We start from the raw sequence: 72,089 nt of genomic DNA, 5'->3' as shown, positions 1-72,089 counted from the left end.
ATATTTCATCAACACCAAACTGAAGCTAATCTATTTTAACCCATTCTGAACGGGCACCCATTTTGGTGTTGGCATCATGTTATGCTTTAGCTATTGAAAAATAGCAGATCTACAAGCTCATATCGCGCCACCGAGTGGCGCGATACGAGCTTGTAGGTCTGCTATTTTTGAAAAATCGAAGACACTTTTAGAATCTGATCTCAGGTCAGAATGGGTTAATAATGAAACTGTCAGGATGTAATAGACATTTTTAGAATCTGATCTCAGGTCAGAATGGGCTAAACCCCCTTATTTTGGTTTGGTTTCCTCCTCCAGGGCTTGTTGGAGTCCTGTGAGGGAGACTCTCTGGCCAGTGACACCAACATCCGTATGATCACTCTGTATGACAACGAAGAGGTGAGATGTGCTTACGGTACTTAGTTGTTCTGGTGACGCTGTCCAAGGCGGGGTTTTCTCGGTTGAAAATCTAACCTGCATCCTTTTAGGATGCCCTTACATTATTCATCCATGGATTTGGATATGTGTCTAATCTCAGAGATCCTTTTGCAGCTAATTCCATGCCTGAGGTGCAGGAAAAGACAGTTTTCCCATATCTGTCATTAACCGGCCTGTGACATCAGTTATCTAAGTCGCCTACATGACATATCTATGATATTCGACTCCTAATTTGGGCAAAGTTTCAGCCTGATCAGTTGTTTGCATGACAATGGATAAAGTAAAAAAGTACATTTTCATAATCTTCAAGCTAAATCTTGTGACGTGTTCTGCGACAACGCTCCACACGCCCTTCTTGCTCACCAACTATGGAATGCAATTCGAATTGCAGACTCACTCCCAATCTTCCACCATAGTATGAAAACTAACCTCTAGAGACTCCATATTAGCCCGTAGCACTTGCCCTAGCCTCGACGACTATAATACGTCATTTAGCATGTTATGTAGACATTCTATAGTGTTTATAGTTTCAATGTACAGATATTCTACTGTTATATTACAGTAGAATATCTGTTGGATTATAGGTTCTTAGTTTACTTATGGTCCTAGATGACTATTTCTATGTATTTGATGTATTACCTACCTTGTGGTGTTCTTGCTTATTGTAAATCGCTCTGGATTAAGCGTCTGCTAAATGCCTAAATTGTAATAACTGTAAATTGTAACTAAGTCATCTAAGACACCAGTCGCCTATGACATATTTGACTCCTAATTTGGGCAAGGTTTCGGCAAGATCAAGTGTTTGCATGACAATGTATGAAGTCATACAATGTCATAATGGTGTGACGTGCTTCTGACCAGGTGGGTTCAGAGAGCGCCCAGGGGGCTCAGTCCAACCTGACCGAGCTCATTCTGAGCCGTCTGGCCTCCAGCGCCGACAATCTGACGGCCTTCCAGCAGGCGGCGCCAAAGTCCTTCATGATCAGCGCCGACATGGCCCATGCCCTTCACCCCAACTACCCGTCAGTACAGTGTACTCTGTCCACTACTACAATACATTATCAATGTACTATCAGTACAGTGTACTCTGTCCACTACTACAATACATTATCAATGTACTATCAGTACAGTGTACTCTGTCCACTACTACAATACATTATCAATGTACTATCAGTACAGTGTACTCTGTCCACTACTACAATACATTATTAATGTACTATCAGTACAGTGTACTCTGTCCACTACTACAATACATTATCAATGTACTATCAGTACAGTGTACTCTGTCCACTACTACAATACATTATCAATGTACTATCAGTACAGTGTACTCTGTCCACTACTACGATACATTATCAATGTACTATCAGTACAGTGTACTCTGTCCACTACTACAATACATTATCAATGTACTATCAGTACAGTGTACTCTGTCCACTACTACAATACATTATCAATGTACTATCAATCAGTACAGTGTACTCTGTCCACTACTACGATACATTATCAATGTACTATCAGTACAGTGTACTCTGTCCACTATTGCAATACATTATCAATGTAATACACATCAGTACAGTGTACTCTGTCCACTACTACAATACATTATCAATGTACTACACATCAGTACAGTGTACTCTGTCCACTACTACAATACATTATCAATGTACTACACATCAGTACAGTGTACTCTGTCCACTACTACAATACATTATCAATGTAATAATACACATCAGTACAGTGTACTCTGTCCACTACTACAATACATTATCGATGTACTATCATACCATACCATACCATCTTTATTTCTATAGCACATTTAAATAACAAGTTGTACCAAAGTGCTTTACAATAAAATAATAAAATCACAACTTCATTTAAAAACAAACAACATACAGTACACAGTGTCACTTTCAACATCAAAAAGCTCATACTATGCTAGGAAAAGCGGGGGCCTGTCTTATGTGCAGAGGCAGCTCATTCCAGAGCTTGGGAGCTGCGACTGCAAAAGCCCGGTTCCCTCTAAGCTTCAGCCTTGATTTAGGCACCACCAGGAGAAGCTGGTCAGAGGACCTGAGGGTCCTTGTGGGAACATACGGTTTGAGTAGTTCAGAGAGATAAATGGGTGCCAAACCATTTAAACATTTAAAAACAAAAAGCAAAACTTTGAAATCAATCCTGTATCGCACAGGAAGCCATTGGAGGGAGGCTAGTACAGGACTAATATGGTCACGCTTACGTGTACCTGTAAGCAACCGTGCGGCGGCATTCAGTACAGTGTACTCTATCCACTATTACGATACATTATCAATGTACTACACATCAATACATTGTACTCTGTCCACTATTACAGTACATTAGGGATGTGCTCTGTCTGTCCACTACTTCAATACATTTATACTATAGTTCTATATACTCAGTATTTCTTTATTTTTTAAATGTTTTAGGGAGGATTTATTTGGGTGAAATAGAGGGTATGCGCATGCATACAGTGAGTGGCAAATCGAGTGGCAAAGTGAGTGAGTGTAACTTTGTTTAACGGCGTTGACTTTTCTGCTTGGATGTATGGGCTGTCAAGGCCAGATAGTCGTTTTTGGCTACTCCGTTGGCGCTCCCGCACATCTTTTGGGTATGATAATGAAGCCACGCGCGTACCCTCTATTGTTCTGGGGGTTTAATTTTTTCATCGACCATCCTATAGGTAAAATGATTAGAAGTCAGTACAGTACAGTACCTACTCCAGTACTGGAATGTAAAATGCTGCTTTGATGATTTTCCACAAACTATTTCTTCCACAGAGAGAAACATGATGATAATCACAGACCAGCCTTTCACATGGTAATACCCTCTTTAACCTCACACAAACGCCCATGCATACATATGTATGCAACCTTGTATGTCCAGGACTGTTACTTTTCTGGGAAGGGAACTGTTGTCCCACCAGTGTTGTCATTTTGTCACAAGCTCTGGTTAAGCCTGTTTGTCGGTTGGCTTCCCTATTTTGGGCTTGTTGTCATAGGCAGAAATGATCAAAAACGTTTTAAAGTAACAGATTTACAACCTTAAAGTATACATTTTACTTGTGGCACCCTGTGGAATTATTGTATAGTGTAAGTGTATAATGATTCTAATAAAAAAGAAAAAATATATATATGGACACATACAGTATATCACATAACATGGTTTCTGCCCAACAGTGACGATATGCAGTTTGTATAGGATTTATCGTGAATCGGTTCACTTGAATCGTGATGCAAACAGCAGAGGGCGCGTAAAAAAAAGAAGAAAATACATGATTTTATTTAGAGAAATAATAATTAATAATCTGGATAATAATTGTAATAAATTGTGAAGTATCGTGTATCGTGTGAAGAGCCTATAACCCTCAACTAATTTAATAACTAAACCTGATAAAAGTACAGTAGGTACATCTCCATTTTCTGGATTGGATTTTGTGTTTTGTACTGCACGTTTTCTATGGAAGTGTCTGGAATAAAGTTTATTATTATTATTAACACGTGTACATTTTGTAATTGGTGTCAGGGTCCAGTGATCAAGTTCAATAGCAATCAGCGCTACGCTACCACAGCTGTCACCGCCTCTATCGTCAGAGAGATCGCTGGACGCATTAACGTACCTCTCCAGGTAAGTGTGTGTGTGTGTGCGTGTGTGTGTGTGTGTGTGTGTGTGTGCGCCTGGAAATTACACACACACACACTAATTGGTTGATCTGAGTATGTTTCGTTGTATGTGTCATTTCAGTGAGTTGTGTTGTCGGGACTCTGTAGTGGGCAGCTATTAAAGCAAAATTTAGCTCGGCTTTATACAGTAAAAAGTAAAATGGCAACTAATGTGTCCATGTCCAATCCAAAAAAAACAACCGGCTACCGGGTTGACCAAAGGGCTTTACAGAAAATGTCTAAGAGACACACATACATAAATCAGAGGTAAAAAAGCGATTTAAAAAAAACAAAAGCACAAATAAACGTAAAATATGGACTCGGCAATACAAATAAAACTCGTAAAATCTCACTGTGTGTGTGTGTGTGTGTGTGTCTGTGTGTCTGTGTGTCTGTGTGTCTGTGTCTGTGTGTCTACATTTGTATTAATATACTTGTGAGGATATCAATATTGTAGGACAGTGATGTCTAATCCCAACCAGATTTTTTTCTAAAACAACCATTTGGAAAATGGTCCTCACAAATGCCTATTTCTCAAATTCTACTATACTTGTGGGCCCTCGCAAGTACACACACACACACACACACACACACAAAACATCAATATTGCATTGTGTTTGCTCAACGCCTCCCTGTCTCTCATGCGTGTGAGTCACCGGTTAGCGAGCAGACATCTCCTTGGCAACATAGAAAATGAAATAGGCGTTATCACGACAAAACAAACGAGGATCAGACAGGGACGGCGACAGAATGCAGAGGAAAGGGGACAATAATACCAGTTCATGCATACATTATCCTTTTCCCATTTCTGCAGACAAAAGCTCCCTGAATCACCTCTGACATTAGATAAAAGAATGGCACGTGTGTTGACGACGCAAGCTCCCATTTAAACTCTGCGGCCTCCGGCACCGTTGAGGTCAATTAACGTCAACCCGCAGCACCAGAACAGCGTTTAGAATTAATCCTAGCATGTGACTAATGGTCTGTGATGTTAATTTACAACCTCGAGTAAATCCACATAAGAAGGTGCTACTTAACGTGCCTTGAGCACTGCATGCTCAGAGAATACATGAATACATTCACAAATGTTACCTAATTGGATACTACTGCATAGTATATAGTACTGCACTATGCTGTAGGTATACTAGGACACGGAACAAAAGACTGATTTGCTTTCCTAACCGAATAAAAGCACGCCGTCGGCCGTGAGCAACACAAATCACGTGTGGCCATGTCAAGACTTGGATGCAAATACAAGTAGAGTTTTCTGGCCTTGCAGCGTCTCTGCTTATGAAGTCCTCTAGCAGAGATGAGAAGAACGCATCTAAATCATTCGAATCGTTTGCGTTTCAGCCATTTGTTCGGTTCGGCATGCATGGCTCTTTCCCCAGATTTGAACAATGAAAATAACGGATCTACAAGCTCACAATTTTTGTGTTGCATCACTATGATTCGTGAGCTTGTAAATCTGCTTCAGTATGTGACGGGCACGCAAGGCGCAACAAAGTATAAATCAGGCTTTTACCGTCTCTGGTGCTCTTGTGCATTTTGAAACGTAAGAGCAGACTTACAATTTAGGTTGCTCTTAATCCAGAGCGATTTACAGTAAGTAAGAACAACACAAGGCACCAAATGCATAGAACTAAACCAAGAATCTGTCCTCAGTCTAACGGTAGAATATCCGTAGATCCCATACATTGAAACTATAAACACCATTATGATGACAGGACAATAATGACCTCTTCATAACATTGCTGTCTAAATCCATCCATCCATCGAAATGACATATTTTAGCCTTTGCATATACGCCTGCAAGGTCGTCGAGGCTAGGGCAAGTGCAAGCCTTGACTCGACTTCTCTCTCTCTCTCTCTCTCTCTCTGTCCTGTCCAGGATGTGATGGTGCGTAACGACAGCCCGTGCGGGACCACCATCGGCCCCATCCTGGCCGCCCGCCTGGGCATCCCCGTGATGGACATCGGGGCCCCCCAGCTCTCCATGCACTCCATCAGGGAGATGTGCTGCACCTCCGGGGTGGCGCAGAGCACACTGCTCTTCAAGGTACTCTTGATTTTGACAGCGAATTTTGATTTAGTTTTAGTTATTTTAGTCTTTTGAATAAAACATTTTTTTTTTTTTTTTTTTTTTACATAATTTAGTCATCTGAAATGTTTTACCTTGTCTAGTTTTAATCGACTAAATCTACAGTTGATTTAGTCGACCAAAATGTATTTTAGTGGGCCTTTATAGCTACGTAATGGCTGATTTTAGACTGGGTTTCATGCTGGAAATGGCCAATGTACAATCTACTGGATCTCTTCTCCACCAGTCTCCTACCTAGCATTTTTGGCTAATAGTTTTCATTTGTTGACAAAATTGTCAATATATTTAGTCTTGGTTTTAGTCGTCATAGCTTAGTTTTTATTACATTTTTATTTCGTTTTCATCATTGAAAAAAGGTAGTCGACAAAAACAATCCACATCAAAGTCCTGAGTGTTAACTGAAAATGGACCCGTGTGGGAAAACACTCGGTATTTGATTGTGTTTAATGAACCAAACACTAGCGCTCCCTTTCTCTCTCTCTAGACCAGTCCATTTCTCGTGTTGTGTTAAAGCTGCAATCCGGAACCTATTTTTTCTGTTAATTCGGGTGTGTCAGGCATAATCCGGACATCGCTGCCACAAACGGCCTCAAACTTGGCGTGCGTGTCACCGTGTCCCATGCAGTGTATGTGCAGTGCCAAATGTGGTCGGAGCAGCGGTTTCCGAGAAGCGAAAAAACCCACAAATGCATCTGTCTGTCCCTGTAAGGACACACCGATTTGTGTGTTTGGGGGACGGTAGACATCGTCTTCCCTAAGTGGCAGTGTGTACAATAGGACTCCATTCGTGTATTTACGTCATCAACATAGCATCAGCCGTTTCTGACGACATCAGACATCCTTGTATCTCCATATTTAGTCGATCATTCCAGAATGTATGTGTGTACTGTATGTGCATGGCAGGGCTTCTCTTGATGCAAGTCCAGGGGTGTATCAAGTCCAGGCGTGCCTCAGAATACTTTGATGTTTATCGATGTCACTTGCACTTTACTTGGTGCGTTCTTTTTCAGTCTACACACTACAGTCTCTTCACCAAATCTAGCAGATCTACATGCTCAATAGGGGTGCTGGGGTTTAACCCATCTTGACCTGAGATCAGATTCTAAAAATGTCTTCTACATCCTGACAGTTTTTCAAAAATAGCAGACCTACAAGCTCGTGGCGCGCTATGAGCTTGTAGATCTGCTATTTTTCGATAGCTAAAGCATAACGTAATGCTAACACCAAAAGGGGTTCCCGCCCAGAATGCGTTAAGTGGTTAAATGCCAAATATAACAATTATTTTCCATCTGCCCTAATGGAAACTACTATTCTCTAAGGTTGTCCTCGTGACATACTGTATCTTTGGGGAAAATAAGGTGCTATAAAGTAACAATGTAATTCAGGGGTACCGTGGATGTAAAAAAAGAAAAACCTATTTACAGGGGTGACCTATGAGGCAAAAATGTTTGAGAACCACTGGGCTACTCTTCCATTGAGACATTTAACCCATTCTGACCTGAGATCAGATTCATACGAAGGTTTCCACTGGACACACACTGGTCTGATGAACCCATTCTGACCTGAGATCAGATTCTAAAAATGTCAGTCGTTCTTCGATTTTTCAAAAAATAGCAGACCTACAAGCTCGTATCGCGCCACTCGGTGGCGCGATATGAGCTTGTAGATCTGCTATTTTTCAATAGCTGAAGCATAACATGATGCCGACACCAAAATGGGTGCCCGGTCACAATGGGTTAAACACCATTGTCAGGTAGAACACAGCACACATACAGGTGGACATTTAGTACTGCCTGGAGCTCATAAGATCAATGTCTCCACAGAGATTGTGTCTCTCAAGAGCGGTAGCAAATGTATACAATGTATAAGAACCTTTTGAAAATAGCAGACCAAAATGTGTGAGCTTGTAGATCGGCAATTTTCAAATCGGCGAAATGTATACAGTATATGGCTGAAGTGGTACGTTTTGTAATAATCCAAATCTGCAAAGTAACTAGTAACTCAAGTTTTCAAACAATTGCAATTGGAGTAAAAGTACAATATTTGCCTCCTGGGATGTAGTGGAGTAGAAGTGAAAGTTTTGGAAATTGTAAATATTCCATGAAAGTAAAAAATACCCCAATTTCCATTTTGCTTACAGTACAGGAGTACATTAGTTACTTTACACCACTGGCTTTGCACACAAGATGGCTTTATCAGGGTGAGAAATAAATCATCAACAAAATGTCCTGTATGTGTTTTCTTCGCCAGGGATTCTTTGAGTTGTACCCTACAGTGAGAAACCTGGTGACCGTGGATTAGAGAAGCGTGGATGCATCATCTAGTCAGCGATGACCTCGGCAAAGGAACAAAACGGTCCACTTTGAGTCGTCAGAATGTTCTGGCAGACGGGCATAGTGAATAAACAGAATATCCCGTTTCCAATTTAATCGCTGCAACAACAAATGTGTCCTTGAGCGAGATGCTCTTATAATAATAATATCTCAAATTTATACAGCGCTTTTCTGAGTCCCCAAAGACGCGTTACATGGAAACTTATATTAAAAACAACTTTATTGGGGTGGAAAAACACTTAAAGGAGAATTCCATGCTAGAAGGCTTTCTTACCTTTCTTTGCAGTTGTTACGTCCCCACCAAAGAGGTCCAGGTGTTATTTTGTGCAAAAGCTCCTTATTGGCTATTTCCCCTACCATAAGCCCTAAATGAATGGCATTGAATTGAATGGGGGCTATGGGGTGTTGTGCTAATTTGCTTATTTCCATCTAAATAAGTAGTAAAGTGTGCCGCTTGGGATATTATTTACATTATGAAGAGAGGATATATACAAAAAAATATAAATTTTGAGCGATGGAAATAAGCGAATTAGCACAACACCCCATAGCCCCATTCAATTCAATGCAATTAATTTAGGACTTATGGTAGGGGAAATAGCCAATAAGGAGCTTTTGCACAAAAAAAACACCTGGACCTCTTTGGTGGGGACGTAACAACTACAAATAAAGGTAAGAAAGCCTTTTAGTATGGAATTCTCCTTTAAGACTACGGAATAAAATCAATAAAAACAGTGGTTGGAGAAAGCAATATTGAAGAGGTGGGTTTGGAGGGCGGTTTCGAAGATTTGGAGAGTGGGGGCATCTCTGAGAGATTTGGCAAGTGCATTACACGGTGTTGCTTAATGCCTTACTTGCTTTTCATTGCAAATCCCGATGATTTATACTTTGCTGCTGTGACGGAGTATAACTAAAGCAGTAGTCACTACGGCATTTGTGTGGCACTGCAGCAGTGCAGCCAGTCATTTGGCAACATTTCGGCATTTTTAGTCTGAAGCTTGCCGGTCCAATATCGGATGATGTCACCAAAAAGGTTATTAAAGATGTTAACGAAAAGTTTAAACTGTTGTCCTGACTCATACAGTGTGTGCTGAAAATGTTGCATTATTTTTTTATTCAGACAGTGCAGGCATGCTTTGTCTCCCTTGCTGTATCCAACTTACTTTATATACCTCCTTTACACCATACAAACGAATGAACATCACAAACACTCCTTTATACTTTAATATAAAATATATAAAAATATACAATGTTGTTGATGTCGAATTGATTGATTGAATACTTTTTTAGACAGAAATGCAGAACAACAGAGTACAGTCAACACAAAAAAGGTCCTTGCGGTCTTTAAGTTTTCTGACTATCTTCAGATGTGTGATGGAGTATACATTAAGCTTCAAGCCGACCCGGTTGTGTGATGGAGTATACATTAAGCTTTAAGCCGGTCCACGTGACAACGTTTTTGGACTCAACTCAATTGTTTATCAAAAAAAATCGTTAAAAAAAAATCTGTTTAATTAAAAGCCACTGTGTCGAGCTGTTTTGTCATTTTATTTGCCCCGGTGGTGCAGGAGTTTGGCACGCATGCACAATATATCAATTTACACTACTCGATTCACCTGATGACACAAGATGGACGTTGGAATGCTTGCTTGCCAATTGTTGGAATGGCTTTTTGGCAGATTGCGATGACACTTTGAGATACGTCTAGCTGCCACATAAGTGCCACATCATGGCCGACCGACACGGTGACTGCAGTGAGGCAATCGGATATGAGATGGCTGCAACCTTAACTACAGCTTTTCCTCTGCCAGTTGCATGCAACTGGCAGACTATCTCTTCCTCTAGCCCTGTCTTTATCTATCGTATCTCTCTCTGTATCCCTCTCTCCCCCTCCTCCACGCCACCGCCCCTTATGCACAGTGGTGGAGTAACTATTTACTTAAGTACAATTTTGAGGTATTTCTACTTTAGTATTTCAAATTTCCAATGGTTTTACTTATACTCCTCTACATCTCAGAGGCAAATAGTGTGCTTTTGCTCCACTACATTAATTTGAAATAATAATAATATAATTTGATCTAGATCTGCTCTTCAAAAGATTTTTTTTTTAACTTTAAATGGGACATTCTGCATGAGTGTTTCCCGATACTGTATCGGTATCGGACCACTGCCCGATATGCCCTTATTTGGTCATATCGGGTCATCTGTATGTATCGGCAAATATTCCACTCTAACCACCGATCCGACACGGGTAAGGGGTTGACACGGCAGGTAAATAAAATGTTGGCATGTGGAGTTTGCTTTTTAGTTGCCCAAACTGCAAGTGTACGTTTGAGTGAGGAGTCTGCTATAAACACAACACGATATATATATATATATATATATATATATATATATATATATATATATATATATATATATATAGCTAGATAGCTTTTGTCGCAAGTTCTGCACGGTTCCTAACGTGTGAAGAATGCAGCGCAGCTGAGCGCCGTGAGCGGTCAAAGATTAGCATAGCATGTGTCAAGTTAGACGAATGTCGACCCTTGACTCCGGCCGGTGGACTTCAAAATACGAATTTTATTTCTTTATAAATATTATTCTCTGGTATCGGTTTCGGCTAATACAGAAATAGTTGTATCTGCAGGGATCGGGGACGAAAAAACTTAAAAAAGTGTAGGCCTATCGGGACATCCCTAATGACTTGAGTAAGTACATTGTTGTACTTTTACTCAAGTACATTTAGAATTCTGGACTTTTACTATCCTTTAACAGTATGTCTATATTGCACTATTGATACTTTTACTCGAGTAAAAAATGTGAGTACTCTCTCGCTCTCTCCGCCTATCCCTCTCCTCTCTCTCTATGTCTCTCTACCTCTCTCTGTCATTTTCTCCATGTCTTATCTCTCTCCCCCTCCTCCACTCACTCCACCGCCGCCCCTTACGCACGCTCACACACAGCCGGTGCACTTTCCTCCTCCTCGGTCAGACGGGAGAGATTCCCATCGTAGGCGTGTATACTATAGCTCCGTCAGCAGCAGAGTCTACCCTGTACTCCATCGTGCGTACAGAGATGGCTTGCGGCTTGTAAAGAGAGAGAGATAGATCAATAAACGGAGGAGGTATCACAGCTCCGTTTTCGTTTTCGTGGGGATATCGCCATGAAGTCTCCGCGGCTCAGGGGAGTGTTTCTCTGGATGACAGTATTGTCGGCGCAGCTGGGGATGATGTCTGCCCGACACGGTAAGTAGCCATCATCAATATGGAGACGCAGTTATAAAGTCCAGACTCCAGCTAATGAACTATATAGTGTCCCCACTCCCCAAGCATTAAGGCGCTGCGTAAAATCTCACCATTTGGCAAGGTTTCGTTAGTTCGTTTGTTGAGTTGTACTTTGTAGCCTATAAATGACTAAATTAGTTGAGTGTGATGCTAAGTGAGAAGTCTAACGGAAGACTTATTTCTGTTTCTCTTGACTTTCATTAATACTGGTTTGTTGCTTTTGGACGGGAGGCTACTATAGTAGCCTACAGTACACACATTGAATTAGTGGAATCTCTAAAATGTGGAGATTAACTGTTTTTCTTTTTACACAAAGTGAAAAATTGCTTCACATGGGACTAAAATATGGTTTCACCGACATAATGTTGCTGAATTCTCGGCGCGTGAATCATAACACTTCAGCACCCATATCTCACTATAAAGACGGGATGTTGTGATGCATAGTTTTATTATTATTATTTATCGCAACTTAAGACTAACCCCACACGCTGGTTTTCATACGCTCTGGATAAATGCTTAAAAATACATGTTATGTCCATGTTAGAGCTAGATCATGTATTGATGTATGAGGTGATATAGGAAAAACATCGGCAGCTTACAATCACATGCTGTGACTTTGTCGCAGCGGTGAGCAATCCTTGTTATTCCACTTTACCACAGCGGGGGGTGCAGGGTGTTCACTCACACGTGCACCCAATTATCCTTTATCTTTGCCATTGGCGTATTCACTCTTCTTCACTACTTTGGGCTTTGGGGGAATCGGGGCAGTATGTTTTTTTTTCTAAGAAATTATCCAATAGAAATTACGTGTAGGCTAGCTCTGGTCCATAGCCTTCTACTGCTTCTACGATTCTGCCCTGCGCAGTATTAGAGCTATGGATCAGAGTGCCCCCCCCCTGCCATGTCTGCTCACCTCAGTGCTTATTGTTAGCGAATTTGGGGTTGTTTTCCTGTAAAGTTGCTTGTACATATTGGCATTATAGTTGCGGGTTGGATGTCTTTAGGTCTTTGTTTTTTTGGGCTTGCTTCTTGCTTTCTAATGTTGTTTAAACCAGTGGTTCTCAAACATGTTAATGTGTCAAGGTCCTTGGTGGAACCCCCATCTGAGATTTTATTTTCTATTATTCTATTTGAAAATAGCAGATCTACCAGCTACAAGGTCTATATGTACCTGTGTAAAGCGCTTATCGTGGTCGCTTTTGGGGGGCTTCTTTCCATACACCTGGTTGCTTATTTAGACATTTTTTTAAAGCACAGCTCAAGACCCACTTCTACAACATTGCTTTTAATTGATCTTTTATTTTTTGTTATTCATATCCTCACTGTATTGCATTACTGCTTGTTTTTTAATGTTGCCTTGCTTTTTTTTTCTTTTTCTCCATTGCTCTGTAAAGCACTTTGAGCTGCATTCAATGTCATGGAAGGTGCTATACAAATAAAGTTTTATTATTATTATTATTTCACTCGAACAACGGCAACATCGATTCAAGGCAATTAACATTTTGCATATATCATTATAGGCCTAATCTCGAATGCATGATGGTTAATTAAGCCTATTCATTGCGCTGCTGCGGTTCAGGACCATGGCCAGCGCCATACAACCACTAGTTGAAAGAATGGTGCTTTTGCGTTTTGTCATAATTTAATTGCTTTGTGCACACACGTGTAGCTAAGCTATAGGCGATGCGACGCCCTGTAGAACTGAAATGAGTTGAAAAGGAGATTTACGAGGCTTATTGTTTTAATTATCCCAATGTGTGAGTGCATGCGGTCAGTGCATGATATGTCTATTTGTGTGCACACTGCACAGACGGCGACACGTCACCTACCACGTAAAATTCCTCGTAATTGAACAGTTTTCTGATGTTTCAGAGCGTGGGCTATAAGAACATATACGGTAAGCTGAGTCTCTCTACTATACACTGTTATGTATAGAGAGTGTACACACTCCAGTGCTGGCCTTGTTTGGTCTGTCTCTGCCTCTGTGACTCACTCCCTCTTGACGAGCGTAATTCGCACGTCAAACGATGTTAAAAGTCAGAGATGGGTCATAGCATACCAGCGTCATTCTCATATGAAATTGTAGGGAGTGGAGGGGGCAAAAGAAGCAGACTGCGTGCGTGTGAGAGAGATGGATACACACATACACACAGAGTAGGCTATACTGTATGAGAGAGAGAATTCTAATCGATCACCCCCCCAGTAATATTATTCAAACCTTTTTCGCTCAGTGTCAGCCAGTCTTAATTCAGTATGCATTCACTCACTGCATTTTCTACAGCAATATTCTGGCTCCGCTCAGGGGAGCTGCTTTACTAGTCTGGAGGCCATGCAATGACAATTAATGCATTGATTGATGGCACAGAATGATCAGACTAGGGTACTTTCTGTAGGATTGTTTTACTAAAGTGTGTCGGTGATGGACATTTTTAGAACTATCTAATAATGCAGTGGTTTTTCAGACCACGCCCCCAAGCATAGTATTAGTAATAGTTCAAGCATTTATAGGAGTTGAGGCATTCTGTTTGACTCTCTCCACAGATGTATTGTAAAAATAGCTGATGGCCTTTGTTGTGGTCGTGATCTTGTAGATCGCCTATTTTCGCCTATTTTCTCTGTCATAGACTCGTAACTACATACAGTAAGCAAGGAATCTCATACAGTGTGCATCTCTGGTAATAGGCTACAAAACATAGGCTTGGGCTTAAACACACACATAAAAACAGCACTTGTTCAGTGTTCCCCAGCCTCTCTCTGGAACCAGTCGAACCTTCAAACCAGGTCAGACAAATCAAACAGACCCTTACAAGTACTGTACATTTTAGAGAGAGAGAGAGAGTGATAGGCAGTGATGGAAGAAGACTGACAAAAGACAGGAAACCCTTTGCACTGTAGAAAACGTGTGTGTGTGTGTGTGTGTGTGTGTGTGTGTGTGTGTGTGTGTGTGTGTGTGTGTGTGTGTGTGTGTGTGTGTGTGTGTGTGTGTGTGTGTGTGTGTGTGTGTGTGTGTGTGTGTGTGTGTGTGTGTGTGTCGTAACATACTTCCAGACGTAAAGCAAAGGTCACGTGATATTTCTGTTCCCATATCTATGAGATTAGTTAAGTGAGTTTTGTAGCTTGGATTGAATCTATTTTGTCTGCTGCAGGCCACGAAATGAATTTGGTTGTTCTGACGAAGAGGCAACATTGGCTGGGATCCTAATCTCCTTATATGAGATAAATTATTATTATATATACTTTACTTTTTTAAATATAGAGCAGCAGCTGTTCCTCATGCTGGTCCAGGGCCTATAGGGGCCCAAATGGTCCCTTACAGGTCTGTAACTCTGAGAGTACAAATTAAAAACCTGCAAGGGTCTATTTGGTTAGGCTTTGTCACTCTCGAGATACAGACTTGTAAGATTCCATTCGGTTCCTAATGATTAAATGTCTAAATGGGGACCCCCCCCTGTTGAGAGCCAGGTGGTTCTGTGAACTGTCTCTTGCCGGCTTAAATGAACTCGGCAGCAGTGCTGCATTGGCATTTCATTAATCGGCATCTGGTCTGTCTGTCACGCACACAATTACTCCCTGAAAACTCTGAAGACACACCATTACCTCCAATAATTGTTCATAATTGCACAATGAAGCTCTGGTGGAGCAGGTGATTGAAGGAGGATGCTGATTGACGGGGAGACGGGCAACCCTTTCATCCGTGGGAGAAAAAACAAACAGACTTTGACGAGACATGGGGATCAAATTCTTCCCCTATAGGGGGTATGCGCGTGACATCATCAAACCAGGAAGTTATGCAGGAACGCCTACTGAGTGGCAAAAAACTACTTTCTGGCTTTGACAGCCCAGACATCCACACAGAAAAGTCATATCTGATTGCATTAAACAATGTTAAACTCACTTTGTATGTTGCTTTGCCACTCGATTTGCCACTTAATGTGCCATTCACTTTAAGCAGGCGCATACCCTCTATACAGTAGCAGTGGTTTTCAACCTTTTTCGTATCGAGGTCCGTTATTTATTCGCCGTTTTTGAGCCACGGACCACCATTTGACGATATTTAGCCTCTCAAATAATAGGCAAACGTTCTACTCTTAAAATTTAAATATCTATAATTTGATTACCAACTCCATAATTTAGCTGGGGACCACCTGGAACATCACCAAGGGACACTGGTGTTAAACACTGCCTTAGAGCAGTGGTTCTCAAAATCTTTCTAAATCTAATTTCTTGTATTTGTAATATTCTTTTTTGTATTTTTATGCCTGCATGGATTGATCTTTTGTTGTTTTATTTGCTCAATGCTGTAAAGCACTTTGTGACTGTATAGAAATGTCCTATATAAATACATTCATTATCATTATCTGAAATGTATGCTGTGCCAGGGAGGGGACCCCCTGTACAAGATTTGTGTTGAGATTTATTTATTTTGTTAATACAAAAAAAATCTGATCTTTTTGAAAATAGCAGATCCACAAGCTCACAAAAAATAACCTACAACTGTCCTTTTGTCCAGCCTAATTTTTAAACAAAGGAATTGTTTCAGATTCCTAAAATTTGGAAAAAATGCCCTGAAGTGGGGGACCAAAGTGGCCGTGTCACTATTCAGGCTGGAAGACGCAGATGCAATATAAACCACCATTAAAAAAACGGAACCCGTTCTAGAACCACAGTTCTTTAGGTTGGAAAAGGGGCCACAGTGTTGCGAGTCGTTTATCTTTCGAGCTGTATACTGTATGTTTTACCCGGCTGTTAGCTGGGATTGGAGCAAAATGTTTTGCTTTGGAGCAAAATGTTTTACCACTCATACAAGTGGCAATCCCTGCTTGGCCAGAGGAGATAATTGTGTTTATGAGCTCCAGGCAGTATTGAGTCAATGAGTGGATGTCCTACAAGACTCGGGAGAACACCTCCAACCACTGCAGATGTGCTAGTAATAGTGTTTTTTTTGTATTGTTGTAAATACTGTGATGGAGAAAACGTGTCCATCACAGTAAATTGATGTATTACCATGTGTCGGCCTTGCTTACTGTAAATTTCTCTGGATTAAGAGCATCTGCTAAATGCCTAAATTGTGACTGAGACCATCTGTAGTGACTTCTTGGGTGGTGGAAGGATCCTTCCTGTTTGTAGTGAGCCGGTGGGTGGTAGTGGTAATGATGGACAGGAGAGAGACCATCTGTGGGTGGTGGCAGGAGTCATGGATTTCTCTATCAATTAGTAATCATATTAATTAGTAACTGATCCAGAAAAGGTTGAGAACCACTCAGGACGTCGGTAGCCCCCCCCCATGCAGGTTGGTCAGTGGCCCTTTGAAAATATCCTATCTAAAAGCCAACGATGCGTCCCAGTGATGGGACGCATTGTTAAACGGCCGGGTGCGGTCATAGCCGGTCTATGTTTCCTCTCTCTCTGTCATGGTACATCAGCGCTCTCCGTTTAATGGCCGCTTTCCACGGTACGATAAGCGGCCGGTTGGCTGCTGCTACACTGTGACAGGTGTCAGGGTCAGTCAGGGCGCCTGCCTGCCTGCCTGCACACACACACACACACACACCGAGTCCACATCTATTCAGTCTGCCTGCTTGGTATGAATTCTATGTAGTTTTTGTCAGTGAAAAAAGGTCATAGTTTTAGCCGAATCAATATCAACACTGCTTGGAACAGCGTCTGTTCTATTCCTTGTTTTTGTTCTTCCACCACACAGCTCACAGACAACCTGGATACATAAGAGATATGACATGGGAGTTCATAAGGCCTTAATGAAAAGTCAACGCAAACACAAACACACACACACACACTCGCAAACACAAGGGAGCGTACGTACGTGTGGCTCGTTTCCACATGACATCTGCTGTTGTTTACAACCCCGCAGCCTTGCGAAAGGTCATCTGTATACTTAACGCAAGTGCACGCACACGTGCACGCACCTGCACGGAGTGCACGCATGCCCACCACCTCCTGACACATCTGACAGCATGTTAGTAATGATGGCAGTGTTGATTCTGAAAGCAAATATTTTGAATTAGTTTTAGTCATGAGCTTTTGAATATTTTGTTTCAGTCATATTCTTGTCACCTGAAATGTTTTTGTTTTAGTCTAGTTTTAGTCGAGTAAATATCATGACTACGGTATTTTGTATTTTGTCAGGCCTTGATGGCGGTGTAATAGGTGCGTAGTAATTACTCTTGGCTGCATGCCAAGACTAAAATGGTTGCTGCAATGCGTTGTGAGCTTGTAGATCTGCTATTTCCAGAGCGCAACACAGTCCGAAACCAAACATAAAATGACTGGTCCGACTCCTAGTTCTACTGGATCTCTTTTCCACTAGTCCCTCCTTAAGATTTTAGACTAGGTTTAATTTGTTGACGAAATTGTCACTGGTTTAGTCATTATACAGTAGGATAGTTTTATTTAGTTTTTGTCAGGGAAAACGTAACCTTGCGTCACCAGGGTTAGGGCTTTCCACAAAAACTGGTTCTTCATAAGAAAATAGTTTATTTTAAAATGTTTCTATAATAAATCTGAAAATAAACTGGTATTTCTTATACCAGTAACAAGCAGGCTATAGTATACTGTATCTCAGGTCCCCTTGCAGTTGCATGTCATGTTAGTAAGAACTAGGTAGGAACTAACATTACATGGCAATGTTGTTACGGGGACATATTAGCATGCGACAGCCAGCTCAGCAGACGCTGTCATATTTACTTGGTCTGAGTTTTAATCATCATAGGTTTGTTTTTATTTGGTTTTCACAAGTGAAAAAAAGGTAGTCGACAAACGTCACAGTTTTATTCGGCAACATTAACACTGCACGCAAAGCACATACCGGTACACATGCACACACACACACACACACTACATTCTACAGCTCCTGAGACATCTGACTGTCTGCTAGTCAGTTTAGGATAAACGCAGATTGGGTGCGTAGCGGCTAAGGTTTTAGAGTTGTCCCTGCGGTGTGATATGTCCACGTTGACCCACATTGACCCTAGCAACGCATCGAATTTAACGGCCCAAACCACACCAAAGTGTCGGGACGGTTTTAGCGTTAACTCCTTGCAACCGTTTGGATCCAAGGAGTTTCATCGTGACCCTTTGGTGTGGTTAGGGCTTTAGTCCGACGTCCCAATAATCCGATATTACTAACCATAACAGGACGCGGAAGCCACGGGTGAATCTTAACCGCCCACATATTCTGCTAACCCAGTGTTTCCAAAACAATGGGGCACGGACCCATTTTTATGGGTCGCAAGTAAATGTTCTCTTTTTCTTTTAATTTTCAAATATATTATTTCAAAGATCTAGAGATGTACGTAGGTAATTTTCACAATTATTAAATAGTATTTTTGTACGTTTGCGTCCACCTCTGCTGTAAAAGTTTGAAACTAATAATGTGCTAGTGTTTTTCAGAGCCAAGCGATCATGAATCACATGCAAATCCACGGAGCGGTCCCCTGTGCGCAATAATGTTGTGGTTTCAAGCTGTGCTTTACTGTATGTGACAGCTATGATTGCACCCAGGGCAGCCTGTGTAGATTTGTCTAGAGTCTGAGATCCACTTGAAGCAACGCCGTTATTGGACCTCATTATAATTAGCGTTACATTCCTTATTTGTTATAATCTACATAATGAAGTCATCACTATTGTCGTCATCATAACCATGTCATGTATTTGCCCTATATAATGAATTGTCGAATGAACATTAGCGACAACTCCGATCGACTCTAGCAACATCTGGAAAGGAACAGATAACTTTACTGTAAAGAATTAACCAGGTAAATCATGACTATTACTGCCAAGTCAGCAAGCAAGAGGGCCTCAAAGATGACCATGAAAGCCGGAACTAAGACCAGGCACAGAAGGGCGTCAAGGAAGCAGAACTATAGCCACTACGTGCACAAGGTCCTGGCGAATATGAACGGTAACCCTTTCACCATCTCTACCAAGGCCATGGCGATTGTGAACTCCTATGTCAATGACAACTTTGAGCTCTTGGCCCTCGAAGCCTCTCGACTGGCTAGCCGCAACAAGCGCTCCACCATCTCAGCCAGGGATTTTCAGTCCGCTGCCCGCCTCATCCTCCCCAATGGTATGGCCAACGACGCCCAGTCTGCGGCCAACAAGGCTGTCAAACGGTACTCTACCTCAGAGTAAACTGTCAGCTAAAACCTCCGTAAAAGCTGAGCACTAATACAATAAGAACACAAAAACCAATCATCCAGAGAGATCTGTCAGTGTAACAACAAAACATCTCCCCATGGGAACATTGGCACACAAAACATCAATGCAGACTACCAGAAGGAAGGTTCTGTTCTGTGATGGATAGAGGTGATTATATACAAATAATCAAAAATAATGAAAATAACAGATCTACAAGCTCACAATGTGTGCATCGCATGTGACCTGGTAAGATTTGATTTTTTTTAAGCTATTTTGCAATGGAGGGGGGAAGTCCACAGCCAAAGACTAAAGCTATGTGGGGTCCTTGCCATGGAAATCTTTGGAAACACCTGTTTCAACTGAAGAGATTAATCATGGCCAGTGGTCCAACAAAACCCAGGCCATGATGCTGCAAGACGGCAAAGAGTATGGGCTACACCATGTATTGCAAAGTGGTCAGCCAAGCAGAGCAACTGAGGGAAGCGGAGAATGGTCTGAATTATCATGCCGACATTGTGGGGACAATCGCCCAGGGCAGGCAGGCTTGGGTCGAGCTGGAACTCGTTCTGGAGGAAATCTGGCATGTCAATGCTGTAGCCTTGAACAAGCAGGGCTATAGTATGAGCTGGGATCATGCCAACAAAAGGGCACTGATCTGGGAAAGATATCAAACCTTCACGCACGGAGGTACAGACAACACCGAACATGCCCTGTCCTGGTAGTGGTGACAACCAGATTCGGCCTCATTTGGTAGATGGTGTGGAGCAGGAAAGAAAGGAGGTCTCTTGATGCCTCGTTTCATCTATTGTCAGGACAAGAGAAGAGACATCATGACATGAGGAGCAAAGGTGGTCCAGAAACTGGAAGATACGGGCAGACCTTAACCACATCCCCATAATAAGGGATGTCATTATGCAGAAGAAATTGTCAGAAAAGAATCGGAAATGTTCAAAATAATTTAGAAAAAGAGTGGATTTGTGTTTAGTGGTTAAGAACCAGCTCTAATTCCCAGACATAACCCACACAAGATCTTGTCCTCTGTAAAAACTCGGGTGATTCTAATGGAGCTTACTGGCAGGAGATGATTGAGAAGGAAACATCAAGCTCTTTTCGCTTTAAAAATAATAAATCAGTAGCTATTTTTTTTTTCCCCGAATGGGCTGAAACCATGCCAATATTTTGGTCAGAGGTAACCCCACCATTTATTCCAAGGCCATGGCCATCATTAACTCCTTTGCCAACAAAGCTTTGCCGGCGAAGCCTTTCAATTGGCTAATTGCAATCAGCGCTCCACCATCTCAGTGGAGGGAGATTGACTCCGCCACCTGCCTCATCAACAAGGCTGTCACCAATCTTCGGCCATCTTGCCCAAATGTGGCATAAAAAAATCATAGAGGACTGACGTCATAGAGATCACAGACATCACTTCATAGGATCACAGACAGTGTCAAGTAACATAATGTAAAGTAATATATTACTTTCAGTAATATTACTTTTTTCCTGGTACTCCACTTCAGTGTAAACTATCAGCTAAACCCTTAATAAAAGCTGAGCACTAATACAATAAGAACACAAAAACTAATCATCCAGAGATCTGTCAGTGTAACAACAAAACATCTCCCCATGGGAACATTGGCACACAAAACATCAATGCAGACTACCAGAAGGAAGGTTCTGTTCTGTGATGGATAGAGGTGATTATATACAAATAATCAAAAATAATGAAAATAACAGATCTACAAGCTCACAATGTGTGCATCGCATGTGACCTGGTAAGATTTGATTTTTTTTAAGCTATTTTGCAATGGAGGGGGGAAGTCCACAGCCAAAGACTAAAGCTATGTGGGGTCCTTGCCATGGAAATCTTTGGAAACACCTGTTTCAACTGAAGAGATTAATCATGGCCAGTGGTCCAACAAAACCCAGGCCATGATGCTGCAAGACAGCAAAGAGTATGGGCTACACCATGTATTGCAAAGTGGTCAGCCAAGCAGAGCAACTGAGGGAGGCGGAGAATGGTCTGAATTATCATGCCGACATTGTGGGGACAGTCGCCCAGGGCAGGCAGGCTTGGGTCGAGCTGGAACTCGTTCTGGAGGAAATCTGGCATGTCAATGCTGTAGCCTTGAACAAGCAGGGCTATAGTATGAGCTGGGATCATGCCAACAAAAGGGCACTGATCTGGGAAAGACATCAAACCTTCACGCACGGAGGTACAGACAACACCGAACATGCCCTGTCCTGGTAGTGGTGACAACCAGATTCGGCCTCATTTGGTAGATGGTGTGGAGCAGGAAAGAAAGGAGGTCTCTTGATGCCTCGTTTCATCTATTGTCAGGACAAGAGAAGAGACATCATGACATGAGGAGCAAAGGTGGTCCAGAAACTGGGAGATACGGGCGGACCTTAACCACATCCCCAAAATAAGGGATGTCATTATGCAGAAGAAATTGTCAGAAAAGAATCGGAAATGTTCAAAATAATTTAGAAAAAGAGTGGATTTGTGTTTAGTGGTTAAGAACCAGCTCTAATTCCCAGACATAACCCACACAAGATCTTGTCCTCTGTAAAAACTCGGGTGATTCTAATGGAGCTTACTGGCAGGAGATGATTGAGAAGGAAACATCAAGCTCTTTTCGCTTTAAAAATAAATAAATCAGTAGCTATTTTTTTTTCCCCGAATGGGCTGAAACCATGCCAATATTTTGGTCAGAGGTAACCTCACCATTTATTCCAAGGCCATGGCCATCATTAACTCCTTTGCCAACAAAGCTTTGCCGGCGAAGCCTTTCAATTGGCTAATCGCAATCAGCGCTCCACCATCTCAGTGGAGGGAGATTGACTCCGCCACCTGCCTCATCAACAAGGCTGTCACCAATCTTCGGCCATCTTGCCCAAATGTGGCGTAAAAAAATCATAGAGGACTGACGTCATAGAGATCACAGACATCACTTCATAGGATCACAGACAGTGTCAAGTAACATATGTAAAGTAATATATTACTTTCAGTAATATTATTACTTTTTTCCTGGTACTCCACTTCAGTGTAAACTATCAGCTAAACCCTTAATAAAAGCTGAGCACTAATAAAAATAAATACATTGGCACACAAAACATCAATGCCAACTACCAGAAGAAAGAACAAACTGTTGTTTTTCTGTTTAGTGATGGATAGAGAGGAAAATAATACAAACAATCAAAAATAGTGAAAATCTACAAGCTCACAATGTGTGCAACACATGTGACCTGTTAGACCAGCTATTATTTTAAGCCTATTTTCCACAGTCACAGACTATGGCTATGTGGGGTCCTTGCCATGGAAATCTTTGGAAACACCTGTTTCAACTGAAGAGATTAATCATGGCCAGTGGTCCAACAAAACCCGGGCCATGATGCTGCAAGACGGCAAAGAGTATGGGCTACACCATGTATTGCAAAGTGGTCAGCCAAGCAGAGCAACTGAGGGAGGCGGAGAATGGTCTGAATTATCATGCCGACATTGTGGGGACAGTCGCCCAGGGCAGGCAGGCTTGGGTCGAGCTGGAACTCGTTCTGGAGGAAATCTGGCATGTCAATGCTGTAGCCTTGAACAAGCAGGGCTATAGTATGAGCTGGGATCATGCCAACAAAAGGGCACTGATCTGGGAAAGACATCAAACCTTCACGCACGGAGGTACAGACAACACCGAACATGCCCTGTCCTGGTAGTGGTGACAACCAGATTCGGCCTCATTTGGTAGATGGTGTGGAGCAGGAAAGAAAGGAGGTCTCTTGATGCCTCGTTTCATCTATTGTCAGGACAAGAGAAGAGACATCATGACATGAGGAGCAAAGGTGGTCCAGAAACTGGGAGATACGGGCGGACCTTAACCACATCCCCAAAATAAGGGATGTCATTATGCAGAAGAAATTGTCAGAAAAGAATCGGAAATGTTCAAAATAATTTAGAAAAAGAGTGGATTTGTGTTTAGTGGTTAAGAACCAGCTCTAATTCCCAGACATAACCCACACAAGATCTTGTCCTCTGTAAAAACTCGGGTGATTCTAATGGAGCTTACAGTATCCTGGCAGGAGATGATTGAGAAGGAAACATCAAGCTCTTTTCGCTTTAAAAATAAATAAATCAGTAGCTATTTTTTTTTTCCCCGAATGGGCTGAAACCATGCCAATATTTTGGTCAGAGGTAACCCCACCATTTATTCCAAGGCCATGGCCATCATTAACTCCTTTGCCAACAAAGCTTTGCCGGCGAAGCCTTTCAATTGGCTAATTGCAATCAGCGCTCCACCATCTCAGTGGAGGGAGATTGACTCCGCCACCTGCCTCATCAACAAGGCTGTCACCAATCTTCGGCCATCTTGCCCAAATGTGGCATAAAAAAAATCATAGAGGACTGACGTCATAGAGATCACAGACATCACTTCATAGGATCACAGACAGTGTCAAGTAACATAATGTAAAGTAATATATTACTTTCAGTAATATTACTTTTTTCCTGGTACTCCACTTCAGTGTAAACTATCAGCTAAACCCTGAGCACTAATAAAAATAAAGGCACACAAAACATCAATGCCAACTACCAGAAGAAAGAACAAACTGTTGTTTTTCTGTTTAGTGATGGATAGAGATGAAAATAATCCAAAGAATCAAAAATAGTGAAAATCTACAAGCTCACAATGTGTGCAACACATGTGACCTGTTAGACCAGCTATTATTTTAAGCCTATTTTCCACAGTCACAGACTATGGCTATGTGGGGTCCTTGCCATGGAAATCTTTGGAAACACCTGGTTTAAAACACCTGTTTTAAAACATCGACGTTATGATCAAAACCATGTAGAGCGTTTTAGAGTTATGCGCATCTTTTGTCGGCCTGTAAACGACGTGCGCGAAACCGGTCTAGGATCGCTGAAGAAGGATTTTTTTTTTTTATATCAATAAAAATTACCCCGCCGGCGGGGGGCAGCGGCTGTCCGCCTCATGAACAGCTCTCAGCGGGTAAATGAGGCCAAGGTCTCAGGTTCCAACTCCGATATTTGGACCCCCTTGGGGTTTAAGAGGCTAAAGGCGCCTATACACTTCAAACACTTCCAAGGCACCCCGTGGTTTTGATTGTATACACGTCATTAGCATAATTAGTGTTAATTAACTGTAGAGATGAATCATGGTGGGTGGTCAAACAAAAACCAGGCCAAAACCACATGATGCTGAAAGACAGCAAAGACGCAAGAGAAGAAGGCTACACCATGTATTGCAAAGTGGGGTCAGCCAAGCAGAGCACTCGAGGGAGGCGGAGGATTGTCTGAATCTGGCAGTGTGCTGACATTGTGGGGGACAGTCGCCCAGGGCAGGCAGGCTTGGTCTACCAGAACGAGCTGGAACAAGGCTATAATGATCCAAAGGACAGGAGGAAATCTGGCATGTCAAGGCTGTAGCCATGAACAAGCAGGGCTGTATGAGCTGGGATCATGAAACAAAGGGCACTGACCTGGGAAAGACATCAAACCTTCACACACGGAGTTACAGCCAACATTGAGCATAGTGCCTTGTCCTGGAAGTGATGACAACCAGATTCTGACTCATTTGGCAGGTGGTGTGGAGGTCTACTCTCTAGATGGGGCTCGTTTCATCCACTGTCAGGACAAGAACAGAGTGACGGCAGAGATGAGCGGAGCAAAGGGGGTCCATCAACTGATGATGATTTCTGGGTTGCTTTCTTCTGCATAATGAAATTACCCAGGTTAAGAAGCAGCTCTAATTCACCAGCTTCACATGTGATTTTGTTCCCTGTACAAAGCATGTGGTAATAGAGGATTGAGCAGCAAACATCAGCGCAAGCTTCATTAACCCATTCTGAGTTCTGAGTTGACCTGAGATCAGATTCATACGACGTTTCCACTGGACACACACTGGTCTGATGAACCCATTCTGACCTGAGATCAGATTCTAAAAATGTCAGTCGTTCTTCGATTTAAAAAAGAAATAGCAGACCTACAAGCTCGTATCGCGCCACTCGGTGGCGCGATATGAGCTTGTAGATCTGCTATTTTTAAATAGCTAAAGCATAACATGATGCCAACACCAAAATGGGTGCCCGGTCAGAATGGGTTAATATCAAGGCTTCATCATCTAAAAAATATAATGTATATTAGTCAAAGTCCCCCCCCCCCCCCCCCCCCAATCTGGCTGAAATAGCCGATCTACAACCTCATGACGCATCGCGATGCCAATTGTCTATGAAAGTTAGAAAGATGCAATCCTGGGGAATATCCAATCAGATGAGGGAAAAAAAAAAGTGTATCCTGTGAATTATAGGCAGGGGGTTGTAATTGCTGAGTCCAGACTCAGAGGCACCAAACTGTATTACATATTGTGATGTCCAATCATATGTGTGCTTTACTGCTTGCTGATACTGTCCAATCATATGTGTATTCTGTGGATTTATAGGCAGGGGGGTGTAATCTTGTCTAATCAGAGGAGAGAGGAAAGAAATCACACCCGTGTGAAGTGCGGGTCGCTAATATATTAAAGTCTAACTCATGTTGATTAGGTGATGTAATGGTGAACATTAAACGCCATTAACAAAGAGACGGGCCCAGGCCGTAGCGTAACGGTCTGGGCACCGGACTGGTGATCCAGTCGCGGTGTGCCGCGGGTTCGACTCCCGGACCCGACACGGCCTTTACCGCATGTCATCCCCCCATCTCTCTCCCGTTTCCTGTCAGCCTACTTTCTATCCCTTAAAAAAAAAATCAATAAAGGCGTAAGCCGCAAAAAAATATCTTAAAAAAAAAAAAAAAAACAAAGAGACGTAATGAGCATCATTATGACATAAATTTTCCCTACATTGAACTAAAGACAAACATTAAACCTGTATATTGGAGGGGCTAGCCGCGCCTCAAAAAGACCAAGGTAATAGTCTGTTTGCCTATCGACAACCACATAGTAATAATTACACTTTTAAACATGCTTAAACGTGTTTAAATTGGCCAACCAAAAGTGGTGAGTGATATTGTCATTTAGACGAATTCTTGGGTTGAAAGTGTTGAGGAAAAAAAAAGGTTTTATGTCTGTATCTCTGTATGGATTCTGATATAGCTTATCTTTGTGTTTGCAGGCTGCCTGTTTGAGAAGAAACTCTGTGGCAGGGACCAGCTGTGCTCTGACGGTCAGTATGTTGCGTTGGCAGTATACATTATCTCCATCTGACTGCACAAAATGTACACCAGCTTTATTTCAGATGATTTGTCACTGCCTCAACAGTGACTATTCCTCCTTGGGTCAATCAGTATATAGTACAATTCAAATTATTTACAATAAAAATTAGCTCAAATTAGCAGCAACTGTTAGCGTAAATGTTTTTTTTCCGTTCGGGGGGGGGGGGGGGAGGGGTGCTGTTGGGAGTCAGGTTCGGTGAGGCCCGGTCGTGCTGTCTCACCCCCCGGCCCGGCCCAATGTTGTTCCGCCACTGTGGCGGAGTGACGGGATGAAGCATGTGCCAGAGTTCCTCTGATAGTGATTAAAGACCAAACCATTGTTGTGGTGTCCAGCTTGTAGATGTCATTGGTGTATCCAGTCAGCTGGGTGTATCCTCCATAGATATACATGACCTTTCCCAAGATGCAGGCCGAGTGGCTGATCCTCTTCCCGGGAACAGTCCCGGACACCACAGGCTTGGACCTCCTCTCCGTGTCCACATGAAATGCGTACAGTTCGTTGTAGGACCCCCCCCCCCCCCCATGTACTTTAACCCTCCCCAGATGTAAATGCTGTGTCCCATCAGCACAGCTGTGTGGCCGTGGCGCTTGGTGGGCACCTCGAGGGGACATTTTGGCTGCAGCCTCTTCCAGCGCAGAGACAGTGTGTTGAGGACGTGGACGTCGATGTGACGCCTGCACATAGCAGTTCCCTCCGCAGGTTGTACACCCTGTTCCCCAAGGCAACAGTCTCCCTTGTCCATCCAGATGCAACGTCCAGCACAACATTTGTCACACAAGCGCAGATCAGATTTGACAGATAAAATGTTACCCTGAAAGATAATGTAGTAATGTAGTGTGCGATTCAGTGGCAAAAGACTTACATGGGAAAAACAGTCTGCAAAGCCAATTGGTTGGCTATCAAGGAAGCCGATGCCTGTTGATGTCCCTGCGGTTTGTCAAATTGATGACCAGCCCAGGCAGGCCATGGAAATCTGACTCTTCATTTTAAAGACATAATTGTGACGACGTCATTACTGACTATGTGTATTTTACTTTAGTTTCTTATATTATCACATACGTAGTAGAGCTGTGCCCGTGGGGCTTCTGCAGCGGTGCCTGTTGGGCACTGGCCTACTTGGAACGATGCAAGTTGGAAATGAATGCCCCATCCAGATCTTATGGCCCCTTTATGCCCATATATGGAGTTCTTTGTCAGGCATGCCCAAATATGGAATCTATGCAGAGTTAGAATGATGTCAGAACAGGCCAGCTCCATATATGGATTCTGGGCAGAGGACTTTTTGGGGCGTGGGTCCGAACAGAATTAGATATGATTTCTGATGTGCTCCACTTGGGTTTTGGGATGAGATATTTAGCCGTGCTGAAAAACGCTGCCATATCTCAACAATGCATCCCCATGAGAGACTATGCATGAACATCCGTCTCTCAAAAAAACATGTTTTCTTGTGCTTTATCACAGGCGTAGTACATTATTGTGATGAAATATTATGTGTGCCATCACATAAACCGAACTGTAATGTGACTGTCACTTATTATGTAGTTTATTTGTGTGTGTGCTTGTATCACTGTGCCCTTGAGCAATGGGTGTCATCCTCGGCTTACACAGCAACATCCCGGGGGTGATAATTACGGGTACATTTTTAGTACACAATTCAAAGTTAACCGCTTGAACCCTAGCATCCCTATTCATGGGGGAATTTAGACTAATTAGCTGATATTAGTTTACTACATATAGAGGGTTTAAGTGGTTAAATAAAACACCCTGGTGTCGATGCAGTGTTCAAGTCTAGGGTATTCTCTAGAGCAGTGGTTCTCAACCAGTGGTCTGGGGACCACCAGTGGTACTTGAGGGGTTTCCAGGTGGTCCCCAGCTAAATTAGTCCACAATTAGAGGATGTAAAATATTTGTTATTTTGATCAACATTTGCCTGTTATCTCTCCTATGGCACCACATCAATACAGCATAGAATAAGAATTGTGGACAAAATCTTATCCAACGACAACAAATTATTCTTCAGTTTTTGGTCTGAGAGGCATCAAATGGTGGTCCGTGGCTCAAATGCAGAATGAATACTGGACCATCATATGAAAAACAATTGAAAACCACTGCTCTAGTATTCTTTGGCATGTTCTGCACTGTACAGTGCACATTATACTTAAGCTTTGAAGGCCAAATCTCACCGGAGGATATAAACTGCTGCTGGCATTTTAATGTGCCAAACAATCCTGGCAGATATACAGTACACTACAGCAATGTGCTCTCTGCAGAGTCTCTGACTTTAATCAAAAGACGGTCGGTCTTGTGCCAGTCGAAGATGGCATTGCGGCGCATTCTTGTGAGCTCGTACAGTAGATCTGCCATTCTCAAATGGCCGAAATATATATATCCCGTTATTATTCTATATAAAAAATATTAATTTAATTGCTGAGATGGGAAAATATGTTTTTCTGTGAGTTAAATATGTGCACACTGCACAAATGTGCTGGCCTCATCACATTTGGAGGCTTTGGCTGTTTTTGGCTGTTTTTAGCCCAAGGAGTGTTTTTCGTGCAAAACTAATGCTTGGAATGGATTCAGAATCATGAAGACCCCCTAGTTTGACACATTACATGCTTCTTAAAAACAATATTTGTTTTGCCTTATATGTTTTTAATGGTACTCCAACGTTCTGAATTTACCATGATCCACAATTTATATAATACTCTATTTTTAATATATTATAAGGATGAACCTAAGGATCATAAAAAACCATGAACGATTACTTTTGCAATTTATTTTGCGTCAAATCTTAGATTGACTGGCCTATTAGCGGTTTCGTGGAACGACTCACTAAAAACAAACTAAAAGGAAATTGTACACAATTGTCTGTACTTAGTTGCACTATCTGGGATCAGATCACTTCCGTCAACCGTGTGTCTCGCCCTATTAACTCTCCCAGTGTTTGTCTCCATGAAGGTTTCATCAAGGGGCTGCGGTTGTCTCTTAACGTTCTCTCACCCCAGGACAGGAGGAAACGGTATTGCTATCGGGTAAAGTGGTAAACAACAACCCCAACATGCCTCAAACAGTACAGTACAGTTCGCTGTGGGCTCCCAGTACAGCCCTGTCGAGTCATTTCTCATCAAAAAAAAAGAGAATGGAGACAGTAAGAGAGGGAAAGGGGGGGGGGGGGAGGGAGAGATCGAGATCCTATACAAAACAGAATAAGAGAAAGACAGAGAGATGTGTTGAATAAACCATGCAAAAAAGAGTGTGAGTATAACTCTTCATATCATATCAACTCAAATGTATTCATATAGCACATTTAAAACACAACTCATTGTACCGAAGTGCAACACTAAATGCAAAGCAGAACAGAAGAGAACAGTCAATCATATAGACAACATTCAAAAAAAGGTAAAACATAAAAAAATAGGTTAACCCCTTAGTGCCTATATTCCATGCATTGATGCTTTTACTCAAGTACAAAATGTGAGTACCTTTTCCACTACTGGCGTGTGTACGTGCTTATGTCTGTTCATACATGCATGATGTGCTGCTGGTGTGTGTTTATGTTTGAGTGATGGCGGTCAGGTGTACTGCCAATCAGCCAACCCATTATTGATGCTATGGTGTGTTTTCTTTCTGTCCAGAGGGGGCTCTTGTGTGAAACTTGTAAATCGTCTACTTTCGGAAAACATTTCAATCGTGACATTTTCTAAATGTTCTCTTGTTGTGGTGGGAGTGATTAAATCAAAGCTCAGGACACCACCGTTGCATGGAAACAGCGTGTGCTGTTTGCAGACGTGGACAGGCCTTTCCTGTGGGATGTTATGGATATGCCAGGAGTTCAATCACGATGCGCATGTCGTGCGTGTGTGTGTGTGTGTGCACACGCACCTTGAACGCCACGCTATATAAGCATGCATATTGCACACACACGCACGTGTTCATTCTGCCGGATAGAAAGCGTGGGAGGGTCAAATGAGAAGTGGAAATTGCGTGCATTTGTGGTCAAGCGCATGATGAGTGACATGTTTGCCATTCGATTACATACTGTACATACACATTATGGGGGCGTGTGCATGAGGGCGTTTGTACGGATGTAAGTTGTAGGCATTGTACTCCTGAATCAGACCCAATGAAAGAGAGAAACGGAGAGAGAGATTGAGATATCGTCAGAGATAGACACAGACAGTATAATGGCTAATTTATTCTCACAAGTATGAATCGTGCTGAAGAGAGAGAGAGAGTAAGTAAACGATAATTTAGAGATCGAAGGAGAGCTAGAGAGGCAGAGACGACAAAATTGACTGGTGAAAAGGAGAGAGGACGTTGAGGAATAGAGGACGCGGTAGAAGAGATAAAAGAGCAACGCAAAGTGGCAACAACAGAGAGCATTAAAGAGATATATAGAGTGATTGGAGAGAGGGGGGGGGGGGAAGAGTGTCAGAGCAAACGTAAACAAGGCCTCTCTCCGTCAGCGGTGCTCGACCAATCCCAGCTCACCCTCTGTGTCTCTATGACAACAATGACATCAACTGCCTGACGACTGAGTGTCTCCCTCATGTGTAAGAAAGAGTGGGGGGGAGGAGAGAGCAAGTTGATGACTCACCAAGAGCTACACACCAGTGATGTGTGTGTGTGTGTGTGTGTGTGTGTGTGTGTGTGTGTGTGTGTGTGTGTGTGTGTGTGACTGTGTGTGTGTGTGTGTGTGTGCCCACGTGTGTCTTCCTTTATTGATGGGCGTATGCCGTTGGTTTCCACCTCAGTGCACCAGGGCATCGATTGTACTAGTCTCTGTATTCACTCATTTTCTTTTTATGACTGTGGCGGAACAACGCTGCGCTGTCTAATGGTCTGAGATCTCCCATAAGTGTTGAGATCTGGTGACTCCGAAGGCCATTTGCATGGATTAAAGTTCTCAGTCGCCACGACTGATTTCAGTCATTTGGCTCCTGTAGAAGCCAGCGTGTCTTCTGTGAAAGCATGCTGCCCACTCGGAAAATAGCAGATCTATACTGTACAAGCTCGTAGTCGAGCTTGTAGATTGGCTATCTTCGGCCACTAGTTATTTTAGGATGAAAGGGTATTCGAAGTGATCAAACTATCAATAGAATACAAGTTTAGAAGCACCTTCCAGAAACATGAATGGTCTCAGAAATGTCATAAAAGCTACCTTAATGCTTCACATCTGTGATTTCTTCACAGATTGGTCGGACTAAACGGTAATGTCTGCCTGCAGGAAAACACCACAGCATCATCATACAGGGGATGCTAGAGGCATGCCTAAATTGTCTGTTACTCCTTTTTCTTTGAGTTTTTCTTTACCTTGTAGGTGGTTGTACTTTTAAGTAACTTAACAATAACCATAAAAAAACGCATGAAAGAAAATCGTGATAACATTGTGTAATATGATATGATATGATATGATGAAAACATATTGTGATATTATATTTTTCCATATTGCCCACCGCTAGATCTACAAGCTCAACATGTCGAGACGTGTTCTGAGCTATTATAGTGTTCGTATGACAAATTAGAGCATTAATAGGTTTCTGCCCAATAAGTACCTCATTGTCATGCTCATCGAGCCATTCATTGACCCCTCGCGCCCTGTAGACGGGGTCATTATGACCCCATCGCTATGTCCGTACACGGACAAAATGTGACAAAAAGTCTTGGTCTTGTCCGTTGCAATTTGCAATTGCACTTTCTCTTTTTACACACCATTATAATGTTCTTATTTTGATCATAAAACCCAATTACTGAACGTCAAGTCTCCAGGTTTTCTTCTATGACACTTATTTACTACGACACTATGGCACATTCGGAATCCAACTAGTACTATGCTTCTCAAATGTTTCATTTGCAAGGAACCCCCTTAACTATGAGAGTGTACAAATGGAACCAAATGTACCCATAAGGTCCCATCGGTATAGAGGTGTTTCGTCATACGATAAAGGTGATCTCAGAATAACTGAGTTGATAATTGAGTACTCCGATTCTTTTACTAAGAAAAAGTATCGATACCGCAATCATGCTTATTGTAAAGAATACTCTGTTACAAGTCTGGAATTGACTTGAGTAAAAGTGCAAAAGTATTGGTATACTAGAAAAAGTGCCCTTCCGGGCACAGGTCTCCACCAGGTTATCCACACGGAAATCACGCGATGTGTTCATGATTTGCAGCATTTTGTTTGAAACTGAGCACTCCTGTGAACTTTGGAAGCCAATCTTAACCAATCAGGATGGAGTCTGATAAATCTGAAAGACCCGTTTCGTTGAATGGCTCTAGAGAGACTGTGTACCAATTTGCGTGATGTTTGGACAAAATCTGTAGGTGTACTGTGCAAAAACTTGTTTTGCACAAAGCGGCCTCCTGGTGGCGCTATAACAGGCCGTTCTGGAAAGTTTGGGGCATCGTTGGCATCCAGGGAGTGTGTGTGCAAAATATGGCATCGACCGGGTTAACGGTGGCCGAGATTAGCTGTTCACGGACACACGGACGGACGGACGGACGGACACGCGGACGGACGGAGTGCAAAACATACTCTCCACACATGCCTTCGGCCTGGTGGAGACAAAAATACCAGGAGGTAAAGAAGTAGGTGAGAATGCTCTCAATGGTGCCTCTATAAAACATGGTCAGGGCTGGGGACAGGCAGGTCGACTCTCTTCAGCTGACGGAGGGGGCAGGTGGGCCTTTCTAATGATGGCAGTGGTGTTGCTGCTCGGGGCCAGGTTGTCCGTCAGCTGAGAATGTCGTGCTTGCTACCCTCTCTACGGCTGAGCCATCGATGGTCATAGGATGGTGTTGTGGCCTGGTTCTCGTCCTGAGGTCCACAATCATTTCCTTTGTCTTTTTGGTGTCGAGGGAAAGATTGTGCGCCTTACACCAAGCTGCCAACTGTTCGACCTCCTCTCCCGCTTAGTTATGAGGCCGACCACGGTGGTGTCATCAGCAAACTTTATTATGTGGTTGCTTTTGAACCTGGCCTTGCAGTCATGTGTGAGTAGAGTGAACAATAGGGGACTCAGAACGCATCCCTGAGGAGATCCTCTGTTCACTTCAATCATGGCTTTAGATGTTTTGTTGCCGACTTTGACTGTTTGCCTCATCTGTCAGGAAATCCAGGATCCAATTGCAGGTACCAAACCTGCATGTCATTCTCGTGATTTATGGCACAGTGCACACGTCATGCACTCGCCCACCCGTTGCGAGAATAATTATGATTAGATAATAATGCTCTGGGAGGGAGGGATGACTCATCTGACTGTATTTTTTCCACATCTCTGCAGACCAGTGTCTGTTTATTTTTTTGCACCAACTCTCAAATTTGTTAAGGAGGCCTTAAATGCACTGTCTGAAAACCTAACCCATTACAAGGCATCTTTGTCATTATTACTTTAACCATTATTTTATGCTTTGGCTATTCAAAAATAGCAGATATACAAGCTTGTGTATCTGTATATCTGCTATTTTTGTAAAGCTTGTAGATCCGCTGATCATTTTTTTTAATGTGTGCAAATCTTTGAATATATTGGTTAAAGCAAATGTTTTAGCCTCCTATATACAGCATTTGTCCCCACACATCTCAATATTTGACGATGAAAGGAGAAATTAGGTCAAATGTCCGCCAAATATGACGTCCCCATACATCTCAATATTTGCCAATGACGATTGTAACTGTCCCAGCAATGGGATTTTCTATTTCTATTTTTCTATTTATATTTTCTATTCTATTTTATTACTTACCTTTCGGCAAATGTGTAAGTGAACATTATAGGTATGTTATTTGGGTACATATGGTAAATGCATGGTGATATAGTGCCATCTACTGTACTCTGGTTTTGTGGTCTGTCTGGTTCAGGGGCAGGTTGAATTAGGCTCACCTGCTCTGATTACCTCATTTCGTTCACCTGTTGGGTCTTGGGCATGTTAAGAGCAGAACAAACAGAGCAGAGCCGCAGAGCAGAGCTGCAGAGAGGAGCTCTCATGTCAGAGTCTCCACAAAAGATATTAAGAAAGATAACAAAGATAAGAAGAAAGAAAATGATAGAAACAACTTAACTGAACTCTTAATTAATCTGTGCAGAAGGCGCATACGTTTTCACTGTAGCGGCTCCTAGCCAGCAGAAATATGACAACGCTCCAACAGATGTCTTTAAGGTCGTTTTATTTCTTCCCATTAGACACCGTGAAAACTGTAACACAAAACATACAAATATTCTTTTGTAAACCACCATGAAATATGCATTTTGAATGTCCTTGTTGTAACTGGAGAAGTTAGGTCAAATTTGTGGCAACACAAACATTATATGCCATTGACAATGAAGGGAAAATTAACGTTATATGTAGACCAGCAAATCGGCTAATCATGAAGGTACTGAAAGACTCACCCACCTCATCTTTTCTCTTGGCATCTTGATCCAAAATTGAGATGAATTGGGCCTGCTCAGCATGTGTGAGCACATTTTCCCTGCATGCCTCATGTGCTATAGTTGATGGAGTGACTCTTCTCCTCATTGCAGATGGGTTGTTTGGACAGTGCCGTGGGCCCCAGGAGCAGCTGATTCAGTACCAGGTCTCTGTTCCTGTTCTCCACAAACTCCAGGAGGTCCTCAAAGAGCTGATGATACAAGGTGACTGCCAGTACATGAATTATAGAAAATACCAATAAGGCCGGACTATGACTTTACCATTGAGCTAATATAATAATAATAATAATAATAAAACTTTATTTGTATAGCACCTTTCATGACATCAAATGCAGCTCAAAGTGCTTTACAGAACAATGGAGAATAAAATAAAAGCAAAGCATAAAAGAAAAGCAAGGCAACGACATTAAAAAACAAGCAGTAATGCAATACAGTGAGGACATGAATAACACAAAATATAAGATCACTTAAAGGCAATGTTGTAGAAGTGGGTCTTGAGCTGAGCTTTAAAAATGTCTACAGAGGCTGCCTGACGAAGGTACAGAGGGAGCTTGTTCCATGCCGATGGCCCGTAGAAGCAAAAAGCTGCTTCCCCGTATTTTTTAGTTGCCATTTTAGATAGATCCTGCCTGTTTGCTCAGGGTATGAATAGAATCTTTTTTTTTTTTGTAATGTTTTATCCCACAATTTTGTAACCCATTTTTTCACCCAGTGTCAATTATCTAATGTAATCCTGGGCGCTACACTTCCTCTGCCAACCTGGGGGGGCAGCGGACTGACCTCATGCTTCCTTCTATGCATGAGGAGTCCAAGTTGCTTCTTTTCACCTGACAGGGGAGAGTTTCCCCGGCCGGACGTAGCGCGTGGAAGGAAAACGTTATTCCGACCAGTTCCTTTCCCCTCCATCAGGCGCCCCGGCTGGCCAGAGGGAGGTAGTTTAGAGACCAGGATTACGGCATGTTTTTTGTGAGGGTACCTACCCTAGGGGACACGGGGAGAACATGCAAACTCCACACAGAAAGGCCCTTTCACCAACCCCGCCTCGGGTATGGGCACTGATGACACGGAGCACCCAGTGCCCACAGCGTCCCCAGCGGGAATCGAACCCAGGACCTTCTAGCTGTGAGGCGACAGCACAGTATGAATATAGAATCTTGACCATCAGGTCAAAATTCGTGTCTGATCCTGTGTCTAGGTGAGACATGACCTTTAACACGGTATAAAGGTCTCAATAAAAGAGCAGGGAGATACAGTAGAGGTATGTCACATGCATAAAGTGAGTGGCAAGTCGAGTGGCAAAGTGAGTTTAATGTCGTTTAATGCAATCAGATTGGACTTTTCTGTTTGGACTTTTCTGCCAGAAAGTAGTTTTTTTGCCACTCGGTAGGCGTCCCACATAACTTCCGTGAATAATGATAATGATGAACCACCCCAATAAGTGTAAGTTATATTGTATTAATATATCCTGTAGGCCTACTCTATCATACAGATTAACAAACATTTACATTTTATATAAAAAAAAAAAAGTTACATAGCTTCTGAACTCAAATTCAAACCTTAAAAAAAGCATCTTGTCGCAAATTGAGTTCTCAGGTCACCATGGCAACAGACCCCTTACTTTTATCCCCTCGTCACATTTAGCACAACGCTCCCATTCAGACAGAGTGACTCATTGGACAACAAGCTCAAAAGCTGAATATGGTTCAGCTCCTATACACCATTGACATTAACCCTCTGAAGTGTTCAAGTCAAATCCCATGTTGTTATTGCTTTTCTCTATGGGAAATATGCGTTTTTGAATGATTTATTGAAAATTCTCTGTTGTGACTCTGTGACAAATAAGACCTTCAGAGAAAGCTTGACAAGTTTTCTTCCAGGAAAAAAATGAATTGAGTTGATACAATGTATAGTTTTTGTGTTGGAAGCCATTTAAAAAAAATGCGCTTTTTTCAAAAGTGCTTTTTAGCACATGGAAAAAAGATACAATCATTTTAAGGTTTATTTTGGTAACACCTTTTTTTCTACAGGGAGCCCATACCTATGACATATCTCATTTTAAAGGGTGATTTGTCTAGTTCAATAATAAAAAAATAAAAAGTTTCCCACATGTACCACTGTAGATATTTTGCCATCTATAAATAGCATGGTCAGTCATTACCAAACTGACCAACCCAAATAAAACCGCCTACTGCCCCCTACTGGAACAAGATAGAAACTCACTGTTATTCTTTCATGAAACTTGACATTTTAACGAAGATTTCGATATATAATATGTTTACATAGTCTTACCAGTACCCTAGTCTATTCATTCATGTATCTCAAAAACCTGTTATGAAGAAACACAGTTTTGATAAAAAACACATCCAATGACATAGTTTTCCGGACTTGGTGCCTATGATATGTATAGAAATGTAGACTTGAATGTTTACTGTATTATATAAAAAAAAAATTGGGTTCTTACCATCTACCGTTACAGAGTAAATCACAGTTGAAACTCGCTTAGTCAGAACATAAACCTCAGAATAGTGTAAAAAAATGACATGTATCTCGGATTGAAATAGTGCATTTTTATTTATTCTGACTACCAACATAATAAAATTATAATACATATATTACAGAAAATAAATAGGCCTACAGCCTAAAACAATTTAAAAAGAGGCTCAAACAGGAATTATTGCATAGATATAACCTGGAATGAGCGGGGAGCTGAGCCTTGTTTATGCCATGTATAGTGTTGGACTAAGGTATAACATTGTAGCGTTGTCTGTTTGTCTTTTTTCCACTCCTTGTTTTGTTTTTTCTCGTTGTCTGTTGTTTTTTGTTTGTTTAATTTTCTATTCTTCTATAAATGTCATTTGTTTGTTTTGTTTATATGTTGATTGTTATGCATATCTTCAACAGTATTTTGGAATACGTTGAGATAAGGATAGGCACTAATAAGCTTTAAGCTTCTGCCTATGCCTTTTCGATCACAAAAGAAAAAGTAAACTGTTTTTGTGTAATGTCTCCCTCTCAAAAGATCGAAATAAACTATTCATTCTACATACAAAACAGTTACGCCTCCCCCAGTGTCCCCAAACCACTGCAGTCCAGTTCTTGACGGTGTGTACTGTGTAGGCTAAATAGAAAACACAACTGCCCCCTGAAATGAATTAATGTATCTGGTTCAGTGTCGGAGAAGTCTTTTTCTTCTTCATCGTCATCATCAGCATCATCATCATCATCATGGTCCTCGGTCGTCCTCGTCCTCGCGGCTCGCCTGATGTATATACAAATAAAGACACATTTAGCTGTAGTCAGTGCTCGCTACTATATATGTCCATTACATGGTGTTTTTTACCCGGCGATCAAATACATTTATTGTGCTGCCGTGGGCCGATGCTACAAATAGCTAATAGTAATGCTAACTAATTAGCAGCTACATGGTCGGTTTGGGCTAATACCGACCCTTATATATTCTCCGATGACTGCTAGCGATCAAATGATTTTATTGTGCCGAGTCGTCGCTACAAATGGATGATTGTATAATTAGTATCACGTATGTATGTAACCATTTGTGCAGTGTTTGTTTTTTTAACTTTGCAGAGCTTCTGGAGCGCAGGCCGCAGCCTGTAACGCTAGCTACGCTCCAGAGGCTCGGCAAAGAAAAAAAAACACATTAGCTCAGCGGCCTGCCTTACCCCAGCGGCGCGGCAAACAGCGATTATAAACTATAATACACACTGAATAGATATAGCATATAATGTTTCAGACAATAAGATTCTTACCATAGAAAAATCTGGTCACCCGTCCAGATCGTAGTACGGTGTCATCGCTCGAGCCAGGCCGGGAAGAGCGAACTCAGAAAGCCCGCAAGCAGCTGGCTTGCTCCCCATGCAGGCCAGGCATGCAGATCCCCAGGGGGCGGGCACGTTTTATAGCCAAGATGTGCGCGCGTGTTACGTGACACGGGATTTCTGGGTATTGCAGTTGGAATTTCAACAAAGGGACTTCACACAGCGATGCGGAGGTTATTAATATATCGATATTAATCAAGAAACAGAATCACGGGTTTTCCAGTGATTGCCCATTTACGGAACGCTATTACTTCACGGGTTTTCCCGTGATTGCTCTTCTAAGGGTTAAAGGACCACTTTACCACTTTTCAACCTATCTTCATTATTCATATAATTGGTCCTCTCCTCACTAATGTGTATGATAACATAACAATAACATAACAATTTGTTTCTATTCCGTCCGTCTCAAAGGAGGGCTGTGGACAGTTCACCGTCCAACAGTGACATCATCGTTAGGCAGATTTTTTTTGAGAGTGGCAACCACTCCTATAGACCGATTCACAGAGGGGTGCCCTGGGCGCGGCCATTACTGAGGGGTAATCCATGGAGCAGGTGCTCCATAGGCCAGGTGTAGCTAATCAGTGCTGCTGCACTCAATGGTACACCTCAGTAATGGCCGCACCCAGGAAACCCTCTGTGAATCGGTCTATAGACAGCAATGTGGGTCCCTGGCTGGCTGCTGGGTCTGAAAATAGCGCTTGGTTGGTTTTCACAACCAAGTGTCACTGTTGCGCAGCCACACACACACACACACACACACACACACACACACACACACACACACACACACACACACACACACACAAACTGTATACATGATGATGATTTGGGGTGTTACAGTACAGTGACAGTACAGTATAGACCCCCACACGGTAAAACTGTCATTTCTCAACCGTTTCGGATGCGGGCGGCTTGCCGGCACCCTGGCCACGTTCATGTGGGTCTGGATCTGGGTCTAGCTTGGATTCCCCATCCATGATGTCACTGGTGGACGGGTTTCTGAACTGCCCACAGACCGAGTAGGAAACAAACATGATCATTAGTGAGGACCAATAGAGCGTTCTGAAACGTCTATGGGAAAAAATTATAGGAAATTCACTTCCGGGCCGCTCGTCGGGGGGCGGGACTACGACACTCTATAATATGAAGATAGGTTGAAAGCACGTTCACCACCATTGACGGAATATTCCGTCATTTAATGATTTTTATTGATTACGTTAGATTGTGCTCTTCACCACCATATGAATAGCTCTCGGTTGCTAGGCGATCGATAAACGGGAAATGAACCGGAAGTGAAAAGTGATATTATGTCTAATTGACATCTCTGTCACCCTATGGGTGAGCAGGTCTGACTTGGCAGGATGACATCACCCAGCTGATCATTGGACGAGAGCTGAGTCAGGTCCCGCAAGTCACTAGCTCCGCCTCCAAGCGACGCGAGAGGACAGTGAAACAGTAAGAGAACCCACAGCTTCACTCCATCATGAGAAACAACCTATATAATAATGAACTGATTTGCACACAATCAAAACATTAGCAACCGTTGCTTAACCCATTCTGACCTGAGATCAGATTATAAAAATGTCAGTCGTTCTTCGATTTTTCAAAAATGGCAGACCTACAAGCTCGTATCTCGCCACTCGGTGGCGCGATATGAGCTTGTAGATCTGCTATTTTTCAATAGCTAAAGCATAACATGATGCCAACACCAAAATGGGTGCCCGGTCAGAATGGGTTAAAGAAACATTATGTTGTAATTGATGTTGTAAGATGATAAGAGTGCCCCTCACTTCACACGGGTGTGATTTTTTTATACACACACCTCACATCACCAGGCTTTCCACCTCGGAGGAAAGCCTTGATGCGGCGCAATGCAAGTCACGCTTTTATTGGGAAGGTATTATCCTTTCGGTTTGAGGGTTTCCCGGTCTGATGACTACAACATGACGTAACGACATCATCCGCTCCCTACCGGGTCATAAACCCAAACAGGAATGCTGCCCAGGCTAAACCCAAGTTTAGCCTATTATTGGCGTGTTTCCATTGGGGTGCTTCATACTCAATTCATCTCATGTCCTATTCTGTCAGAGCTCCAGGGTATCTGGCCACCGACCTGAGGGCCCAGGGGAGTGCCGAGCAGGCCGACCCAGACCTGATGCAGCAGTACCTGGACTACATGATGCTGGACGATCCGCCGCGCTCCTCTGTTCACGTGCAGCAGCGCCCTCTGCTGGAGCCCTACACCTACCGCCAGGTCAGGAGATGTCACACGTACAGTACCACACATGATCAGACCTACACGAGAGATGGTGTATTTCACCTTTTGACTCCATTAAGACATGAGGCTGATTCTTCTTTCTAAAACCCCAAAAGAGGAGACTTGTCTCAAAACATTTTCAAGCACTTTCAAGATTTTGCAAAGAGCATAATATATATATCTGCTATTTTCGAGAGGTGCTAGCAAGCGCCTACATTTGACCGTGTGTGCTTGGGTGTCTTTTTCAGCACTGTCACTGTGGTCACTGTGTCTATTTGCAGTGACGTAATGATTAAATAATACAAGGCACTGCTCACTTCACACTGGGTGTGATTTTTGCTTTGCCAACGGTGGAAATCTAAAATGACACTTTCCCGTTTTGAATGGGTTATTAAAGTCATGTGTGGAAATATGTCCACACAAAAATGAAAGAAAAATATATACTTCTGGTTCCAAAGCACTTTCTACTATTTAGTGGTCATTATTTTAATTTGATTTATTTATTTGCACTGTCGCACAATAAAACAGGTACAAAGGTAACATTATTAAAAGACACAAGGTTCTCACCTAAAATAATAAACAAGTAGTGAACTAATTTATGTGGAATGGTTATTGTGGAAGAAATGCCAGTGAAAATCAAATAGATATCGTATTGTAGTGCTGTGTAACATGAAGGGTTTAGGCTGATCTAGGATCAGCACAACGTAAGGCAGCACTGGCAAACAAAAAGACTAAACAAAAAATGCCATTCATATCATCGGTTCCGGTACCATTATCAGATAAAAACCCAATTGATACCCAAACCTACATGTATAGTATAGCAGAGAGGCTCAGAGCCTGTGGCTGCGGACTCCAAAAGCCCAAGTCTAGGTATATATTCTGTATATATTAGCTCCAGAGGCTCTTAAAGGTGGCTAACCTTTTGGAGACGTAATGATGCACACACGCACACCATCTCTGTATTAGATCATTACTGATATTGATTATGTAAATGCGAGGCTCATCGTTCGATGGGCCTGGTATTATAAATGAATACAATGTGAAAAGTGTTATTACCCATAATAATGTATTAAACCATATTCATGAATTTCCCATTGTAATGCAATGTGTCCGATATCCTGCCATGTCTCTCTGACATTAAGTGCTGGATGTGCCGCAATGTCCACCAGCTAGATCCTATCCTATTTGTATGTGCTGAAGTCGGGAGTGGCGTCCCCTGCATACTGCTGGATCCTCCTCAGCTCCGCGTTGCACAGCTTCTCCATCTCCTGACTGAGCGCCTTCTCCAGCTGAGCCACGGCCGTCCTCACGGTCCCCGCATACGACGACGGATGGATCATCCAGTCCTTGGTGGGCGGGAGGGTAACGACGGACGCGACGTTCTGTACGTGGTGGACGCGGTCTTCGGCCTGCGAGAGCTGCTTCAGCTCGGAGATTCTCCTCTTCAGCTCGGCGATCTCCTGCCGCAGATCTTTGATGATGCCCTCGGCCTGCTTCTCCGTCGTCTTCTGCTTCTCCTCGATCACGTGGATGAGCTCGGCCTGGCTCCTCTCGATGCAGCTCATCAGCGCTGTGAAGACCCGCCTGCTGTTCGCCATCTCTCCGTCGGCGACGAGCGTGACCTCCTGGATCCTCACCTCTCTCTCCCGGATCATCTGCTGAACCTCGGCCTCGGTCTTGCCCTCGTATTGCTCCTTCAACTTGTGACTCCTGAACCGATCGACCATGTCGGAGATGAAAGTGTTAACCGTCACTTCCGGCCTCCTATAGAATATTCTGTTACACAGTGGACAACGACACGCGTCCGTATCCCAGTAACGCGTGATGCAGCTTTTGCAGAAGTTGTGTCCACACGGGGTGGTGATGGGATCGGTGAACACGTCCAGGCAGATGGAACACAGGAAGTTCTCCTCGGACAGGAGACCGCTGTGGGAGGCCATGACTACAACGATGAGAATAAAAGTGAAAGTATGAAACACTGGAAATTATTGTAAAGACAACTACTTAAAACTGGTCAACTGTTCTGCTGCACAGGTCTCCAGAAGGAACCTAACCAGTGACTTGTCTTACTTTTATGATCTTGGAATGTTTATGGTGCGATTAGAGGCGGAATAATAGGTTGTACTGATTTGTAGCACTGCCTCTGTAATGTTTTATTTCTTAGGCCGCTGGGTAAGACTCTATCTCATGCGCTATAGTGGTCTGCACGCTGTGTGGTAGTCATCTTTTAAGCTGAGCCCCCTCGAATCTTGCGTCATCAAATACGACGTCAGTCTTGCACAAACATGGGTGGAGTCACAGCAGTGAGATTTATTTTTAACCACTTGAGCCCTACTTTAAAAAAATCCACAAATAGCCAACAACAACTCTAACCCTAACCCAAAAGTGCATTTTATACGTGTGGTCAGAGTGCGTCCACTAGAGAAAGTAGGCTTTCGTCTTTGTGTTGTGAGTAGCAAAAGTGTTCTTTTTATATATTATATATTATATATTTATGCAGCAGTCGACAGGCAGAAAAGAATAAATAAAAATATACGCATATCCAACTACAGGTCCTCGAAATTAACACTGGGAAAGTATCTGTGTCATTTTAGATTTTAGCGTTATTTTAACAGATATTATATACATCTTCTATTTTCAAACATTTTTGAGGGGCGCTAGCCCCTCCTATGCCCAGCTGTGTGTCTCTGTGTCGTGCGCGGCCAAATCAATTCAAACGTTTGAAAACTACTAATTTAGAAGGCATTCGTAGAATGGGCCTCAGGCCTTAATGGGTTTTTAAAGAAGAACCACAGACATAACGTGTCTTGTCCCTCTGTCCCCTCAGCAGTATGGCTACCAGGACGAGGAGGAGCGCTCCCTCAACTCCCTGTACGACAGCAGAGGCCCTGCGCGCCTCGCCGGCCTGCCTGCCTCCTCTCGCTCTGCCTCCAGGGCTCCCGGCTCGGTGGACCAGGACCAGCAGCTACTGGAGGACCTGGTCTCCTTCCTCCTCCTCTCCACCTCCTCCTCCCCTTCGTCCTCCTCAGCAGTGGGACAAATATATATTTTTATTAAAGCAGCTTGAATTCCACAGCCGTATAGCCGAGTTAAACCTACCTTTGTCCAGGGTGCCTCAGACGTATGTATGGCCCAGTTTAGTTTAATCCACGTTAATCCACCAAAAAAATTAAATACACCCCGAGTGTACACACGTGCACGCACGCACGCCGTCTTTATTTGCATTATAGCTCATAATCTGCTCAAAATGCGACATTCAGGGCTTGAATAAGACCCTAATTTGAGATTACACGATCAAAAACAACTTTTAGATGGACAGAACAGAGCTCAGTGGCTGATCCAAAATGGCCGACTTCTACTTCCGGTACAAACGGAAAACAAGAGCTCGTCCGTCTTGATTTTTCCTTTGATTTGTCTGGCACACAGCAGTTAATTAAGTGATCAATTCTGCAATGTTTCAAGTAAAAGTATCCATTCTGCAATGTAGAAATAGATCTGTTACAAGTAAAAAGTCCGGTATTCAACTCGCACCACAGTAAAATGTACTTAAAGTACCAAAAGTAAAACTGGTCATTGTGCTGAATGTCTCGTCTACAGTCTTATTGAAATATACAAGCCCACGTTGTGAGCTTGTAGATCGGCTATTTTCAAATCGCTGATTCAATTCAAAAATCTACATAGTAACTATAGTTAACTAAGGTTTTCAAATAAGCGCAGTGGAGTTATAAATACAATGTTTGACCTCTGATACACGTTACGTAGTGAAGTAGAAGTATTGAGACTTGGACATTCTCTACCACCACTCCTCCATGCAGCCCCTCTCCCACCACAGGGCGGCCGCCGGCGGCCTCCTCCCCACCCCCTCGGATTTGTTTCGGGAGCAGCAGCCAGACTTCCCCCTGGACTATGGCGAGGACTACGTCTCCGAGCAGGCCATGGGCGGCAGGCAGCGGCAGCAAGAGGAAGAACGTCCGGAGAAGAAGAAGACGACGAAGCCGCTGCCGCAGGAGGACTACGAGTCTCTGTCTGCACTGGATGGTGAGGGGAGAGAGGGGGGAAGGCGGGGCAGAGGGGGGGGGGGGGGATATAGGAAGAGAGATAGGGGCAGAGTGGAGAGAAAATGGAGAGAGAGAGAGAGAGAGAGAGAGAGAGAGAGAGAGAGAGAGAGAGAGAGAGAGAGAGAGAGAGAGAGAGAGAGAGAGAGAGAGAGAGAGAGAGAGATGGGGGAGATGGGGGAGATATAGGAAGAGAGATGGGGGAGATATAGGAAGAGAGATGGGGGCAGAGTGGAGAGAAAATGGAGGGAGGGGGAGAGAGAAAGAGAGAGAGAGAGAGAGAGAGAGAGAGGAGGGGGTAGAGGAAGAGATAGGGACAGTGGAGAGAAAATGGAGGGAGGGAGGGGGAGAGAGAAAGAGAGGGAGGAGGGGGTAGAGGAAGAGATAGGGACAGTGGAGAGAAAAGGAAGAGAGGGAAGGGGGGACATCTAGAGACGGAGAGGGAGGAGGGACATGAACATAACACACATTTTATGAGACTGTAAACCCACAATATTCCATAATAAATAGTGAGAAAATCAATTTTCAAATACTCAGCGATGCACCTGACAGTTATATGATCCTACTCACGAGCATACATGATCACATTGAACAACAACAAAGCCCTTGTTGAATCAAAACAGATTCAAGAAATAATATGAATTATTCATGTTTATAATGAGGTTCATAATGACTCTAACCACCCTCTTCACTCACCAGTTGAGCTATTGCCATATTGCAGGCAGGAGGCTTAGGGCTCTATCTTGTGCGCCACCTTTCCCCTTATGCCTAAAAGTATTAGCCAGATTTTACACAACACATTGTGAGCTTGTAGTTTGGTTATTTGAACAATTTTATGTTTTTCAATATAGTGAAAAATGGCACACAAAAAGCAAAGTTTAAGCATAAGGGGTAAGGTGGCATGCAAGATAGGGCCTCTGGGGGGCCCTGGGGTTGACTAAGGACAAAGGGTGCAAGAAATCTGCTTTGGATGCTTTAAATAAGACATTTGTATAGCTCTCCCACCTAACCCATACAATGTTGCTGATATTGTGATGTATTTCATGAGTTTGTGTATTCTATTGCATTTTATGTTGTAGTGAGTGATTCTCAAAGTGGGGGGTCCTTTAAATGAAGGGGGATACATTTCGGGTATACGTTTCCATTTTATGTTCAATTTAATGGACAATAAAATGTAACTTATCGATTGGGAAGGTACAGTGTTGTGAGCGTCTGCCCTGTGACAAAGGCTCTATGCACACAGAATAACTCCCCTTCCCTACTTCCCTCACAGGTGTTACTGATGATAATAATTAATACATAATTGAGGCTCTGTTCCATTTAGTATGTATACAGTGGTTCTCAAAGTTTATTATTTCAAGGACACCCATCATTCTGAGAGAGTACAAATGGAACCAAATCCATTTGGTTCCATTTGTACTCTCTCAGAGTTATACACACCCGTACGGGGCCATTTGGAACCCACTCAAGGACACTTTGAGACCCACTGGTTAGTGTCATCGGTAACACCTGTGCAGGAAGTAGGGAAGGGGCCAGAGTTCTTTCCAAATTGGCGCGTGTGCATAGAGCCTGTTAACACAACTCCCCGTGTGGCTTTAGGCGACTCCTTGCAGAAGCTGGCCATGCTGCTGGATCACTACGGCCTCGACAGCAGCGACATCAAAGACTTCTCGGCCCAACACCTGGACAGCCTGCCTGCTGCACTGAAACATCTGGACAGCCTGCCTGCTGCACTGAAGCAGCTGGACAGGCTGCCCGCTGCGCTGATACAGCTGGACACTAGCATGCCTTCTGGTCTCAAACAGCTGCAGATGGACGCTTCCTACGTAGCCGACAAGAACGCCAAAGGTTTGAGCCGTTTTGTTGTGTTATTTAAGCGATAAATCTGATATATAACAGGTATTGGTGTGAAAATATATTGACTTGACACAATTTTGTCTCATCATTATTATGATAGCCTCGGAAACCTTATTATGATGATGATGACGACGACGACTATTGTTTTTAATATTCAGAATATTAAGAATATTTTCCGATTTTTCAAGTTATTTTTTCCTGAACCACACGGTATAGCATAATAAGCCTACACAAAGACATATATAGAAATACATTCAAATACAATAAACATAAGTAAAACACCATATGTTATTATTATTTTGTCTTTGCCATTTAGATAAATATCGGAGCAATGCTGTTTCAGGAAAGAAGGTAAGGATAACATTTTCTGGTAGTTTGTTTACCCTTGCTTTATGATTGAATGGCCAGTGGGTGGCAGTGCAGTGTTATAGCCTCTTCATCAGACGATTACAACGAAAACATCCAGTCATCAGCATGACTTCAAAGAGGCCTCGGCTCCTCTTATTTTGTAAAAGGAGAGCCATGTATCCTAATGTCCAATTTATTACAGATGACAGGCCAGCGGAGATAACTTTCTGGTATTGTGAGGTCTCTTCTCTTCAGTATCAATGTAATGTAGTGACGTGGTGGTAAGTAACCCATGCTATGTTTTTTCAGGGGCTCTAGCACCTCCAATGCACAGCTTTGTGTGTGTGTGTTTGTACCACGGAATGTGATGGTCTGATTGGCTGATGTACGATGATAAGGGTGTCCGACACTTCACGTGTTAGATGGCGCTAAGAGATTATTTTAATAATTTAATTAATTAACTAACTAAAAAAAGTATTCATATCTGATGTTCGTCTTTCATTTCACCTTCAGGTCACAGAGGGTTCTATGACCTATAGAAAAGATCCAGCGGTCCCCGCGGCTCTGTCTTCTTCTCTGGTCAAGGCACCCACATCGGGAGACCCTCAGGAGGTCCTCGTCCAGAAGGAGACGAGACCCACGGCCCTGGCCCAGGAGGTGAAACCGGGACGGAAGGAGCTGCCGCCCGACACGGAGGTCACCGAGCCGCACCAAGACCCAGTTGGCTACATCGTCACCAACCAGAGGTGAGCAGAGCTGTGTGGATAACGTGTGTTCCATCAGTGTCAGCAGCCTCATGAATGTGAGTTGATTTGTACTATAATGCAGTGGTGCTCAAACCTTTTCATCTATACCACCAAATTCTTATGTATTTGGCTGCGGACGCCCCATCTCAAAATACTTTGCCAAAGAACCCCAGAAGAGGGGAACATTTTCAATATGTTTCCCCCAAATATTTAAGAATAGCAAATGTGGCCCGGACGCCTGGCGTAGTCTATAGCTGTCTGGGCACCTGGCTGCTAATCTAGCCTGATAGCATGTCGTGGGTTGGATTCCCGATCTCTCCCCATTTCCTGTCAGACTATTGTACTATTATTCTATCAATTAAGAAACGGCTCACACAAGCTGTGCGAGTGTGCATACAAGCTGTGAGCTTGTAGATCTGCTATTTTTGCCACCGTATGTTATTTTTTTCAACTGTCTGAAACAGAGCATGTGAGCGGAGCGGAGCGGGGGGATTTTGACGTGAGTGAGGAGTGGGTTTTTAAATGGGTCGGATTGACTTCCGGAGCGAGAACTGTCCTCCGCTCCGAGCCGCTCAGTGCACACGGCACAGCACTGTGCAAGCTTGGCTAGCAGTTTACATCAATCATTGTCTCTCAAGCAGGCCCGGCACAACGGGGGGGGTAAAGGGGATGTTTGCACCCTTAAATCAACCTCTTTGACCTTGTGCCCCCTCAAAAATCTCAATTGCCTCTCAGTCATTTCATCCTGGCGCCGGGCCTGCTCTCAGACTCAAGCCCAGCCCCATACGCGTAATCTGCTTCACGGACTGTCCATGAGAATAGACATACAAATCACCAATGCACCGCTCATGGCGTGTCGACAGTTTACATATCTGTTCTTTTCGATTTGGACACATGACGATGGGCTACAACAGAGCATGTGAGCGCGAGAGCGAGCGGAGCGAGGTGCGTAGCGGGTGGATTTTGAAGTGAGCGGGGAGCGAGCGTAGAGCGGCGTGGGGGAGATGAACGTGAGCGCGGAGCGAGCGTAACAAAAGCCGCCGAGAGCGAAGAGCGGAATTATCGGCCGCTCCGCTCCGCTCACATGCTCTGGTCTGAAAATACAACACATTGTGAGCTTGTAGTTCTATTTTCGAACAATTGAAAGTTTTAACACGTTGAATCCCTGGCACAAAATCTTTTCAAATGGGCATACATTTTTACCATGAAGTTTTCAAAATTTCTCAAAATTTTTCATTCATGAATGGAGGTACAGTACATGGTACACCTCCATTATATATATATTTTTAAGATTATTTTTTTATGGCTTTCGCCTTTATTTTATATTTATTATGGAGGGATATACCGTAGGCTGACAGGAAATGGGGAGAGAGATGGGGGTGGGTGACATGCAGTAAAGGCCAGGATCAGGAGTTGAACCCGCGGCACACTGCCAGACTGGATTACCAGCCACGGTGCCTGGACCGCTGAGCCAAGGCCCAGGCCCACGTCCATTTCTTTGTATGTCGGCATGAATGTGTGTGTTTCTCCACCACCAGCCCCCTCGGTTGGAACAATGGGGTGCGTCTACTGCACCTCCTGGCTGAGAGGATCCACCTCTCCACCTCTGCATTCCTCAACATCAGGTAGGACCATCATATTGTAACTGGGGGACCACCATTACATGTAGTTTGACTCGGTTCCACAGATAAAGTGTGTGTGTGTGTGTGTGTGTGTGTGTGTGTGTGTGTGTGTGTGTGTGCGCAGTGTGGTCGGCCCGGCGGTCACCTTCAGCGTCGGCCCAAACCCACAGAACCAGACAGCCGAGTCTGTCGCTGGGAAAGCACGTACGTGTTACTGTTGTGAATGAAGAATCTCCATTTTGTAATTCTACAATGGATAATAATAACAAACGTATAAAAGAATATATAGACAGTAGGCAATTTATTTACATTACATCATTTTAAGTTTTATTTTTTAAATCAATACCTGCCACCTGTTTTAAAGTTGTAATAATATGCCTGTGTCTTATTTGTTCTCATTAACTTAACTATTTATTTATGTTTTACTTATTCACTCACTCACTCACTCACTCACTCACTCACTCACTCACCCAGTTACAGAGAAGAACTTCCTGGAATCTGAATCAGGCCTGAAGATTCTCCAGACGGGAGTTGGAGAGGTTCGTGCAACTACACAGTAATAGGCGTACTAAACTTACTTAGCAGCTGTAATACATACAGCTGCTACTAGGCTAGTGCTAGTACTACTACTACTGTACCACCTACTGTACCACCCAGGATTCAAACCTGGATCTGTTGGGTGGGAAACCAAACATCTGATTAGTGTTTCTTTGAAGCACTGACTAAACTGAATTGTTTTGAATCTAAATAACGTCTATTCTTTAAACTTCTTTGATGATGAGAAAAGTATATTTTGAAAGTTCCTTCTCTCTTTTCTGTTGTCGTCTCTTTGTCTCTCCTCTCTCTGACATTTGTTCCTCTCGTTCCTGCCCCCACACGCCACAGAGGAACGATGCGAAGGTGCTGCCCCTGGCGTCGCGCGCGCCCCAGGCGGGCTCCCGCGTGGTGTTCTCCACGCTGGTGGCCGCGGCCTGTGTCTGCGGAGTCCTGGTGGCGGCCACCACCGTCACGTGCCTGCGACACCACGCCCACCGCCTGGCGGCACAGAAGCTGGGCCTGGGCCCCGAGGGAGGCCCCGTCTCTCACCAGGAGTACCAGGTGTGTGTGTGTCTTGTATTGTGTCTTTTGCTTTGGCAATGTAAACGTATGTTTTCTCGTATGTGTAGTGTGTACCCCCTTTATTACTACTTGGCAAAGTAGTAGTATAAATTGGGCTTAGCTGTTGTTGCTACTGTTTCTTCTCCTCCACTTTCCATGGCTTGTCATGGTCAAAATGCATGTTGACATACACGACATGACTACACAGTAGTGTATGTCAACAACATGTAACATGCTAACATGTTGCCGTTGTAACATTTTTGTAATAAAGAACCTTGATTTTACACCCTCTCCTCCATCTTGTTTTTAGTGCTCGGATCGCTCCTCTCTTTTCAACTTTGATTCCTGTTGATCCTCGATAAGCCAGCCTTACCTTTTTAAACTCACGTTGTATCTCCTTTGAGCACCCAGTTGATCTCTCTTTTGCTTTAGTTCAGTTTAGTTTGCCATAGTGTTGTTTGCCGAAGAGTTAGTGTTGAAGTGTAATTGAGGAAGACACTGAACCCTATAATTGCTGCTGATGATGTGCAGGTTGGTGTCTTGCATGGTTTCCCCTGCCTGTGAATGCAATGCACAATCTATATGGAAAGTGCTTTGGATAAAAGCGCTATATAAATGCACCGTTTTCCATTTAACGTAGTTTACTTTCTGTTGTTGAATTCTGTTGTACATTCTTAAACTCCTGTCTCTCTCATCTTAACAAGGACCTGTGCCGGCAGCACATGGCCTCCTCCAAGGGGCCCTTCGGACGCTTGGAAGCGGCTGCGTTGGGGGCCGTCGGGGGAGGAGGAGCAGGCGGGGGTCCGGCCAGCGGAGGAGGAGGAGGCGTCGCTACGTCAGGTGCAGTGTTGATTCCATCGACTAAATCCAGGACGAAAAATGTTTGTCGATGACCTTTCTTCTTTAGGGAGGGCCTAAAAGTCAAGACAAGTCATTTATGCTTGGTTGCGCTCAGGTGCGCTCTGAAAATATATAAATAGTATATCGGCTATTTTCAGCATGCAAGATGCAACCGATTATAAAATCGGCCATTACAACACGACAACTCGACTAAATCAACTGTGCATTTTGTTGACTAAAATCTTATGATATTTAGTCTATAAATAATACAAAGTTTTGCTGTCAAAATCACCACTGTTCAGGTGGAGTTGGTGGTGTCGCGGGGGGAGGAGCGACGGGCGTGGGCGGAGTTTCAGGAGGAGGAGGGGCTTCAGGAGGAGGGGGCGGAGCCTGCGCGGACACGTCCAGGGTGAGCAGCGTGTCGTCTCAGTTCAGCGACAGCGGCACCGCCCAGCCCAGTCCCAGCTCGCACAGCAGCACCCCCTCCTGGTGCGAGGAGCCGGCGCAGGCCAACATGGACATCTCCACCGGACACATGATCCTGGTACGTGGGCAGCGGTTCATTTCGCGAGAGAAATAAGCAACCGTCACTTTATATACATCGGCTAGTTGAAAATAGACAATCTCTGTTCCTTCCACGCGCTACGTCCAACCAGGGAAACTCCCCCCTGTCAGGTGTAAAGGAGCAACTTGGACACTCAGGCATGAAGGAAGCATGAGTTCAAGTCCGTTGGTCTCCCCAGGTTGGCGGAGGGTGTGTAGAGCCCAGGATCACATTAGATAATTGACACGGGGGTGAAAAATGGGTTACAAAATCGTGGGATAAAGAAAATAGACAATCTACAAGCTCACAAAATACACTGTGAAATATTTGGAAGATTTATAACACCACACAATACTTTCAGATGGGGGTTAGGGACAAGTGTATATTGGATGCAAGGCCAAATACGCAGCTACACTTTAGAAACAAGCCCAAACAAACCTACCAATTTACAAGCGACTTTACAGAAGAACACAAGCCAAAAACCGCTTATAATAAGCAGACATGGCAACACTGTCCAGGGCACCGTCTAAGTAATAGGAATATTGTCACAGATCTACAAGATCTACAAGCTTGTAGATCTACAAGCTCATAGTGTATCACGAAGTGATGCGCTATGACTTTGTATATCTGCTATTTCTGAATAGTCAAAGTATAAACTAGAAAAAGTGCCCCTCAGGGCACAGGTCTCCACCAGGGCAGGTCAGGTTGTGGCCTCCTGGTGGCACTATAATAGGCCAATGTGAAAAGGGTGCCATTTGTTCTTATGCCTTTGATTGAATTTGTTCCAAAAATGTATTTTTCAAAAATCCACCTGTTGGTGGCGCTATAAAAGGCCAATGTGAAAAGGGTGGGATATATTCCTCATCCTAGTAGGAAAGTGCGTGAAAGATTTCACGTAAATTGCACGCTGCGTTCATGATTTGAGGCTTTTTGTTCAAAACGGGCCAGTCCTGCAAACTTTGAAAGCCAATGTTAGCCAATTAGGATGCAATATGAAATATCGGACAGATCCGGCTTGAACACATGACTATAGAGATAGTGTGTAACGATTTGCGGGATTTTTGGACAAAATCTGTAGGAGTAATACAAAAAAAATTGTTTTACAAAAGTCGGCTCCTGGTGGCCGTTCTGGAGAATTTGGGGCGGAGGTTAATCGTTGGCATCCAGGCGTGCAAAGTTAGGCATCGCCCGGATGCCGGAGATTAGCTGGTAACAGACGCACACACACACACACACACACACACACACGGACGGACGGAGTGCAAAACATACTCTCTCCCCATGCCTTCGGCCTGGTGGAGACAATAATTATTTATTAATGTGACTCTATATTAACTACACCTGGGAGTCACCTGGGGGTCTTTGGTATAGTACGTTTCTGCTGTGTGTGTTCATTGAAAATAAATAAGTTCATAAGAAACTACTCAAGAGAGTGCAGATATTCCCTTTTCTATCTTCAAGAATCTGAACCCAGCTATTGAGACGACTCCTAAGACTCCCCCTGAGTAGAGCGTGCCTTCTCCTAACGGTTTTTTGATCCCGTGGGAGATTTTTTCCATCCTTGGTATAGCTAATTTGAGAACCAAATGAGCTATCTATAATGGCTAAAACCTAAAATAACACAGATGCTTTCCCCCGATTGAATGGGTTCAGTTAAGCAGACCCCATGTTGTCCCCCCTCCTGTTTCTGGTTCAGGCCTACATGGAGGACCACCTGAGGAACAAGGACCGCCTGCTGAAGGAGTGGGAGGCTCTGTGCTCCTACCAGGCCGAGCCCAGCGTCGTGTCCACGGCCCAGAGCGAGGCCAACGCCAAGAAGAACCGCTGCCCGGACGCCGTGCCCTGTGAGTCACTGGAATACCAAATATCAAAACACCAGTCGGCAGTCGCCTTGGGCGCACAGCCGGCACAACTGCTCAGCCGGCGTAACTGCCATTTAGGTTTGACCTAAACGGTTAAACCTAACCTTATTCCGAACATTAACCTCAGTAAGACGGTGACAAGACCTAACCCTGTTCCTAAACTTATGTCTAACCCTAATTTCTAAACTTATTTCTAACCTTATTCTCAGTAAAACAAATGCTGTTTTACCGAGCCGTCGGCGTGAGGTCGGCGGAAACATAAATGATGGCGAGCAGGTTTGAAGGCGAGCATTCCGGTTACCAGTCACAGTACAGCCCAGCATCGGGGCTGACGATTGAGAGCCACACAGACCCAATCTACTGGAATGAAACTCCTCTGTTGGGTGGAACTTGAAACCTCACATCTTATGCCAGCTAACTCCAAAATGTTCATCTTTCATCCAATAGATGATCACTCGTGTATTGCATTCAGACTAGCAGTGAGGATGTCGTCTTGTTCTTTTAGATGATCACTCCAGAGTGAAGCTGAAAGCGGAGGTCAACCCGTCCCGTGTGGATTACATCAACGCCAGCACCATAGTAAGACTGCACGAATGCACGCACAAAACCAATCTGTCGGTTTCCTTCCCTGACTCTGTAAGCAAACATAGGCAGATCTGTCATCATGGCACCATGCAGTGCCTCTCTATTGACTGACGGGTCACTCGTCCTATGCCGCAGATGACCCCTGACCTTTAAGCCGCAATCTGACCTTTCCCTTCCTGCTTTAGATTGAGCACGACCCCAGGATGCCCGCCTACATCGCTACGCAGGGACCCCTGTCACACACCATCTCTGACTTCTGGCAGGTCTGTACCCAAACTCTGTTCTGGAATAACATATGTTCAATAGAGTACCGAAGTCCTGACATCACTGGTTCATCCCCCTGTGTCACGGAGGTTTTTCTCTCTGGAGAATAACATTGGATCAGAATCGTCTCGTATAAGAATTGTGGTCCAAAAATGAACAAATTGTCCCGGGGGTATAATAGTCAGGGAGGTGGCTCTGTATCGTTTACGATAGTCAGTCACTCATATTTGTCTGTTTCTGACGAAGATTTAATTAATTCGGCCGTGGTAACGTTAGCGTTTTCCTGCCGTCTGTTGACGCTTCCGTGCTCACTTGTTTATTTTTGGAACACAGTTCTTATATGACGTGATATTAAACACATCTATGGGAATTCTGTGTTTGAAGTAGAATGCATACATTAAGTCAGACTTCAGTGCTCTATTGTTGCTATTGATGATATCAACAACAGTATTTAATATGTGATGCCAGCTGGTGTTAATCGTGGTGATTGACAGCAGTAGTTTGTTGTGTGATGTCAGATGGTGTGGGAGAGTGGCTGTTCAGTGATAGTGATGATGACCGCTCTGGTGGAAGATGGAGAGAAGCAGTGTGACCGCTACTGGCCGGACGAGGGATCCTCCCTGTACCACATCTATGAGGTCAGACGTTCTAACTGTGTGTCTGTGCGTGCGTGCAAGAACGAGTATACGAGTTTATGTACATGCACTGTTTGTTCCACCAAAGTGTTGAATGCCCTCACAGTGCCATCCATTAAAAGATGTGTGATTTCAAACTTGGCCAGACAAAAACCATCTATCAGGAGACCTTTGTACAAGTACATTTTGAATTCCAAACTTTTACTTGTAACAGAGTAGTTCTACATTACAGTATTGATACTTCTACTGAATAAGTAACAAATGTTACTTATTCACTTGTCTCCAGGTGAACCTGGTGTCTGAACACATCTGGTGCAACGACTTCCTGGTGCGTAGCTTCTACCTGAAGAACGTGCAGACCCAGGAGACCAGAACCCTGACCCAGTTCCACTTCCTCAGCTGGCCTGCCCAGGGCATCCCCACCTCCACGCGACCCCTGCTGGACTTCCGCAGGTACTGCAGCCTTGCCTGGGTGCATAGTTAGTTATTATGGCCAGTGGTGTGACTAAGTATCGAGGTATTTGTGCTTTACTTGAGCAATTCCAATACTTTTACTCCACTACAATTATTTGAAATGCATTTACTAGTTACTACCTCTCCCTGGTCAACCGTGGCGCCTGATCGAGGGGAAAGGAACTGGTCGGAATAACGTGTTCCTTCCGTGCGCTACGTCTGGCCGGTGAAACTCTCCCCTGTCAGGTGAAAAGAAGCAGCATGGACTCCTCACGCATAGAAGGAAGCCTGAGGTCAGTCCGCTGCCCCCCCCAGGTTGGCAGAGGAAGTGTCATCATAACGATGCCTCTGGGTGTTTACTTTTTTGGAACCCACAGATGCTGTGCTCGTCATAGACTGAAGCAAGCAGATAATAAATACTGAGCTACCGAGACCCATAGCCTTTTAAATTGTCTTTGAGTTTCTCAATCCCTCTTCTGGATGTTGTCTTTTGACACTAGCTAAAGCTGAACAAAAGAAGAAATGGAAAGGTGATCTTCTGTTCTGGCAAGAAAGTTTAAGCCTTTATTGAGTGGCTCTTTCATATTGGAAATATTAAAAACTATATTACATTCATAAAATAAAATAAAATGCAATCAACAGCTTTCTTCAGGGTGTGACTGGTGGGTACTTGCTGGCTTAAGAGGACTTTGCTTAAGAGGACTTTGAGTTACCGGTAGCCGGTTAGAGAGACTGTATGTGTGTATACATACGTGCTACTAACCTTACTGTACCTTACAGCAGCATTATGAGCCGGTCGGGAGCATAATTATGGTAACTTTCGTCACTTTCATCATGTTGTAGTCAATGATTTGTAGTCATCTGGCAGGGAACCACAAGACGGAATCAGTACTTTGAATGGCGGAATTCTTATTCCACCTTGTGGTTTCCTGCCTGATGACTACAAAACAAGACGTAACTTACCAATCCGCTCCAGACCGGTTCACACAGCGATTGTGAGGTGGAAGGCCTGGTGACGCGAGGTTAACCTCACTGTAGGTCTCTTGGGATAATCTTTAGAACACCATTACACCAAGACCGTATTGGAGTCACTCAAACCGTTCTGCACAGTGCACACAGGTGTTGGATGTCATCTTCTTCCTCTCTTGTCTACACCCTCACAGGAAGAAAGGTTGTTATCTTAATTGTTCCCCTCTTGTTCACAGGAAGGTGAACAAGTGCTACCGAGGCCGATCCTGCCCCATTATTGTGCACTGCAGGTAACTTTTTTCAGATGCAGTACACTCTAAAGACCACTTGGTGGCATGCATGCACTATATTGTAGTTTGGATTTGTAGATTTTGGATTTGAGACCCAAAAAGTGCATAATATAACAAATATATTGTATATAAATGGCTATGGTACAATGTAGGTTAATAAGTGCTCAGATGGGTTTTTCAGAGCATGTTCATTTTAATGAATAAATCAATCTGTTGTGTTCCAGCATGGATCAGTGGACCTAACCGTTTAATCAAGTTCATATTCATCTGAATTGAATTGAATTGAATACTTTATTAGACAGAAAGGCAAACAGCACAAGTACAGTCCGCCCCCAAAAGCCCTGTGGACTTGTTTCCATTGAGGCCCTATCATATGTATTCAATTCATCAACATATAGCCTAAAGAACACCAATATACAATAATATCACAGATGTACAAACAGTGGGGGAGGGGGGGTTGGGGGTGAATGCCATCACCTTTCTATTGGAGAAGTGATATTTCCCTCCTCCTCTGGTATAGTGTTTGGTTGCAGCTACATGTAATAATCTAGACATGTTGTGTCTTTCCAACAGTGATGGCACTGGACGGACCGGGACCTACATCCTTATTGACATGGTTCTCAACCGCATGGCTAAAGGTCTGTAGCCTATACAGAATGTATTGTGTTGGTGTGTATATGCCTACTACTCATCCAGAGGGCTATAATGGTTTTAACCCATTCTGACCTGAGATCAGATTCATACGAGGTTTCCGCCGGACACACACTGGTCTGATTAAACCCATACTGACCTGAGATCAGATTCTAAAAATGTCAGTCGCTCTTCGATTTTTCAAAAATAGCAGACCTACAAGCTCGTATCGCGCCACTCGGTGGCGCGATATGAGCTTGTAGATCTGCTATTTTTAAATAGCTAAAGCATAACATGATGCTGACACCAAAATGGGTGCCCGTTCAGAATGGGTTAATGAATACAATATTGTATATATGGGTTTGATAATACAATACAACTTCAGTCGATTCAGATGATGTCGATAATGGTGTCGTATTGCCTGATTTTACACTTGTTTGTATGCTGGACATAGCAGCAAATCTATAACCTCACAGCGTGTTGCACTGCGACGCATTGTGGGCTTGTAGATCTGCTATTCTCAGAGCACAACACCCGAGCGTAAACCAAACAAAAGCGTTCGAATGACCTGGATTCAAACGCTATGGTCTCACACATGGGGAACCAAACATGTACAGTACTGCTCATCCATGATGGGGCTACACTGCTCCATGGCAATTTACTTACTTCAAACGAATTAGCGGCAGCAAAACATTTGCATCCTCACTGTCCTCAGTGTCCTGACGCATAATAATCGTCTGCTGCAGGTGTGAAGGAGATTGACATCGCCGCAACGCTGGAGCATGTCCGTGACCAGAGACCTGGGATGGTGTGCACCAAGGTAGGCTTAGCGTGACCAGAGACCTGGGATGGTGTGCACCAAGGTAGGCTTAGCGTGACCAGAGACCTGGGATGGTGTGCACCAAGGTAGGCTTAGCGTGACCAGAGACCTGGGATGGTGTGCACCAAGGTAGGCTTAGCGTGACCAGAGACCTGGGATGGTGTGCACCAAGGTAGGCTTAGCGTGGGGTACACGCAGGGGTCCTTGAGCTTGACCCAGCCAGGACGTCCCCCTGCTACATGGTTGACATTTGTGAACCAAATGGACCCTTTATAGTATGTTGTTTCTCATGGATTTTGACGATTATTGCATTGTGATTATTATTGATATTGATATTATAATATAATCTATATCAATAAAAATAATATTGGCTAAAACAATGCAAATAATCAATATTATTGATTATTTGCATTGTTTTAGCCAATATTTTTTTTAATGAAAATCATGCTTTTCGACAACATAATGTCATCTTTCGATATACTAAACTACAGTATGTCTGTCTATTACTTACTATCTACTTGCTTACTCCCTCCAAACCTACCTACATACATGCATGCGGCATGCCTTACTTCTTCCTGCCTACACCTATCTGACTGCACCTGCACAGTCAAATCTGGAGTGTTGATTTAATTTGTTTAGTTTTTACACTGGAGGCCCCTTTTCCATAAAAAAAACTTTGGTTCTAGAACTCAAGAACTGGTTCCGTTCTTTATTTTTTATGATGGTATTTATCACATCATGAATAGCTTGAATAGTGACACGGCCACTTTGGTTCCCACTTCAGGGAAGTATTTCTTTGGTTGAAAACAACTTTTTGGGATATGAACAAATTAATTTGGTTCAAAATTAGGCGGGGGAAACCGGTTCAACCCCGGTGCAAAAGGGGTCTCTTGAGAGTTAAATTAAAACTCAGTAATTTACCCACAAATCACAGAGACGATGACGAAAGCATGAAACTTACAAACGACATCTTTCTCCCTCTTTCCAGGACCAGTTTGAGTTTGCGCTGACGGCCGTGGCAGAGGAGGTCAATGCCATCCTCAAAGCCCTGCCCCAGTGAACGAACCGACCGACCGACCGCCTGCCTGACCCCTCCCTCCCGCCCCGACGACCCCTTGCACTTGGAATTGTATCTTAAAAGAAGGGGGGGAAAAAACATCACCTGTGTCTTAGAGTACCTTGCCTTTTCTGTCTAATTGGACAATGATGAATGACCTTGTGATTTACCCTGTGCCACTTCATTTCTGCCTCCCCCCCACCCCATCATCCTCCCCCATTGGGCGATGATGCCTTGAAACTGTAATAGTGAACTTTGACTGGATTGGCACAGGCACAGAAGGTACGGTGATACACGTGGTGTGGCTGTTATCTGAGTATATATAATTGTGTTGAGTTTAGGCAAATTTCAAGGAAATATCATGTGCACACTGTCAGGAAAAAGACACACATATTTTGTGTAAATCCTAGTTATAGAACACTACAATAACAGTCCACTTTTGGGTGGCATCAAGGGAGGCCTGTCGTCAATGGAGAGATGAGCTGTTTGTTTTTCCTCTATTAAGCTTTTAAGGCATCAGAACATAATCAAATCGTGTTGAAAATGTTCAAATTCTCAGAGGATCAAGGTGTCTGGCTTACATGGGAATCTGTACAGTGGACGTCAACGCATTTTGGTCTGTTTCCATGACAGAAAAGCATGGGTGGTGCGTCCAAACGTCGCACAGAAAACCTTCAACCCAGAGATGCCATCGAAGCTGCCCGTTGAATTGAACCGGGAGGATCAGAACATTTGCAAAGATATCCAGCCTTAGCTGGCACAGGATGCTATCGCTAGGAAGAGGTACACAGTAAGTGCTAGGTTGCGTCCAAATCCACATACTGTACAGTACTAAATACTACACAACTTGCTATTTTCAGCCTAATTAGTATCTTCAAGCTACATTTTGTGGATTGCGGACCCATTTTTATGGGTTGCGAGTACATGTCCCTTTTGTTTCCTACATTTTGTTTTTAATTATTGTTATTTCAAAAGAATTTCATAAATAAACGAATCATTAAAAACACAAATAAATTCCATAAATTAGCGAGGGGAAAAAAGACAATAGCCGATCTAGAAGCTCACAGTGCATCGTGAGACAATTGTAGATCGGCTATTTTCACTCATTTAGGTCCCGTCCCAGGAAGACATCAAATTACTCTTTTGGGTGTTGAGAAAATATTTGAGAAGGAAAGTTTATTAATGGTTATTAATACTGTGTAGTCTGTAGTACGTTAGCACGTGGTTTCGGACACAACCCTAGCCTTTACAAGATGCTAGGTGGAAGCGGTGCTGGAAGGGAATATCCTGCTCAGTAATCCTCCTTTGTTCATTTTTACTAACATCTATTTCTCTTTGTGTGCCAGTTAATTGTTAGTCCCTGGAGATTATTGTTGTATACCTCAAGCAAGTCAGAAAAAACGAATAAAAAATTATATTCTATTGATGAAGAAGCTATTTTGTAACAGTGGAGAAATTAAATAAATCTTTTCGTGTGTAAGTGCTGCAATCACTCGGCGTGTCATATTATGTTTCTATGAATTGTTTATATGAAGGTCATGTGATTCATTTGAAATATGTGAATTGTTTCCACCCACTTTTAGCAACTACATTGAATTTACATGTCACCAGACATGTAATGTGGAGATCTCTGATCATCTCTGGCAGTGGTGGAAATAACTAAGTTTACTCTTAAAGGACTTCAGACATTTTCAACCTATGGTCCTCACTAATAGTCATGATAAAACAGATTTTCTTCTACTCGGTCTGTGTCTCATAGGAGGGCTGTGGTGCTCAACCTTTTCAGGCTGTGATCCCCCAACAATTATATTTGAACTGGGAACCCCCGACACTGACAAGCACTTGGACTTTTAGGAGTCGAGTAACAACTCAATTGGTAAAGTTCAATTTGGCCAACGTTTGACCATGTTTTATAGTAATCAATCAATCAGATTTTATTGTCACTTCCACAAATATATACTGGGCATACAGGGGAGCAAAATACCGTTCTTCACGACTCATGATGCTTAACATTTAAAAATAATGGACACATTAAAAAGAGGCAAAGCCTTTTAAAAAACATTAAAAGGAGCAGACAACATTGGTAGGAGAAAGTGCTGATGCATTCAAAGTGCATATGTGTAAAGTGCTGTTCATCTCTCAGGATGTTGGCCTTAGGTGCAATAATATGTGGTGAGCATTGAGTGTCCTGATGGTTTGGGGGAAGAAACTGTTGGACAGCCTGCTGGTGCTTCCTCCTAGGCTCTTGAACCTCCTACAGATGGCAGGAGTTCAAGGAGATGGTAGGAGGGGTGGGAGGGGTTGGTCATTATACTCATGGCCTTCCTAACGCATCGGTATGTGTATGTCAGCTATGGGGGGAGGGGGACAACTGTTATCTTCTCCGCTGCTCTCACTATCATCTGTAGGGACTTGCGGTCGGCATCTGTGCAGTTCCCAGGAGTCCAGGAGTGGACTGTGCACACAGCCCTGGGGGGAGCCAGTACTCAGTGTGATGGTGCTAGAGCTATGTCCTCCTATTCTGACTGACAGCGGCCTGCAGGTGAGGAAGTCCAGAATCCAGTTACAGAGAGGAGTGTTGAGACCAGTGTTGTTTTTGGCAGCAGATTTTTATTTTAGTTTTAGTCTCTTGAATAGTTTTCATCTAGTTTTAGTCACATTTTAGTCACCCGGAATGTGTTAGTGTTAGCCTAGTTTTAGTCGACTAAATGTCATGAGATTTTAGTCGACTAAATCTACAGTTGATTTTGTCGACTAGAATGTGTTTTGGCGGGCCTTGATGCCGTTGTAATGACTGTTTTTACACTTGCTGAAAATAGCCGATCTACAAGCTCATGCGACGCGTTGTGAGCTTGTAGATCTGCTATTTTCAGCATGCAACCAAGTGTAAAATGACTTATACTGGATCTCTTGTCCAATAGTACCTTTCTAACATTTTAGTCTAGTTTTTATTTGTCAACGAAATTGTCAGTATATTTAGTCTTAGTTTTAGTCATCGTAGCTTAGTTTTCATTTAGTTTCCATTTGTTTTTGTCAGTGGAAATAGGTAGTCGACGAACATTTTTCGCCTTAGTTTTAGTCGACGAAAACAACACTGGTTGAGACCCAATGTGCTCAGCTTCCCTATCACCTGCTGGGGGATGATGGTGTTAAAAGGGTGGGACCTGGGGGTATCGACCCACAGGTTGAGAACCACTGACCTAGGACACAGACAGACGGGTGGGGTGCTTTATAGATTCTCTTGTCTAGCACACACTATGACCCACTCCAGAAGACATGCATTAGGTCCTCCAGTAGTTCTGTATTGACATCATAAAGATTAGCATTTAGATACAATGACCTGCATGTCTGTGATGACAGAAAATAATATTTGCCTGATGAAGACCTAGCGGCTGAAACGTTGCAACTTTCTGCCAATAAAATAAAGTAAGTATCTATGGAGCTCTAGAAACAAGTGTGTGGATTATTCGTTCCTTCTCCTTGATGTTTGCTTTGATGCCTTGACACCAGCACCTGGCCTAAATACAGCCAAAATATGTGCACACAATCTTCTTTGTCAACAGTATCTTTTTTTATCACACATTTTATCACACATTTTTTAACCTACGACGTTCGGTTTATAAATCCTTGTCTTTATGTTTATGCCACAAAGGCATGTGAGATGCATGGTGCAGAGTTCTGTCTCCATGCCCCCAATTACCCAGGTGTAAGTAGTCACTGATTAGCCCCTCCCCTATAAAGCCTGGTGGACATGCTAGCTTTCCTGTTTGGTCTTTCTTTGTTTGCACTGACTGAGCAAAGCAAAGTAGGAAACTGCTTGTAATTGCTTTAGCACTTTTTGAGTTTAGGCCATTGATTTTTTTTTTTTTACTTGGTGGTCCTAATGTATGTTTCGCAGGCATCCCTTCTCTACACATCAGTGTTGATGACCAAATGTGCAGAAATGTTGCCTTTGTGATCTGTACCTTCATATTGTGGTTCTAACAGAGTTCTACTTATAGGCTTGTCTACTCTCGCCATTGTGGAACACATCAACAGTGTGGTTACCTTAGCACTTTTAATGGATTCCCAAGATGGAATACCATCAAGTTGAATTTACTGAGCTGTTCTTACTCTGCCATGGTCACATGTATACAATTTCCATAGTTCCATAATTGTTGTTTGTTTTTGTATTTCATTGTTTGGTGCTTGTTGCAATAAATACATGAAATGTATTTAAATTTGCTTGTTGGATTCAATTTAAAAAAGGTATCCTTGAGTCACTAGCTCAAAACAGAATGCAGTTCACAAGTATGGAGCTCAGCCTATAATTGATTTGATTGACATGCTGCATGCCATGAGTGTATAAAGTGGTATTTCTTTTTAAATTAAATAAGCTATTTTAAGATGAGCTGTGGTCATAACAGCACTGTTTGAGTTGAAAACTTTAAAGACGTTTAACAGTCTAAAGTGAGAACAGCAAATGTTCTTTAACAAAAATGTGTAAGTGTAAAAAAATATATAATTTTAATATATATATATATTATATATATATAATTTACATATATAATTTACCCACAAATCACAGAGACGATGACGAAAGCATGAAACTTACAAACGACATCTTTCTCCCTCTTTCCAGGACCAGTTTGAGTTTGCGCTGACGGCCGTGGCAGAGGAGGTCAATGCCATCCTCAAAGCCCTGCCCCAGTGAACGAACCGACCGACCGACCGCCTGCCTGACCCCTCCCTCCCTCCCCGACGACCCCTTGCACTTGGAATTGTATCTTAAAAGAAGGGGGGGAAAAAAGCATCACCTGTGTCTTAGAGTACCTTGCCTTTTCTGTCTAATTGGACAATGATGAATGACCTTGTGATTTACCCTGTGCCACTTCATTTCTGCCTCCCCCCCACCCCATCATCCTCCCCCATTGGGCGATGATGCCTTGAAACTGTAATAGTGAATTTTGACTGGATTGGCACAGGCACAGAAGGTACGGTGATACACTGTTATCTGAGTATATATAATTGTGTTGAGTTTGGGCACATTTCAAGGAAATATGTGCACACTGTCAGGAAAAAGACACACATATTTTGTGTAAATCCTAGTTATAGAACACTACAATAACAGTCCACTTTTGGGTGGCATCAAGGGAGGCCTGTCGTCAATGAGCTGTTTGTTTTCCTCTATTAAGCTTTTAAGGCATCAGAACATAATCAAATCGTGTTGAAAATGTTCAAATTCTCAGAGGATCAAGGTGTCTGGCTTACATGGGAATCTGTACAGTGGACGTCAACAGATTTTGGTCCGTTTCCATGACAGAAAAGCATGGGTGGTGCGTCCAAACGTCGCACAGAAAACCTTCAACCCAGAGATGCTATCGAAGCTGCCCGGTGAATTGAACCGGGAGGATCAGAACATTTGCAAAGATATCCAGCCTTAGCTGGCACAGGATGCTATCGCTAGGAAGAGGTACACAGTAAGTGCTAGGTTGCGTCCAAATCCACATACTGTACAGTACTAAATACTACACAACTTGCTATTTTCAGCCTAATTAGTATCTTCAAGCTACATTTTGTGGATTGCGGACCCATTTTTATGGGTTGCGAGTAAATGTCCCTTTTGTTTCCTACATTTTGTTTTTAATTATTGTTATTTCAAAAGAATTTCATAAATAAACGAATCATTAAAAACACAAAGAAATTCCATAAATTAGCGAGGGGGAAAAAGACAATAGCCGATCTAGAAGCTCACAGTGCATCGTGAGACACTTGTAGATCGGCTATTTTCACTAATTTAGGTGCCGTCCCAGGAAGACATCAAATTACTCTTTTGGGTCTTGAGAAAATATTTGAGAAGGAAAGTTTATTAATGGTTATTAATACTGTGTAGTACGTTAGCACGTGGTTTCGGACACAACCCTAGCCTTTACAAGATGCTAGGTGGAAGCGGTGCTGGAAGGGAATATCCTGCTCAGTAATCCTCCTTTGTTCATTTTTACTAACATCTACTTCTCTTTGTGTGCCATTTAATTGTTAGTCACTGGAGATTATTGTTGTATACCTCAAGCAAGTCAGAAAAAACGAATAAAAAATTATATTCTATTGATGAAGAAGCTATTTTGTAACAGTGGAGAAATTAAATAAATCTTTTCGTGTGTAAGTGCTGCAATCACTCGGCGTGTCATATTATGTTTCTATGAATTGTTTATATGAAGGTCATGTGATTCATTTGAAATATGTGAATTGTTTCCACCCACTTTTAGCAACTACATTGAATTTACATGTCACCAGACATGTAATGTGGAGATCTCTGATCATCTCTGGCAGTGGTGGAAATAACTAAGTTTACTCTTAAAGGACTTCAGCCATTTTCAACCTATGGTCCTCACTAATAGTCATGATAAAACAGATTTTCTTCTACTCGGTCTGTGTCTCATAGGAGGGCTGTGGTGCTCCGCTGTAATTTAGCAGTGGTTCTCAACCTTTTCAGGCTGTGATCCCCCAACAATCATATTTGAACTGGGTCCTGGGAACCCCCGACACTGACAAGCACTTGGACTTTTAGGAGTCGAGTAACAACTCAATTGGTAAAGTTCAATTTGGCCAACGTTTGACCATGTTTTATAGTAATCAATCAATCAGATTTTGTTGTCACTTCCACAAAATATACTGGGCATACAGGGGAGCAAAATACCGTTCTTCACGACTCATGATGCTTAACATTTAAAAATAATGGACACATTCAAAAGAGGCAAAGCCTTTTAAAAAAACATTAAAAGGAGCAGACAACATTGATAGGAGAAAGTGCTGATGCATTCAAAGTGCATATGTGTAAAGTGCTGTTCATCTCTCAGGATGTTGGCCTTAGGTGCAATAATATGTGGTGAGCATTGAGTGTCCTGATGGTTTGGGGGAAGAAACTGTTGGACAGCCTGCTGGTGCTTCCTCCTAGGCTCTTGAACCTCCTACAGATGGCAGGAGTTCAAGGAGATGGTAGGAGGGGTGGGAGGGGTTGGTCATTATACTCATGGCCTTCCTAACGCATCGGTATGTGTATGTCAGCTATGGGGGGGAGGGGGACAACTGTTATCTTCTCCGCTGCTCTCACTATCATTTGTAGGGACTTGCGGTCGGCATCTGTGCAGTTCCCAGGAGTGGACTGTGCACATGCACAGCCCTGGGGGGAGCCAGTACTCAGTGTGATGGTGCTAGAGCTATGTCCTCCTATTCTGACTGACAGCGGCCTGCAGGGGAGGAAGTCCAGAATCCAGTTACAGAGAGGCGTGTTGAGACCAGTGTTGTTTTTGGCAGCAGATTTTTATTTTAGTTTTAGTCTCTTGAATAGTTTTCATCTAGTTTTAGTCACATTTTAGTCACCCGGAATGTGTTAGTGTTAGCCTAGTTTTAGTCGACTAAATGTCATGAGATTTTAGTCGACTAAATCTACAGTTGATTTTGTCGACTAAAATGTGTTTTGGCGGGCCTTGATGCCGTTGTAATGACTGTTTTTACACTTGCTGAAAATAGCCGATCTACAAGCTCACGCGACGCGTTGTGAGCTTGTAGATCTGCTATTTTCAGCATGCAACCAAGTGTAAAATGACTTATACTGGATCTCTTGTCCAATAGTACCTTTCTAACATTTTAGTCTAGTTTTTATTTGTCAACGAAATTGTCAGTATATTTAGTCTTAGTTTTAGTCATCGTAGCTTAGTTTTCATTTAGTTTCCATTTGTTTTTGTCAGTGAAAATAGGTAGTCGACGAACATTTTTCGCCTTAGTTTTAGTCGACGAAAACAACACTGGTTGAGACCCAATGTGCTCAGCTTCCCTATCACCTGCTGGGGGATGATGGTGTTAAAAGGGTGGGACCTGGGGGTATCGACCCACAGGTTGAGAACCACTGACCTAGGACACAGACAGACGGGTGGGGTGCTTTATAGATTCTCTTGTCTAGCACACACTATGACCCACTCCAGAAGACATGCATTAGGTCCTCCAGTAGTTCTGTATTGACATCATAAAGATTAGCATTTAGATACAATGACCTGCATGTCTGTGATGACAGAAAATAATATTTGCCTGATGAAGACCTAGCGGCTGAAACGTTGCAACTTTCTGCCAATAAAATAAAGTAAGTATCTATGGAGCTCTAGAAACAAGTGTGTGGATTATTCGTTCCTTCTCCTTGATGTTTGCTTTGATGCCTTGACACCAGCACCTGGCCTAAATACAGCCAAAATATGTGCACACAATCTTCTTTGTCAACAGTATCTTTTTTGATCACACATTTTATCACACATTTTTTAACCTACGACGTTCGGTTTATAAATCCTTGTCTTTATGTTTATGCCACAAAGGCATGTGAGATGCATGGTGCAGAGTTCTGTCTCCATGCCCCCAATTACCCAGGTGTAAGTAGTCACTGATTAGCCCCTCCCCTATAAAGCCTGGTGGACATGCTAGCTTTCCTGTTTGGTCTTTCTTTGTTTGCACTGACTGAGCAAAGCAAAGTAGGAAACTGCTTGTAATTGCTTTAGCACTTTTTGAGTTTAGGCCATTGATTTTTTTTTTTTTACTTGGTGGTCCTAATGTATGTTTCGCAGGCATCCCTTCTCTACACATCAGTGTTGATGACCAAATGTGCAGAAATGTTGCCTTTGTGATCTGTACCTTCATATTGTGGTTCTAACAGAGTTCTACTTATAGGCTTGTCTACTCTCGCCATTGTGGAACACATCAACAGTGTGGTTACCTTAGCACTTTTAATGGATTCCCAAGATGGAATACCATCAAGTTGAATTTACTGAGCTGTTCTTACTCTGCCATGGTCACATGTATACAATTTCCATAGTTCCATAATTGTTGTTTGTTTTTGTATTTCATTGTTTGGTGCTTGTTGCAATAAATACATGAAATGTATTTAAATTTGCTTGTTGGATTCAATTTAAAAAAGGTATCCTTGAGTCACTAGCTCAAAACAGAATGCAGTTCACAAGTATGGATCTCAGCCTATAATTGATTTGATTGACATTTTGCATGCCATGAGTGTATAAAGTTGTATTTCTTTTTAAATGAAATAAGCTATTCTAAGATGAGCTGTGGTCATAACAGCACTGTTTGAGTTGAAAACTTTAAAGACGTTTAACAGTCTAAAGTGAGAACAGCAAATGTTCTTTAACAAAAATGTGTAAGTGTAAAAAAAATATATACTAATCACAAAACACTTTAGGTTTTGATGAACAGGTTATAGTGCATTTGTTCTCACTTTAAAGTAGTTTTTTTATTTTTTATTCAGCTTATCAAAGAAGTGCTGTGGTCACAGCACTGTTTGAGAAACTAGTTGAAAACTTTATATCCAACTTAATTGTTTAAATAAAGTCTGGAGTGAGAACAGCAAAAGTAATGTATTAAACAAAACAATTATATTTCTGGTTGATTAAAAGTGCAAAAGTTTTGGTCATCTAAAACTAAGACTAAGAGTAAGAGATGACAATAACTGGTATGCAATGTAATTACATTATGGCAAACTAAACATCTTGTTTGCTCAATGAAAGAGTAAATGTGGGAAACAGAGTAAAAATGTTCCCACAGATGGTTTTAAACAATAACCTAAATCTCAGTTGAGTCGTCATGAACCCTGATCATCATCTTTCGATTCAATCATTCTGGCAAGGGGTAGAGGTGTCTGAAAAGGATTTTCATCCCTTGACCTGTCACCTCTGCCTTCAACCTTAAATACAACCTCCAAATTCTTATTAGTGTGAAATGCCTAGTGGCGCAAGAGGAAAGCATAGGTCTCCCAAGCTGAAGGTGGTGGGTTTGAATCTTGCTCAGAGCAAACCTTCATTTTCTGGCTTTTTAAGGCCAAAGTGCCGAGGCAGGCCGCCTCCCTCCTCACGCCCTCTTTTGGCTCTGGTGGGAGGGGGAGGATCTTTTTTGGGAACCCGCCTCTGGGGCGGGATTTTCTTTATGAGCCTGCCTCCTGGGGGCGGAGCTTAAGAAATGTACATATTAAGCAAAGTGATTTTTGTACTTTTCACATTAATTTGATTGAACCAGTTTATTTTTAGTTTTTATTGAGATATTTGAGTTTTTTTATGACACTTTATTTCAGCTGTTTTGTTTCAGTTGATTTTTTTTTTGGTTTTTGTTTTTGTTTGACTTTTTGGTTGAGTATTGGTTTTCTTTGAGGTTTGAACCTATGACGTTTGGTTTATGAAGCCTAGTTTTTATCTATTGAGCCACACTGGCATGTAAGGTATAATCGGGAACTTATATTTAACCAGCCTTTAAGAATTTAGATGGACAGTGAAAATGTTCTTCAGGGGACTTGAACCCAGAATGTTCTGTTTATAAACCCCAGGCTAATCACCTGCGCCACACTGGCATGTAAGGTACAATCGGGAACTTATATTTAACCAGCCTGTCAGAATAAAGAATGGACAGTGAAAATGTCCTGTGGCAGGTTCGAACTCGCAACCTTTGGTGTACAAACACTGGATTTTACTCATGAGCCACACAGGCATAAGTGATGCAGTTGAGAATGTCTGACTTAACCCACCTTTCAGAATATAGAGGTTCTTTAGGAGTTCCATTAGGAGGTTAAAAAACAATGCACACTTTAGGAGGTTCAAACACTGCACCTTTCAGAAGGACAGTGAAAAAGTTATTCAAGAGGCTTGAACCTCTAATTGTTTGATTTGTTGTTTCAGTTTTTATATTGAATATTTTTTGAGTTTTTTGTTAGTTTTGTTTGAGTTTCTTTTAGTTTTGTTTGAGTATTAGTTTTGTTTGAGTTTCTTTTAGTTTTGTTTGAGTTTTTTGTTGATTATTAGTTTTGTTTGAGTTTCTTTTTGTTTTGTTTGAGTTATTTGTTGATTATTAGTTTTGTTTGAGTTTCTTTTTGTATTGTTTGAGTTTTTTGTTGATTATTAGTTTTGTTTGAGTATTGAACCAGGAACCTTTGGGTTGTAAACCTCAGATGTATCTTTTGAGCCACGCTGGGCTGTAAGGTACAATCTGGGACTTATATTTAACCCACCTTTTAGAATTGAGATGGACAGTGAAAATGTTCTGTCGCAGAAATGAACTCTGGATTTTACTCTTCAGCCACATATGCATGAGAAATGCAGTTGAGAACATTACATAAATTTTGAGTCAGTACGTTTTTGTTGAAAATTATTTTACTCATAAATTGGAGTTGTTTGACATCTTCAATGGTATTGTTTCTTTTAGTTTTAATATTGAGTCATGTTTGAGTTTTGAACCTATCACTTTTGGTTTATATACCTTTGTTTTTATACTTATGCCACAAAGGCATGGAAGATGCCTCTGATAACCATACACTTAACCTTTCCCCCAATTACCCAGGTGTAAGTAGTCACTGATTAGCCCCTCCCCTATAAAGCCTACTGGCCATGCTAGCTTTCCTGTTTGGTCTTTCTTTGTTTGCACTGACTGAGCAAAGTAGGAAACTGCTTGTAATTGCTTTAGCACTTTTTGAGTTTAGGCCATTGATTCTTTTTGGACTTGGTGGTCCTAATGTATGTTTCGCAGGCCTCCCTTCTCTACACATCAGTGTTGATGACCAAATGTGCAGAAATGTTGCCTTATCTGTACCTTCATATTGTGGTTCTAACAGAGTTCTACTTATAGACTTGTCTACTCTCGCCATTGTGGTTCTAACAGAGTTCTACTTATAGGCTTGT

The 72,089-nt window shown here is 42.8% G+C and overlaps 2 protein-coding genes across 3 annotated transcripts in view; both read left to right on the top strand.

Annotated features, from left to right (window-relative positions):
* The window catches only part of LOC310854131 (aspartyl aminopeptidase-like), an 18,232-nt gene extending 9,280 nt beyond the window's left edge, over positions 1–8,952 (top strand). The window contains exons 11-16 of one of the 2 annotated variants that reach the window (XM_083758648.1): positions 316–396; positions 1,297–1,457; positions 3,234–3,273; positions 3,979–4,080; positions 6,007–6,174; positions 8,467–8,952. In XM_083758648.1, the coding sequence (XP_083614774.1) occupies positions 316–396; positions 1,297–1,457; positions 3,234–3,273; positions 3,979–4,080; positions 6,007–6,174; positions 8,467–8,517 (603 nt within the window). In that variant the 3' untranslated portion in view covers positions 8,518–8,952. The remainder of the gene's footprint in view (positions 1–315; positions 397–1,296; positions 1,458–3,233; positions 3,274–3,978; positions 4,081–6,006; positions 6,175–8,466) is intronic. The other variant, XM_083758649.1, reaches the window with a different exon arrangement.
* Positions 8,953–11,703: 2,751 nt separating this feature from the next.
* On the top strand, positions 11,704–60,835 carry ptprnb (protein tyrosine phosphatase receptor type Nb). Its single transcript, XM_083758702.1, has 25 exons — positions 11,704–11,791; positions 27,104–27,154; positions 35,722–35,832; positions 40,811–40,919; positions 41,553–41,718; positions 44,552–44,752; positions 45,537–45,759; positions 47,376–47,624; positions 47,950–47,984; positions 48,495–48,727; positions 50,266–50,352; positions 50,474–50,553; positions 50,824–50,888; positions 51,235–51,447; positions 52,152–52,287; positions 52,638–52,831; positions 54,528–54,675; positions 55,199–55,272; positions 55,464–55,541; positions 56,061–56,180; positions 56,464–56,630; positions 57,836–57,889; positions 58,463–58,527; positions 59,266–59,339; positions 60,328–60,835. The coding sequence occupies exons 1-25, from the start codon at positions 11,710–11,712 to the stop codon at positions 60,397–60,399; spliced, it is 3,087 nt and encodes a 1,028-aa protein (XP_083614828.1). The 5' UTR covers positions 11,704–11,709; the 3' UTR covers positions 60,400–60,835.
* Positions 60,836–72,089: the final 11,254 nt, after the last annotated feature.

This window comes from Protomyctophum parallelum, assembly GCF_964188405.1.
Source record: "Protomyctophum parallelum genome assembly, chromosome: 23".
NCBI classification, from domain to species: Eukaryota; Metazoa; Chordata; class Actinopteri; order Myctophiformes; family Myctophidae; genus Protomyctophum; species Protomyctophum parallelum.
Note: the sequence above shows the minus strand (reverse complement) of the source record. Positions and strands in the feature narration are given on the sequence as shown.

What these genes read in the sequence shown, in the direction of transcription:
- ptprnb (XM_083758702.1), top strand. Translation starts at nt 11,710, where the DNA reads ATGAAGTCTCCGCGGCTCAGGGGAGTGTTTCTCTGGATGACAGTATTG. An exon ending in TCCAGACGGGAGTTGGAGAG is followed by an intron (nt 50,889 to 51,234) that starts GTTCGTGCAACT and finishes CACACGCCACAG; the next exon opens with AGGAACGATGCGAAGGTGCT. An exon ending in TCTCAACCGCATGGCTAAAG is followed by an intron (nt 58,528 to 59,265) that starts GTCTGTAGCCTA and finishes CGTCTGCTGCAG; the next exon opens with GTGTGAAGGAGATTGACATC.